The sequence below is a fragment of the Apium graveolens genome, chromosome 4, assembly GCF_009905375.1.
Source record: "Apium graveolens cultivar Ventura chromosome 4, ASM990537v1, whole genome shotgun sequence".
NCBI classification, from domain to species: domain Eukaryota; kingdom Viridiplantae; phylum Streptophyta; class Magnoliopsida; order Apiales; family Apiaceae; genus Apium; species Apium graveolens.
In genome coordinates, this window is record NC_133650.1 from 5,102,251 (window position 1) to 5,166,551 (window position 64,301).

General features: G+C 34.8%; 6 protein-coding genes across 12 annotated transcripts; 5 read left to right on the forward strand and 1 right to left on the reverse strand.

Annotated features, from left to right (window-relative positions):
* Positions 1-16,400: 16,400 nt before the first annotated feature.
* LOC141718220 (uncharacterized) lies at positions 16,401-17,484 on the reverse strand. Its single transcript, XM_074520601.1, has 3 exons — positions 17,421-17,484; positions 17,065-17,303; positions 16,401-16,979 (listed from the first exon to the last, which is right to left on the reverse strand). Exons 1-3 carry the CDS (start codon positions 17,482-17,484, stop codon positions 16,401-16,403), a joined length of 882 nt encoding a protein of 293 aa, XP_074376702.1.
* Positions 17,485-19,374: 1,890 nt separating this feature from the next.
* Positions 19,375-27,054, forward strand: LOC141717563 (serine/threonine protein phosphatase 2A 55 kDa regulatory subunit B beta isoform-like). Of its 2 annotated transcripts, none has more exons than XM_074519691.1 (14): positions 19,375-19,873; positions 21,079-21,182; positions 21,293-21,391; positions 21,569-21,688; positions 22,435-22,632; positions 22,921-23,012; positions 23,250-23,368; positions 23,881-24,004; positions 24,081-24,204; positions 25,508-25,576; positions 25,666-25,757; positions 25,847-25,924; positions 26,154-26,224; positions 26,385-27,054. In XM_074519691.1, exons 1-14 carry the CDS (start codon positions 19,777-19,779, stop codon positions 26,519-26,521), a joined length of 1,524 nt encoding a protein of 507 aa, XP_074375792.1. In that variant the 5' UTR covers positions 19,375-19,776; the 3' UTR covers positions 26,522-27,054. The 2 variants fall into 2 exon arrangements, with proteins under 2 accessions (XP_074375792.1, XP_074375791.1); XM_074519690.1 differs by having other exon boundaries at positions 19,376-19,873; positions 22,435-22,635.
* A 1,970-nt stretch (positions 27,055-29,024) lies between these two features.
* LOC141716614 (serine/threonine protein phosphatase 2A 55 kDa regulatory subunit B beta isoform-like) lies at positions 29,025-37,066 on the forward strand. 2 transcript variants are annotated; one of them, XM_074518798.1, is made up of 14 exons: positions 29,025-29,271; positions 30,558-30,661; positions 30,762-30,860; positions 30,966-31,085; positions 31,799-31,927; positions 32,570-32,661; positions 32,925-33,043; positions 33,894-34,017; positions 34,097-34,220; positions 35,576-35,644; positions 35,728-35,819; positions 35,910-35,987; positions 36,222-36,292; positions 36,478-37,066. In XM_074518798.1, exons 1-14 carry the CDS (start codon positions 29,175-29,177, stop codon positions 36,612-36,614), a joined length of 1,455 nt encoding a protein of 484 aa, XP_074374899.1. In that variant the 5' UTR covers positions 29,025-29,174; the 3' UTR covers positions 36,615-37,066. The 2 variants fall into 2 exon arrangements, with proteins under 2 accessions (XP_074374899.1, XP_074374900.1); XM_074518799.1 differs by having other exon boundaries at positions 29,026-29,271; positions 31,799-31,924.
* A 2,127-nt stretch (positions 37,067-39,193) lies between these two features.
* LOC141717564 (dof zinc finger protein DOF4.7-like) lies at positions 39,194-40,545 on the forward strand. The gene has a single exon (XM_074519692.1). The coding sequence runs from the start codon at positions 39,666-39,668 to the stop codon at positions 40,320-40,322; it is 657 nt and encodes a 218-aa protein (XP_074375793.1). The 5' UTR covers positions 39,194-39,665; the 3' UTR covers positions 40,323-40,545.
* A 4,312-nt stretch (positions 40,546-44,857) lies between these two features.
* LOC141717565 (small ribosomal subunit protein uS8my-like) lies at positions 44,858-47,722 on the forward strand. The gene is made up of 3 exons (XM_074519693.1): positions 44,858-45,039; positions 46,158-46,318; positions 47,353-47,722. Exons 1-3 carry the CDS (start codon positions 44,910-44,912, stop codon positions 47,449-47,451), a joined length of 390 nt encoding a protein of 129 aa, XP_074375794.1. The 5' UTR covers positions 44,858-44,909; the 3' UTR covers positions 47,452-47,722.
* An 842-nt stretch (positions 47,723-48,564) lies between these two features.
* On the forward strand, positions 48,565-54,407 carry LOC141717566 (pentatricopeptide repeat-containing protein At5g27110). Of its 5 annotated transcripts, none has more exons than XR_012573694.1 (5): positions 48,565-50,833; positions 51,859-51,914; positions 52,012-52,086; positions 52,196-52,253; positions 52,457-54,407. XR_012573694.1 is itself a non-coding variant. In XM_074519694.1 (2 exons), exon 1 carries the CDS (start codon positions 48,668-48,670, stop codon positions 50,828-50,830), a length of 2,163 nt encoding a protein of 720 aa, XP_074375795.1. In that variant the 5' UTR covers positions 48,565-48,667; the 3' UTR covers positions 50,831-50,833; positions 51,859-52,158. The 5 variants fall into 5 exon arrangements, 1 of the variants encoding a protein (XP_074375795.1); XR_012573693.1 differs by having other exon boundaries at positions 53,160-54,407; XR_012573696.1 differs by lacking the exons at positions 51,859-51,914; positions 52,012-52,086.
* The last annotated feature ends 9,894 nt before the right edge of the window (positions 54,408-64,301 follow it).

Sequence of the window (64,301 nt, forward strand, 5' to 3'; positions counted from 1 at the left end):
GTGAAAATCTAAAGAAACTCAACAAAAAGTTTGGTTCAACTTCCAAGAACTTTGTCAAAGAAGGAAGCAAGCACATCCAAAGATTTCAGTAAGGTGAATATAGGACACATGACCTTAGAACAGTTAAAGAATAGGCTCAAAGTGGTTGAGGATAAAAAGGAAACTAAAAGGAAATCTAATAGAAATGGGAAGGTAGGGGTTAACAAACATAACAATTACACACCTGATAAGTATGCTCCTAGAAAAAGCTGTGTGCATTGTAGTAGTGTTAATCATCTATCTGCTAATTGCAAATCTATTAAGAAAACTCCCATATCTGTACTCTCTTCCATGCCTAATATGTCTGCATCACCTCTGCATGCTATGCCTGTTATGTCTCAACAGAATCCTTATGCACATTTTGCAAACATGCCATATTTTAACAATCCTTATCTTGCTGCATTTAGTATGCCTCAAATGCCATACAATATGCCAATATGGAATAACATGCTTGCACAATCCATGCCTTATCAAATTCCAAATGTGCTAAATGATTCTGTGACTAACCCTACACCTCAACCAACTACATCTAAGATCAAGGTTGACTCAAAGTTACCTAAGTCTAAAGATGCAGGAGGAATGAAGTCTAGGAGAAAGGCTAACAAGAATGGACCCAAGGAAACTTGGGTACCAAAATCAACTTGATTGATTTTATGGTGTGCAGGGAAAAAGAAGAAATCTATGGTACTTGGACAGTGGCTGTTCAAGATACATGACAGGAGATTTCTCCCTGCTCACTGAGTTTAAGGAGAGAGCTGGCCCTAGCATAACCTTTGGAGATGATAGCAAAGGGTTTACTATGGGATATGGCTTGATTTTAACAGGGAATGTCATCATTGATGAAGTTGCATTAGTTGATGGTCTCAAGCACAACTTACTGAGCATCAGTCAACTATGTGATAGAGGGAATACAATTTCCTTCAATTCAGAAGTATGTGTTGTCACCAGTAAGAAAGACAACAAAGTGATTCTAACTGGAGTTAGAAAAGGAAATATGTACTTAGATGACTTCAACTCTACAGATGCAGAATCTATTACTTGTCTCTTCAGCAAAGCAAGTCCAGTTGAAAGTTGGCTATGGCACAAGAAGCTATCCCATTTGAATTTCAAGACAATGAATGATCTAGTCAAAAAGGACTTAGTCAGAGGAATTCCTCTTGTTGAATTCTCAAGAGATGGTTTGTGTGATGCTTGTCAGAAAGGCAAACAAAGGAAATCATCATTCAAAAAGAAGCTTGAAACAACAATTGATGAACCATTACAGCTGCTACATATGGATTTGTTTGGACCAGTCAATGTATTGTCAATTGAAAGAAAAAGATATTGCTTAGTGATTGTAGATGATTTCTCAAAGTTTTCATGGGTCTATTTTCTTGGATCAAAGGATGAAGCAAGTGAAATCATTATCAATCACATCAGGCAAGTCAATAATCATCCTGACTTGAAGGTTAGGAATATCAGGAGTGACAATGGAACTGAGTTCAAGAACTTGTCAATAAGGCTGTTCTGTGAAGAAAATGGAATCATGCATGAGTTCTCAGCTCCAAGAACACCTCAGCAAAATGGGGTAGTTGAAAGAAAGAACAGATCTTTGATTGAGGCTGCCAGAACAATGCTTGAAGAATCAAAGTTACCAACATATTTCTGGGCTGAAGCTGTTAATTGTGCCTGCTACACTCAGAATATTTCTTTGATCAATCAAACTAAAGGCATGACTCCTTATCAGTTGTTCAAGAGAAGAAAACCAACTCTAAACTTTCTTCATGTCTTTGGATGTAAATGCTTTATACTGAGAAATCAATCTGACCATAAAGGGAAGTTTGATGCAAAGGCTGATGAAGGGATATTTGTTGGTTACTCAGCTGGAAAATCTTATAGGGTCTACAATCTAAGAACCAACATTGTTATGGAATCTGTGCATGTTGTGTTTGATGATGAAAAGATTGATGGACTAACAGATGAGGGACACAATGAAAGACTCAAATTTGACAACTTTGAGATATATTGTGATGATAGTGAAGAGGAGATTGATGGAGATGACACTTCAAAAGGGATTCAAAATATGCCTTTGGATAATGCACAAAATTCTGCACCCATTGATAGAGGCAATGCAGTATCCGTTGAAAGACATAGTGCATCATCCGTTGAAGTACAAAATGAAGCATCCGTTGATCATAGTTCATCAACGGATAATCGATTTACATCATCAGTTGATAGAACTCCAAATTCCCTGCAAAGAACCAACAACTCAGGGGGAGTTTCAACTAATCAACACTCTGTCTCACATCATGACAATACTGAGGCCACCTCATCTAGAGCACATCTTCCACCTCAAAGGAAATGGACCAAGAATCATCCCTTTGAACTGATCATTGGTGATGCATCATCTAAAGTGCAAACAAGAAAAGCTACTCAAGATGAATGTCTGTATAGTAGTTTTCTATCTCAGGAGGAACCTAAGAAAGTGGAAGAAGCTTTATTGGATCCAGATTGGATATTAGCTATGCAGGAAGAGCTGAACTAATTTGAGAGAAACAAAGTTTGGAAGCTGGTACCCAAACCAAAGAACAAGAGTCCTATTGACACAAAATGGGTATTCAGAAACAAGATGGATGAAAATGGCATTGTCATAAGGAATAAAGCCAGATTGGTTGCTAAAGGCTATTCTCAACAAGAGGGAATAGATTTTGATGAAACATATGCTCCTGTTGCAAGACTTGAAGCCATCAGAATTTTTCTAGCCTATGCAGCCCATGCCAATTTCAAAGTCTATCAAATGGATGTCAAGAGTGCATTTCTAAATGGGAAATTGGAGGAAGAAGTCTATGTAAGTCAACCTCCAGGGTTTGAAGATCCAAATTTTCCAGACTATGTGTATTATCTGTTGAAAGCACTCTATGGACTGAAGCAAGCACCTAGAGCCTGGTATGAAACCCTATCAAAATTCCTTTTGGAGAATCACTTCACTAGAGGTACTGTTGATAAAACTCTCTTCTTTAGGAATGTTAATGGCTCTAGTATACTTGTTCAAATTTATGTAGATGACATAATATTTGGTTCTAAAGATAATAAACTTTGCAAAAAGTTTGCTAAGCTAATGCAAAGTAAGTATGAAATGAGCCTGATGGGAGAACTAACCTATTTTCTTGGTTTACAAGTTAAACAAGTTAGTGATGGAATTTTCATTAGTCAAACTAAATATATTCATGATCTTCTAAAAAGGTTTGACTTAATGGAATGTTCATCTGCAAAAACTCCCATGGCCACTGCCACCAAACTTGAATTGAATAAGACTGAAAGGTCTGTGGACATTACAAGTTATAGAGGCATGGTTGGTTCACTTTTATATTTAACTGCCAGTAGACCAGATATAATATTTGCTACATGTCTGTGTGCTAGATTTCAAGCTGATCCTAGGGAGTCTCACTTAATTGCTATCAAGAGGATTTTCAGATATCTCAAGGGTACACCAAATTTAGGTATTTGGTATCCTAGAGAATCTGGCTTTGATCTAATTGGTTATTCAGATGCAGACTATGCAGGTTGCAAAATAGACAGGAAAAGTACAACAGGCTCCTGCCAATTCCTGGGAAACAAGCTGGTATCATGGTTTAGCAAAAAGCAAAATTCAGTCTCTACTTCTACAGCTGAGGCTGAATACATTGCTGCTGGAAGTTGCTGCTCTCAAGTGTTATGGATGAGGAATCAACTCCTTGATTATGGACTTCATGTTGATAGAATTCCTATCTTTTGTGACAACACAAGTGCCATAGCCATAACAGAGAATCATGTGCAGCACTCAAGGACCAAGCACATTGATATCAAGTACCACTTCATCAGAGAGCATGTCATGAATGGTACAGTGGAACTATATTTTGTTCCAAGTGAACAACAAATTGCAGACATATTTACCAAGCCACTTGATTAATCAACATTCACAAGATTGGTAAGTGAGCTAGGTATGCTTAATTACTCATAAAATTTATGTCCTAATTGCAATTTGAATTGAAGCTTGAAATGTATTAGTTGCTAGAACAAATTTGACTTCTTAACATAGATTATTCCATCAACGGGTATTTCCTATCCGTTGAAAGTCAAAATTGTTCCATCAACGGATGTTCATTATCCGTTGAAAGACATATACATTTCTGGAATTTTTATCCGTCAATGGATAAAACTATAGTACTTTTCAACGGATGACAATTTACTTTATCCGTTGAAATGTCACATCAGTCGATTCAGGTGTCTTACAGCCGTTGATTCTATTTTCTTAACCGTTGATACTCATACATACAGCTGTATGTATTTGTTTTAAAGGTAGTTTTTAGAATACTTACAGTTTATTCTTAAACGGCTGAAACTCACTTACATATATTTATTGATTAATCTTTTATTTATGCTTTTTAATTTGAGAAAGTATATAAGCCCTTCTGATTTTTCATTTTTACTTTACGCTTTCTTGAAACTTCAAAGCTTTTACCATTTACTCTCTGCAAAACCTTCAAGTTATTCTCTGCAATTTCTACTTACAACAATGGCACCAGTAGTAAAAATTATGTCTCAATCTGGGTTCATCTATGAGAAGAACAATTTCATAGCTTTGGTAGCAAAGAATGAAGCCCACTAAGATTATCACAAAATGATGGACTTCATCAAAAACTGTAAACTTAGCTATGCAATGCTGGAAGCCCCAACGATTTACTGTGAAGTAGTTGAGGAGATTTGGACAACTGCTGAGTTCAACTCCATAGATATGACCATCTCTTTCACTCTCAAAGGTAAAAATCACTGTGTTAACTGTGATGATTTACTAGCATGTTTTAAATTGCCTGAGAACAATGCCATGACACCACAGACTGATAATGATGTATCCAGTATGTTAGATTCCATAGGTTATTCTCTTAACTCTGCTAGTTTAGGGAGTATTACAAGAAAAGGCCTTAGGAAAGAATGAAGTTTTCTTGGGGATGCCTTTATCAAGGTTTTCTCTGGGAAAATTAGTAATTTTGATGCCATAACTTCATCTCTTGTTAATATGCTCTATATGCTTGTTTCTGATAGGTATTTCAACTTTAGCAATTATGTTATGCTAGAATTGGGTACTAGATTAGGTAACAAAGCTAATAGACCTAATAACATCTATTATGCTAGATTCTTTATGTTATTGGCTAACCATGTTGCTGAAGGTTTGGTCATAACCAATGAGAATAACAAACTCAAGTGCTGGGCACAAGAGAAAAGAGTTCTTGCAGATTTATTGAGAATGGATCTCAACAGCAGTGTACCATTGGTATATTTACCAATCATGGATGCACCTCAGGTAAGTGAGGTAATTGTTTCTACAACTCCTACTTCTTCCAACCCCTCTATTTCTTTATCTTCTAGTGTGCCCATGGAATCTGTGACAATGCCCCAACAGATTCCTACCAAGGTCACCAAAACTAAACTTTCAAAATCAAAGACAAAGAAAACCACCTCTGTTGTTTCTCAAAAGACAATAGTTGTAACACCTACCCTTAACCCTGAGGGGAGTGAACAGGGTGTGAGTGATGAGGGGAGGGGTGAACATCAAAGAAACCCCCAGGATAAGGAAGGAGAGATAAGTGTTTTCCAAGCTAGCCAAGCCACAGTTTCTCAAAAAGCTGTGGTGGTTGAAAAGGTTACTAGCACATCCCTAGCTGCATTCTCCCAAAAGGATGTAACTATTGAAAATAGTTCCCAACCAGGAACATAGAACAAACGAGGGAGGGACACAAAAGCCAAACACTCACCAACAAAAGCTTTTATTAGAAGAAAGAGGGCTAGAACCCAATATTCTACACAGGGTGCACACACTGCACAGATACATCCATCTGTATCTATGCCTTCTCAAACTCAGTTTGATGTGGCTCCAACAAATGTGGAGTCACAACCCCATTCTCTCACAATTAACACACATCAATCAACACACACTTCATCACCATCTCTGGATATGGATATGTTATTCCCATCAATTCCTGATTCTCCCTCTTTACAACTCAGGGAGGAGCCCCACTCAAAAACAGGTGATCATCATCTTTTAGATGATTTGTTGGATCACCCGCAAATTCTTTCAGATGTAATTGAAGGATCTGTGTCACCAAAACTCAAATCAATCCACACAGATTCAACAGTTATATCACTTTCAATTTCTACTTCTTTTCCTTCTTCAACGGATATCACTCATCCGTTGACAAGTGGTTGTTCTTCAACGGATAAGCTTAACAGCAGTTATCCGTTGATACTATTAGTGTCACCTTCAACGGCTATTCCATATCCGTTGATAGTCTCTACACACACAACATAAACAATTCCAAGTGTAGAAGACATGATTACTGTACAATCACTTTTAGGACTGAGGGAAGGGAGTGACAATTTGAGTGAGAGGCTGGGTTGCACCCAGGCAAAAGGAGAGATTGAGAGCTCAAATATGCATGCTATTTCTTCCAGCATGGCAAAAGTAAGTGAGAGGAGTACCACCTTAGTAGGTGAAGGTGAGGGTGTGAGGAGTGTGAGCCAGGGGGAGCCCCTGATGCAAGAATATAGAGAAAAAGAGAGAAAGGCAGGTACAGCAGATATAAGGGTGGATCCAGCCATTGCTAATGAGTCAATGATTGTGGATGATGCTGAAAAGGAAAGATAATTTCAGCAACATTACAAAGCTGTAATTGATAACATTTCCTTGGAGGCTGACATTTTTACTCATCCTGTGTCAGCCTATCAGTTGTTGGCTGCTCAGGGCAATGAGGAGGCAGAAAAGACACTACATCTAGTACATACAACAGAATCTCTTCAAAGGGATAAAGCTGCTATTAACAAGATGCCTTCTACAGCTGGTGAGTCATCTAAGGAATTTGGAGTAAATTCTGATGATGATGACTCTGTTTCTTTTGATGGAAGCATGAACTTAGGGGGAGATGAAGGCCCTAGTTCTATTCCAAATTTACCTGAATGGGCCTTGACAAAGGAGTCTACATCAGGGCAATTCAATGTCTCCTTAGTCAAACAAATCAGTACTATCCAACAGGCCATTCAGAAAACTTTACATGCTGGTACCAAGGCAATCCTTACAGCTCACCTGGACTCACTGCATCTCAGAAAGTTGCAACAAGTAAGACAGAATCTGAGTATGGATGAACTCAAGAAGGATATTGCTGACTTGAAATCCTACAATTCTGAAAAATTGGATTCAGTCATGCCCTATGGTACAATGAAGGACTTATTGTTGAGATTGAAAAAGGATTCAAATATTGAAAAGAGGCTGGCTAAGTTAGAAGACATAGTCCAAGTTATTGAAAATTCTATGGCCAGCATTCTTCACAACCAACAATCTCAAACAAGTCTACTTATGCAGCTGGCAAAGGCACAAGGCTTGACCCCTCTCCTTGATGATAACAAAAAGGGGGAGAGAAAAAGGGAAGGGGAAGGAGAGCCATCTACAAAAATCCAGTTATCTAAAGTGCTAGTTCCTGCCATCACTACTTCTCCAATTATGCAAATCAAAGGAAAGCCTGATGGAATTGACCTAATCCAGCTAGCAGCAGCTGAAATTCAAGTGAAAGAGCAAAGGAGGAGAATTGATGAAAGGGTGCAACAAATGTTTGGCTCAACACAAGATAAATCAATATCTGTGAAACATAGCACAAAGGTTGAACCAATCATTATGGAGTACAAGCCAGAAAGGAGGAATGAGGTTGAAGAGACTTCTTTCAAGAATCTAAAACCTATAGTTCTCAAGCCCAACACTAGATCCAGCAAGGACTCCACAAAGAACCCCCTAGACTTTGCTCAGATGAAAGAAGTGGACTTTACTCTTCCAAAGCCTGATAAAGACAAAGTTTTGGGTGCTAACATCATAAAGTACAAGGAGACCAAGAACATAGTTGAAAGAATGAAAATGGCCATTATCTTTAGAGAGGGAAAGAGTATCTGTGTGATGCAAGGACATCCCAAATTCTCAAAGGCCAGGAGGGAAGAAACCAAAAGGTTGAAGAAAGAAGCTGAAAAACTCAAGGCTGACAAAAGAGCACTAGCAAAGCTTGAACAACAGCTAAAGTCAAGTCAAGTTGAAGGAGAGAAAGGAATTGAAGTCAGGGGTGAAGACAAGATTGCAAACCTAGATGAGGTTTTTGGGAGTATATTTGGTGAGAGTATGGAGGAAAGAGAGGAATGGCAGAAGGGAAACAGAAGAAAGGCCAAGGCACATAGAAGGAGTGAAGATAACACTGAAGAAACTAAATCAATATCTAAACCACTACCTTCCATACCTGAACCTTGTGTTGCTGATCCCACTATAAACATCCATGGTGAATAATCATCCCAAAAGAGGAACCTATTGATTGGGACACCATCAAATTGCCTACCTTTTTAACCACTCTTCCACTACCAAAGAAACAGAAAAGAAAATCCAAATCTACACCTCCCCTAACCTCTAAGAAATTCACTCAAAAACAAAAACCTAAGCCTAAGCCACCCATTTCTAAAGATGATTATGTTCACATCTGTGACATAAAAGAAATTTCATACATTGAACTCTATCTGGATGAGCTGGAGGATGTAAGGGGAATAGCTGCCTACAGACAGCTACCAGAGAGATTGGTGTTCATATACAAAGGAGCTGGGGAAAGAACATGGCCTCTCTACAGGATTCTGAATGAAGGCTACTCTACCTTGATCAGAGTCTTTTCAGCCATACAAAAGGATTCTGGCTTTACCAGGACTGCCAAGACTGAAATTCTCAACAAGATTGCCAACATAAGGAAAACTTGGAGGGAGCCCAATGCTTTGCCCAGAACTTTACTCATTCAAGAAAGGGGAATTACAATCCACAAATCACCTCATTGGTTGATGGAATTTAGAGATGATAAAGGAGTCAGAAGATTTTTCAGACTTGAAGACCAACTCAAGATTGCCAGCAATGAAACTCTCAAGGAAATGCAATCTAAGTTGGATATCAGTGATGAAGATGAAGCTGAATTCTACAGACAACTCCAACTCCAAATTGAGGAAAATGACAAAGGGTTAGGAAAGAAAACAAGGGAACAAAGAAGAAAAAGATGATTTGCTCAGACTAGAGGAGCACCCTTGGAAATTCTGTAAATCTTCAATTACCTCCTAGTACATACACTTTTGCAGCACTTTTAAATTTCTACTTAGTTTCAATTCATATATTTGTTAAGTGTTTTGTTATCATCAAGTTAACCCTGAATTTATGTCTACAATTCTTATAGACATAAATAGGGGGAGATTGTTAGGAATATATGTGCATTAGTTTGATGATATGTTTAACAAAACACTTAAGTAGAAGTTTAGTGTTTGTAGCCTCAACGGATAAGACCATTTTGGCTATCCGTTGATGGTGCAGCTTTACTTAGAAATAAGTCTAGTGTTGTAGCACATTTCAGTCTCTGTATTTAAGATATAATTCTTAGAAGTTGAGAGAAAATATAAGTCATGTTGACTACTAGAAGATATGCAAATAGGAAGGCCAATTGTAAATATTTCATGCCTTGTAATTTTGTATAAATGAAGTGGTATCAACGGATATCTTAAAGACCTTCAACGGATGAGAAACAAAGCTTCAACGGATGTCTCTAAAGCTTCAACGGATAGAGCTTCAACTGCTAACACATCAATGGATAAAGCCATCAACGGATGAAGGCTTCAACGGATGTTCTGTTAAATAGCAGTTGATAAGTGGTAGTTGTAACAGCAGACAGAGGCACGTGGGTTGACAGAGATAACTGAAATGTGGAAGCCTAATTTCAGGAATATCAGAAAAAACAGCCATTCTACTCTAGTACAAAGAGGCAATAGTCAACAAAGTACTTGAGTGATATGGAGAAGAAACAAGTGGAGAACTTATTTTATTATTGTATTTTTATCTTTGTCTTCACTTGTACACTTGGTGATATATAAACCAAGTAGCAGCTAGTAATTAGATAAGAATTTTTCCAGTGCTGTTTAGAAAAATCTTGAGAGAAAAATTATCTAGTTTGTACTAAGACGCAGCTGTGATCAACATCTTGAATCACAGATTTTCTGAAATACCATATCTGGTGGAACAACAATCCACCAGAAAAGTTTTTAAGGTCTGTTGTGTTCTTTACATTAGTGCTTGAATATATATCTGTCTGTATTAGCTTAAAGCAATTCACACACTTGTCTATCTTGAACACAAAGCCTTTAAAACTGCTCAAAACTTGAAAAAGTTTTGAGATTTACATTCAACCCCCCTTCTGTAAATCTCATTGTTAGTCCACTAGGAATAACACAATTTTTTAAATATTTTTCAGAGGATTTATTTGTTTAAAATAAGGATTTAACTGATCCTTATATAATTTTGGAAAATCATTTAAATATGACCTGGGTGTGAAATTTATTTTATTATTTCTGGAATAGTCCTAGAGACTTTCAAAAAATGATATTTGAAATTATTTTGATCTTTTGATATTTTAAAATGATTTTTCAGAGTTTATTTACATTATATGTGATTTATTTGTAAAATCCATAGAAATTAAACCGGTTACTCAAAAATCATTTTGAAACTATGAGTGAAGAGCTAATTTTATTTGTTATGCTATAAAATAAAAGTTGAGCCATTTGCGTATTATATGAATTGAACTGTATTTCTTATTTCGTAAATATATATATATAGGGAGTTGCTCAAATGAGAACCCCTACTATTGTGAGAACTGAGATCTAATCCCAGCCCTCCATTTTAAATTTTTTTATATTTTTCTTTTAATCCACATCATACATTTCTCTCTCCTACTTCTTCACCCAACTCAATCTCATCACTCTCCCCTATCTCTCTCCGCCCGACACCGCTGTTACTCCTCCATACCGCCGGTAACCGCTGAACCACCACCCACATCCATTGTCCTCTCTCTTGATATTCACCACTCACCCACTAGATCCCACTCTCTCTCTTCTCCACCATGATCATACCCTTATTTTCACCACCAATAACAACCACGACCTACTACACATCCCGCCCCACAACCTTATGCAACCCTGCCCCTTACGCCGTTGCGCCTTCTTTCTCCACCCCGCGTTGTTACCACTTTCCCGCCCACAAGCTTTATTTTTCCTCCTTTCTTTTTCAACCACCATCTCTGACGAAGTCAACCTTCACTATTTTCGTGTTCAGATTTTGTGAAATTTTTGGTGGTAGTAGTGGTGATGTGGTGGTTATAATTCTGTTGTTATATTTTGTAAATAGATCTGATGATTTTTAGTTATAATATTGGTGATTGTAATTGATGAATGGAGTTGGTGGCCGGATCTGGTGGGTAGAGGCAGTGACCAGTTGTGGTGATTTATTTGTTCCGGTAGTGATTTTTTGTTTGCTGGTGGCCGAATGTGGTGATTTTTATGTTTCTGGTGGTGATTTTATATTTTGACGGTGGTGATTTAATGTTTGACGGTGGTGATTTTCTGGAGGTCGCCGAAATTGGTGGTCGCCGGAAAAGATGGTCGCAGGTGGTTGGAGGTGGTGGGTTGGTTTAGAAAGAAGACGGAGAAGGTGATAGTTGGAGAAGATGATGTTAGATTTAAAATGAGTGGTGTAGATTAAAAGTAGCTTTGAATTTGTATTGTGTGGATTAGATCTCATATCTCATTTAAAAATGAGTTCTCGATCGAGTGAGACCCTATATATATATATAAAGAGAGAAATCAGATTTTTGGTTTGGGGGTGAAATTACCTAGGTGCCCCTGCACCAAGTATATATACACTATCTCCTCCCTTTCTTTTTCTTTCCTCGCGGCTCTACTCTCTCTTTTCTCTCTTTCTCTTCTCTCGAACTCTCTTCACTCTCTCTACACTCGACACTCTCTCTCTCCTCTTACTCTCTTCGATCCTCTTATCAAACTCAATTCTAATTTAGGATTTGAGTTCCTCTCATCTTATATATACATACATGGTTGCATGCATATGTGTGTGTGTGTGTGTTTGTGCTTGACTCAGTGATGAACCCTATCGGATTCTTATTTTGATTCGGGTTTTAGTTCGATTATACAGAAAATTTATTGATCAATGCTTGCATGTGATTGTTAACTGGATTCTTGAAAAATCAGTGAGGTTTCGTTGAAGAAAACCCTGATTGGGGCATCTCCGAGACCTTGTCGTCGCCGGTGATAAACTCCGGTGATCCGACGGTGGACTATGATGCTTGTCTGAGTCCTACAATGATTATTCAAATTCAATTAGTTGATGCATGTTGATTTAGTGTGAAATTTGAAGTAATCGATTTCGAGTATTGATTTTTATAAAGTTGAATTGCGTGTTTTAAACTTGATTTATCGTTTTGAGATTATGCATGTTAGTATTCTTGAAATATTCGGTTTTAAAAGGATTATTAGGTTCGTTTTAATTGTTAAATTCGATTGAGATGATTCTAGTCCATGCATTTTGGTTCAAATATGTTTAAGTGGAGAATTTGCATTTTTGATTTAAAATTGTTTTTATTAGGTTCAAAATTCTGAATAATTCGATTCTAATTTCTTGATTAAGTTCGAATATGTGTGATAAGATATAAAACCACAGTCGATTGATTTTAAGATGAAATGTGTTAAGATAAAAGTTGCATGTTATAGTTTGATTCAGTATATTAAGTTGTTTGATTGATAATCGTGTAGGGAATTGCATGGTACTTATTTTTAAGTACAACGACTAAAAGTTTGTTTTATTGATTGTATTTGACCAGGAGGGTTAGCGTATTTGCAAATACGTCATGGCCGGTTTTTGAAAAAAAAAATATGTGTATATACATAGATAGATAGATAGAGTATAGATGTAAAGTTTTGGTTATAAAGAATGAAGTCGATTTGATTGTTTCGATGTTGGGTCGGATTACGTGATTATGTGATTACTTGCTATGTGTAAAGTATCGAGTTAATTATTGATATAAAGCGTACAAAGGTGTAACCTATCATGTGTTACGTGTGAGAATCGATTAAGTATCTAATTAGGGTTTTGGTTTGAATTGTAGATTTGAAAAGCGAAGGCATTCAGGCTAGGAGCGAAAAAGAGGTCCTAGGTGGTAGTAACTCGTATACTGTGAAACAGGAAAACTATATGAGGCAAGTAACTATGCCTTTTATTGTGAATTGATTATAGAGAGGTTATTGATGTTATGCACTGATAGAGTAAAAGATCTTCGTAAAGCTTATTATTGATTCTTGTGATAATCCTGTTATTGTTCCTTGTGATAAACTCGTTATTGAACCTTGTGATACACCCTAATAGTAACCCTTGCTTCAAGAAGTACTTATACCCTATCCTTGTATTTTGTTAACTTATGATCCTTTGACCCTAAGAAAGACTTAATGAATCTTTCATATGTTATACCTTGTTATCCTAGATCCCTTTGATAACCCATAATGCCTTGTTCATACGACGTTCTTTGGAACTATCCTGAACACGAACTTGGTATACCATGTTTGTCATTTGATCATTATCCTTAACATACGATCCCTGTTTACTTTCGATTTGTTCACTTCCCTTGAATTCTTAAATTGAACATAAGAATGAATCTTGACTTGAAAAAGTCCAAATGATTTCATATATTTGGTAATGTTAAAATGAACTTAGTCAAATTTTCTATACTTCCAACATAAAGGTTTTTCAAATGAATTCCTGATGGATTGGATAAAGACGTAAGAGGCTAGTGGGACTAGTCCAGTCACATAAGAGACCAGCGGGGCTAGTCCAATATAAAAGCTGAAATAATGTTATAGGTACCTTAATGACCAGATGGAGGTTAGTACGGGCTGATCACCCGTATTTTATTTAAAAGATGGATATTCCAATCAAGGGTTCTTTAGTATTTTTTTTAAAAAGAAAATGTATATCTTTATAAAAGCAGTTTGTTTCTTTTAATTGAAATGAAACAGATTGAATTGTATCTTCTTTAAAGTTATGAAATTTGATCGAGAACGCTGTCACTTTAATTTGTTATTGATTCTCGAAACTTGAATGGCTGGTTCCTTTAAAATGAGAAACTCTCTGTAAAACCCTTTATTGATTGTGATGAATGTCGGCTTTCTCGCAACTCTGAATCTTGAAAGCCCGAGAACCTCTTTCAACACCTCTACCTAGCCACTAATATAATACTGCCACCTAGAGTTTTAAAAGTAGAATGCCTTTATTGTGTTGATATTTAGAACTGTTAAATAGTTAATTGTTGAGCCTTTTGCTCATTTATTTGCTTTGATCTAACAATAAAAGTTAAGCGAGAAGATGGTTAGACTTAGGCGCACCGCTCCGAAGCGCGATCCGATTCATAAACTAGAAACCATACTTTGGAATGCTTGCAACATCCTCCTCTTGTTAGGACGAAAACACGCGCTAAAATTACACGCTAGTATACGCATTCACAAGTAATATATAATACTTTCTAGTTCGTTTCCACATATACTAGTTTAGGTTAAATTTAGAATGTGCACCGATGAATCAATGTATGGTTATCGCTCATTGCTAAGACAAGTAACAATTGAGATGTTTTATAACTAAGATTAACTAACATGCAAATAACTAAGAGATTAAAATTGATTGATTTAACTTTATGAGATAAACATGGGATTCTAACTTTATTACTATTTCATTCAAATTCATTGTTCTTAACCTTAGCATGCAATGGTGATGACAACTAATCAGATAACACGAAACTAGTAAACACCAACTGTCGTTGTACGAATACCCTACTACCAGACATCCACAAAAGAGATAGAAACTGAATAGATACCAATTATGTTGAGACCCTATATGTCTATAGAATTTGACAGCATAAAGGTTTAATGCACAAGTTATCTATCGTGATTACATAGGGCATGTAAGATGGTTAAAATTACCTACGAATCATGCATAACAAATACATGAACCTATGCTAGCATGGCAAGTTCTAAACCTCTATATTCACTATCACTTCAATAGAGATTAACACGCTATCTTATATGTTCCCAGAAAGAGCTAGGGATGTTATCAAAGAATTGAAGATGAAATTGAGGAGGAAGGATGAAGAGTTGCATCTTGCTAAAGTTGATCAGAATTTTTTGGAGAAGAAAATGTTGGTTTTAGATGAAGAAGTAACTCAACTCCGAAAGCAACTTGTAGAAGCTGAAAAATTGATTGGTGAAAAAGTGCGGGGAACTTGCATGATGAGGAGGGTGTTGATTTTGTTGCTTATAATTTGGATTATGCATGTTATTGTCAAGTGAAATGTTGTGTTTGAATGAATAATGTAATGTTAAATTTAGTTCCAATAAAAAAAATGTTGATTATAGTTGATTCCTACTGAGATGAATTGACAATAAATTACATAAACAGACCAACTTTTTTCATTGAATAAAGCTTAAGATTCCTTACATACTGTTCTTACAAAATGTGTCATAGAAATAAGCACATGGGTTCAATAATATTTCCCACTACAATAATTCAACTAAAAAACCAAGTCTGACCTTCATTGAGCCTTACAAAAGAGAATTATAATAATAATTCATGGCACTAGTTGTTAGTAAACTAATACTCCTTTCTTGGGATTTTGAAGCCTTTGACCGGGCCTTTTCCCTTCCCCCTTGAAGTTCCAGGAATGTCTGCAATGGGAGTGTCACCACCACCTCCTCCATGGTCCATCAGACCAGGTGTAGGCATCTGCATATACAAAAATTGAAGATGCATTACACTAAACATACCACTGTTTAAGAAATAAGAAATAATTGTGATAGTTGGTACTTACAAACATAACATTATCAGCAGTTAAATTATTTTCCTCCATTGTATTATGAGTCCCTTGGGCAAGCCTTTGGCTCCTTCTTGGAGTATTAGGTGCTGCTGGAGTTTCCAGCATCAGAGCCTCTTCCATCATCTCCACTTCTCATGTCTGCACCTCCCTGACATTCCTCTCCATTTCTTGTTCAACTTCTTGATCTTGTTCAGTAGGCTTCCTTTTTCTCCCTCTTTTTGTTGTCGTAGGTCCAGTTTTTGGTGGTTCAGGGCATCTTGTTCTGTTGTGCCCAACTTTATTGCAATTTGAACAATGCATCACCCTGCCTTGTCTAGTGAGTTTGATCAACTTACCCCTAGGTGCCCTTGTATTCTTTCCTCCCAGCCCTTTCTTCTTCTCATTTTTTAGGTCTCCCTCTCAATTGATTGACAATTGGAGGTGGCAACACATCATCCCCACCTGTTTCTTCCCAAAAGGGCTTACCTCTTATGAATTCAAGACAGTGTCAGTATGTTTTCATATATGTATCCTTTTTAAAGTAACGAGAGACATAATCATAAGGATTATATCTCATTCTTTGGGTAGCACATATGGCATGAGCACAAGGTATCCCTGTTAACTCCCAAACCCTATAGCTCCAAGTTTGTTCATCCAGTTCACACAAAATCCAATACCCCTCCATTTTACTTGAAAGTTTGTATTCCCATCCCAAAGAACACTACATTCTGTACTTTCCTTAACACAATCATCTAAAATTCTCTTAATCCTAGGCAATACAATACAATCTACTGGCTTCATTGCATCTCTTTTTTCATGTAATTTTTTCATTATCATGTCATGAATTTCAGTAAGCATATTAATGATAGGCATATACCTTGATCTGAGGATCCAAGAATTGAAGCATTCAGGGATGTTATTTTCAGTGCTGTCTATTTTACAGTGAGTCTCAAAGTAAGCCTTGCTCCATACCTTTGGCTCAAGCTCGTTCATCTTATCAAAAGCCTTCTTTAATGCCTTTGCAAGATCCTTCATGGCACTTTTAAAAGCTTGTGGTTGTGTTGCAGTGCTTGCTTCAAATAATGCATTCCTGACAGCCTCACTTGCATGCTTCCCCTGGAGATTGCTGTAAATATGCCTTGTGCAGTTTCTATGCTCAGCATGTGGGAAAAGCTCCTTAACTGCTTTCAACAACCCCTGGCAGTACATAAAATATGTTAAATACAAACTGCATTTACAAATACATAATATAAAAACATCACTTATGTGTTAGGTATAGTACCTTTTGCTGGTCAGAAATGAAGGTGTGAGCATAGCCATATTGAAAATCAAGGTCATCTCCCAACATCATCAAGAACCATTTCCAACTATCATATGACTCTGACTCCACAACTACCATGGCAACTGAAAATATGGAGTTGTTTTCATCCCTTCCTACAGCTAACAAAAGCTGTCCACCACATACTGTTTTCAAGAAACACCCATCTAGTCCAAGGACAGGCCTACACCCTTCCTTCCATGCTTTTTTTAGCTCAACATAGCACACATACATTCTCTAAAAGTGAGGAGGATCATTTTCATTCACCCTTGTTCTGCATATCTTCACTGTGTTGTCCTTATTACTCTTCAATATCTCACCTCCAAATCGTCTCAGATCTGCATAATGTTTTTTCATCTCCTCAACCACTCCACTTAAAGCCATATTTCTCACTCTACAACACTTTGCATCACATACTTCTACCTTCAATACTCTTCTGAACTCCTATTTCATTTTTACTAATTTCCAGTTTGGATTTCTCCTTATCCTATCACCATACAAATGAATAGGTATTTAACAGTGACTAGCTTGTTTGAGAAGTGATAGATGCAGTTGTGTTCATTGTAGAGGGTCTTTATTTGCCAGCCATCAAAGTCTTTAAGTTTAGATAGCCACATTTTGAAAGGGCATCCATCAGCACACCTAACTTGTATCTTGTGTAGGTCATTCACATGATATCTCAATGGTCTACCAGTTGCTACAGAGAATTCCCTTACTGCATTTTTTAATTCCTGTTTACTCCCAAATGTTACTCCACATCTCCACTTTATGTCCTTTCCAGCAGTGAAAGGATTAAAAGCCCCATTTACCCTCTTTTTTTTACTCTTACAACTTGGTTCAACATAGGCATACTCCTCATCCTCCCCGCTTTCTTCTTCACTACCATAAATTGAGCCACTGCACATGGAGGTGTCCTTTTTTCATTGAATGCCCCCTCACCTGTTTCCTTGTACCCCACTAAACTATCTTTAATAAATTGACTCTGCTCTTTTTCAATTTGTTCTTGTTCTTTCCTAATATCATCCCTTATTTTTCTCATATCAGCAAACTCCTCATCACTATAAATCTCTTTCAAACTATCAAACACATCTAAATTCTCATCTGAACTGTCCTCCCCACTCTCATACCGACTACCATCACTACACTCATCTTCCTCAACAACAACTCTCCTTTTACCTTTATCTACAACAACTTTCTTTCTAGCAGTGCATTTTTTAGGCCTTTCAAACTTACCATTATAACCCGAGACTTCCTCATCCACATTCACATTATCACTTTCATCCACTTCTTCAACAAACAAATTATTTTCAGCTTCAATAATTGGTGGATCGACCTTAGAATAGGAATGAAACACATGAAACTTACAAACACCAGTCATTTTACTTGCATTTACTAGCTCCAAAACATCATTATTAGTTAGCAATAATTTGAAACCATGGTAGGGGTGACACCATCTTTTGCAAAGTATAACCGATCATCATCATTCACTACCTCACTGACCATATCCCTAATATCTCTCACACTCAGATTTGCAACATCAATTGAGATAAATTTTTTGAATCGAGGACCAGCATATTGGTACTTAAAGCAAGTCATAAAATGACCCCCATAGTACACAACTAAATCGTATGACCTGTACAGCAAAATCATATATTTGATTCACTTAAATAACACAAATAAACAAATTCACAAAATAGCATTTAGGGTTCTTCATTCAATTACTTACATACAGTATACATATAAAAACAAATCAAGAAATTAACAAGTGATAATTGTTACTTACATAATTCTTGTATCTTCAATCCCCGTAAAGTCTCCGATCCAATCCCAAATTCCGTTTTCTCCTCCTCCGAAGCTCCAACGCAAGTAATTGTTATTTTTATTTAGTTTTAGGTTTTAGGGTTGAGTTTATTTTTTTGGGTCGGGGCGGGTTAGGATTTACAGATCGGGTGGGTTGGTTGCCTTTTACACGTGGTGCTGAGCTAGTTGGCTGCGTGGCAGTGATGTGGCAAGATTTAACGTCTTTCCGTTAAAGTCAACGTACTTTTAACAGCGATGAAATATTTTTTAAAAAAAGTGTTACAATTGAAAGCAAATGATAATATAATTGGGCGATTGAAAGTTTTTTTGATTAGTAACCCAAATGAAAGTTTGTTAACAAGCCGGTGACCAATTAGCTCATTAACCCATTTTCGGGGAAGAGGACCCGTAGATGTATAATGGGCTTCATTGATTTATTTATTTTTAACATAATATTCACTCAAAAACCTCAAATTTCTCGCCCCCACTATCACCTCGCACGCACATAAAACAAATAAAATCCAAAAAATAAGAAAAAAATAAAAGAGATGAGGAGAGAGAACAACGAAGAATAAGAAATCACAATTATAATCCCTGATGATGATTTGATGAAGATGATGTATGTGTTTATACAAAAAATTCAATAGCTGCGCTGTTATACTTGTAATACATACACACACTCTCTCTCCCTCCTTTAATCCAATCTCTCTCGTGCATTTTTCTGCTGCGATCTTATACACATAATCTCTCTCTCTCTCTCTCTCTCTCTCTCTCTCTCTCTCTCTCTCCCTCTCTCCCCCTCAATTAATACTCTCTCCATCTCTCTCTCTCCCTCTCTCCCTCTCTCTCTCTCTCTCTTATATAATATAAGTGAAAATGAACGGCGGTGATGGAGATGTCACGGCAGCTGCGCTGGACTGGAAATTCTCGCAGGTGTTTGGTGAGAGAACTGCCGGCGAAGAAGTTCAGGAAGGTAATTAGCGCTAATTACTTTTCGATCTCTATTTGAATTGTTTTTTAGTTAATTAGGGTTTTAAATCACTTTAATTGATCTAATTTGTTTAATTTAGTGTTGTTATGTTGCTTATAAGTGATTTTAAATGTTTATTCACTGCTTGATTTAGAGTTTCGTTACTTTCGATTTTATGAAATTAGTAAGTTGCTGAACATGGTGGTGCTTTTTACGGTTTATATGTTATGATAAGCTTATGGAACATTATAATGATTTTACTTGTATAGATTGTGGTTACAAGCAACTGTGGAGTGTTTAATGTGTGTTAAAGTCAGCTGGCTTTTAATTCGAATTGTTTCGGCAAGAATTTTCTGTTGTCGTTTTTTTTTTCAAAGCTTGCTGGAAAGGAATAGTTTCTTTTTAGTTCAGTTTTCTTTAAGTGGTTACACTCGTGAGCATGTACATGCCTTGCAGAAAACAGAAAGGTGAAATGAGAATGATCCGTGAGTCATTAGAGATTTTGACTTTTTTTCTACAATGTATAGTTTTCAACGTTAGAGTCTTAGAGATAGATGGCAAGGTGAGTTGTGACGACACACCAATTATGACAAGGGATCTTAGCGAAGTTTTCTTTCCTCTTTTTTCAAGGTCAAACAATAAGCAATTAATTTGTCAATGCCCCGGAATAAAAATCTTACTATCTAAGGTACAACGCACCTACTTTGTTGACTATTAAGATTGACATTTTGAAACCGTAAATGTGCTCATAAATAAAGGGTCTTAACCACACTGACATCTAAAACCGTAATGTGCTCTTGACAACAAAGGAAATGAAATTTTGAAATAATTTACGCTGATCATGTGCTTTAAAGAAATTAATTTTAGTTATTTACATGCAAAAGTTCTTATATAGAATTCTATATACGTACATAATTCTAATTCTTATGATTATAAGCTGAAGTGATAATATATGGGACTAGATGCGGGATTGTAAGGATTCAAATTTGCTCTGAGAATTGTGATGTGTGTGTGTTTATATTCTGTTACCCTTTTGTTTCTCCCCATTTATATTTAGTGATGTATTCACTTCGCCCATAATTTTTCATTTTTACCTTTTTAGATGTTTTAAGTTCTGCTGATAATTCTTAATCTTGATCTAATATTGCACATGAAGTGAAACATGCGTTGTTGTTGAAGTATGATGATCTCTTTCTGCTAATTTGCAGTTGATATTATATCGGCTATCGAGTTTGATAAATCTGGTAACCATCTGGCTACTGGTGACCGTGGTGGTAGAGTGGTCTTATTTGAAAGGACCGACACAAAAGAGGTCAGAATTTTGTTTAGAAATTGACTTATGAATCTGAAGATTTTGAATCCCCTTGCTACATCTTTTTAGATTTTCTGAAATATGTAAATAAATTCAAAATTGGAGTGCAGCAAGACGGAAGTCGAAGGGATACAGAAATGGCTGATTATTCAAACAATAGACATCCAGAATTTCGCTATAAGACGGAGTTTCAGAGTCATGAACCTGAGGTAAATAGTTATTAACCTATGTGCTGAAAGTCCAAACAAATTACTGAGAACCCAAAGAAATGTCATGCTACAAATTTTTGTTTCTGATTGCGAGCTTGCTCTGATCAAGCTTTCTGACAATTTCCCTAATGATATAGATTGTTGTACTCATTCTGAACTTGCATATTTTGCACTCAGTTTGATTATCTTAAGAGCCTGGAAATTGAGGAGAAAATCAACAAAATAAGATGGTGCCAATCAGCTAACGGGGCCCTCTTTCTTTTGTCGACTAATGACAAGACAGTCAAATTCTGGAAGGTAGGTGTCTGAAGCACTAAATTTATTTGTACACATTTGCTCCAATTCAGAATGCAGGCGGATTTTAAAATGTTGTTCTTAAGCTATCATAACTTGTTGGAACGTGATAATTAGGAAGGGATTTGGACCGGTAGAGTACAAGGAATGGAGATCTAATTTTGTATGTGTATAAATTACAGAGCAGTTGATTAGCCTTTTTATATTTGTTTTTGGAAACAGTATACACAAAAAGTAAAACTTTACTTGATCTTGAACAAGACAAGCTTCAACTTTAATCTTAATGTAATTCGTTCAGTATTTTAATATATACTTAAATATTAAGGCACAGTTATACAAGATTCTTCTGACGATGACTTGCCAATTAAAGAAAAATATGAGATCTGATAGTGATGTTAATATATTAGTTTTATCAATTTGGTAGTAAGTATACTAGTCTAAATTGCATTTATCTCTTCATGAGACCCTGCACCCTAAAGGACTTCATATCTTTAATTGTTTTTCCAATTCAAGATCTTCTCATCAATGTAGTATATCCAAATCATTGCAACATTTGATCATATATATGCTTGCTTCCTCCTGATGTTATATGATATTTTCTGTAGATGTCTTGTTGGTGTTGGTGCTAATTTATTGTGCTGCTACACACACGTAGAACTTTGATAGACTGGATTTTTAATATTTTCTGTACTGTTTTCAACGATATATATTAAAGATTTTGTTCTATTTTTGACATTTCCGTTTAACAGGTTCAAGAGAAGAAGGTTAAGAAAATATCAGAGATGAACCTAGATTCTTCCAAAAGTTCCGAGAATGGAAGTTTTTCGCAGTCAAGTGTTTCTTCAGGTCGTCTTTCCAATGGAGGATCTACTGATACATCATTTTCGTTGTCAAACAATGGTTTTTCTTATCCACCTGGAGGAATCCCATCCCTTCGTTTACCTGTGGTAGTTGTACCTAACCCGAGCTTTAATTTATATTTAAGACTGATGTCATATGTGTGTGTTTTTGGATTTATAAACTTATCAGTTCGACTTGACCAAAAAAATTAAAAAATATCAGTTTAAATATTCAACAATTTTGTCTCACATGTTTCAGTGCCTCTGATGAATTACGGTGCGATTGCATTGCACCTAGTGGACATTATCACTCCCATAGTTATTAGTATTATAAATTTCCTCATGATCTCTAAGTGCTTAATTAGATTTTATTCAACTCATTTGTGTAATATGCAGGTTAACAGCAACGAAAGTAGTCTTCTAGCAAGATGTAGACGAGTCTACGCCCATGCTCATGACTATCACATCAATTCCATTTCAAGTAATAGGTTAGTTTATACTTATCCGCACTTTGATATATTTCTCATTTGGAAATTATCGTAATAATCCTTGACATTGTTTTGTTGAAGCTTTTTAATTTCGCTCGCTTGCATTAAGTGTGTAATTATGTGTCTAAGTTATTAGAATCATTCGTGTCTATTATTATTGCAGCTCTGATTCAATCTGTCACCTAGTAGTACCCATTTTGTGTATTACTGAAATCCCTCTTTTGTTTTTTTTCTCAGTGACGGCGAAACATTTATTTCGGCTGATGACTTGCGAATAAACCTTTGGAACTTGGAAATTAGTAATCAAAGTTTTAATATTGTGGATGTGAAGCCTACAAATATGGAGGATCTTACTGGTAAATTTTATTGGGAATCTGAATTTATGTAGTAGACTAGTAGTACATGAGCTATCAATGCTAGCATGTGTACTTTTATATTATTCACTCGTGACTTTATTTCAGCTTGTTAAGGAAACTGTCAAGCCCTTTGCGCAGTATCTTAGTTATTGGTTGAACAATGTAATTATTAGTAGATTCATGCAGGTTAAAAAAAATGAATATGTATATATACATACATTATACATTATACATATATATATAATAACAGTAAATGAGGATATTTTCGCAGAAATTGAAGTGTATATATGTATTTACAGTGGTTTGATTAAATGGCTTATGTGCTGCAAACATGATCTTTAGTAACATAATACTAGAAATCTTTTGGGACTAGTGAAGTCTTTTGTCCGGTTCATTAGTAAATATGGACCCCTCCTGTCCTGATTTAAATTTATGCTACTTTTTATAGGTTTTAGATGTTGTATAGTTTAGAATGCAATTTGAATTTGGTTTCTGTATATTTGTGAGTACAGAGGTGATAACATCAGCAGAATTTCATCCTACCCACTGTAACACATTAGCTTATAGTAGTTCAAAAGGATCAATTCGTCTTATTGATTTGCGACAATCTGCTTTGTGCGACCATCATTCTAAACTGTAAGTATTTGATTATGCTTTCCCTTCAGTTCAAATTTCAGCCTATTTGCTTTCTCATTATAATTGACTATTACAGGTTTGAGGAACCGGTGGCGGCTGGTTCAAGATCGTTTTTCACGGAGATAATCGCCTCTATTTCTGATATCAAATTTGAGAAGGGTGGAAGATACATATTAAGTCGTGATTATATGACTTTGAAGGTTTGATGACTTGTGATGCCATGTTACATGATTGGTTAATTTTATTCTAAATGCCGTGTTACTGACTTACTGCAGCACTTTTTTCATGTCCTGTGGTTTTGTGCATCTGCATCTCTCTACTTGGGAAATAGGCTCAGAAATGACTAATGTCTTACTTCTTGACTAAATTAACTTTATGTGTTGATATATACATACTGAAACAAAAGAAAAAAAAGTCAGTTAAATGAATTAAGCATTAATATCATCATCTGAACCCTTAACCTAGTTTTTGAACTTTTCCTGCTGTGTAGTGGTGAACTGGTGATCTAGTCAGGCTCTAAGCATATAAAACTATTACCAGCCACCTAGCACTTTCTCTTATTTTCACCTCTATCAACTGTGACAATCCGTATCAACCCATCTCTTGCCACAGTAATCTCTAGATGCCATGCTGGCCAATAAAGCTTTTTCCTCTTTATGTAATCATGCGGAGGAAAATTAATATGAAGAAATTTGACTGCCGAGTCATAGTTGCTATCGTATGTGATTTTTCTTTGATAAATGTAACACTCTGTATTGAAGTCCCAAAGTTGACTTTCCCCTCAGCCATCTTTGCGTCTAGCTCATTGCTGTAGTGTCTCTTTGATGTTTTCATATATTTTATTTTAGGTTCTCCGTTATTTTAAATCAAATGATCTCGAAAAACATGTTAACTTGGAGTTTGAAAGCGTGTTCACTAGTGATCTGATTAGGTTATGTTTACTAATTTTGGGCCATGAATTATATATCAAACTTCTATATATTTCAACAAAATTAGTTGATTTTATGAAGCATGAAAATTCAATTCAGCGAACTAAAAAATCTCACTCTTCTTGAGGAGAAAGAGGTTCTTTACTCGTGCCTTTGCTAACAATTACATATTGATCGTCTCCACACCTTTCCCCAAGCTATATATCCCCCTTCTTTCTCTTTAATCACCTCTATATATATATTTGCTTCACATGTATGATGAGTTGTTACTCTATATAGCCTGATGACCAATTGAGCCTACATGCATATAAGTCATCATAGTAGGAGATTTGGGCGGGTTCTTTGCATTTGGCTATGGCCAAATTATATCTGGTTACAAGGCTATGAATAATTGATTAGAATGCAACATTAAGTGATATCTTCGTGTGTGTGCGCGCGCGCGCGTATAAAATTAGCTTTCCTATCTACCTGTCTTTAAGTATACTGTTTGTTTCTAATATTTACTAGGTCTATTATATTTGACATGGTTTGGCCTTGCATGTTTACATTGTAACCAGATACTTTTGTTTTATAGTTATGGGATATAAATATGGATTCCGGACCAGTCTCAACTTTCCAGGTTCACGAGTATTTAAGACCAAAGGTGAATTCGTCTTCCCGCAAATATAACCATCTTCTTTCTTGTAAATGTTTATGCTTTAATTGATTAAATGATTCAATTATCATCTGCAGCTCTGTGATTTGTATGAAAATGATTCCATCTTTGATAAATTTGAGTGTTGCTTAAGTGGTGATGGTCAGCGGGTTGCAACTGGTTCTTACAGGTTTGTCGCCTGTATGATTATCTGTGTACGTAAACTACTGTCATCACATTTTTTTACCTTGCATTTAATGTCAATCTATGTGTTCTCAGCAATTTATTTCGCGTGTTTGGGACTGCTGAGGGTAGTACAGAAGCAACCACACTGGAAGCTAGCAAGAATCCAACGAGGTATCAATGACACCAGAATAATCCTTGCAAACTAGCAGTAAAACGGATCGCTTTGAAGTTTGTTTTCTATCTTATAGATTCTGGAGATGTTCTCTCTACAAAATTGAACTGTTAATTGAACTACACTGACCAAGACTGTTTCAGTCCAGTCTTACAAGATATGCTTTCCTATACTTTATTGTTGTGTAGTGAAGATAATAATGCTGAAATTTCTGATATGCTTTAACAGGCGACAAGTTCAGACGCCCTCAAGGCCTTCTAGATCCCTAGGCAGCAGTATATCCCGTGTTGTCAGACGAGGTTGATGTTTTTTTTCTTTTACATTCCTCTATTATGCTCCTAAAATAAAATACAGTTGTTGCTCCAGATAATTTCCTTGAGAAAAAGAACTACTGTCTGCTTCCAAAAGTTATACCTACAGTTTTGCACATTTAACTCATCTTTATATATAATATGACAGGGGCCGAAAGCCCAGGCTTAGATGCAAATGGAAATTCATTTGATTTCACAACGAAACTGCTCCACCTGGCATGGCATCCTAGTGAAAATTCTATTGCTTGTGCTGCTGCAAACAGCTTGTATATGTATTATGCATAAAATATGGGTCCTGACAAACTTGGGTTGCATACTTGTATATTCTGAACTGCCGATGGAGAAGATTTCTTTGAATATCTGGAGGTCTGGTTATGCAGTCTCATATACATAGAAAATCCCTCCATATGGTCGAAGGTTCAGAAGGTTGGGCTATCGTAAAAATCTGAAAGGAAGTTGTAACTCTGGTCTACCCTCTTACTGTTTATTTCTTTACCCTTCTGTTTTCTGATCAATGTTTTATTATTATTTTACCTTTTATATTGAAGGAAAGATGTAGTGATTTCCCATTGTATTGGGTTAAAATCAAGTAGAAAGGAAACGTAAACTGAAGAATGTTACTCATAGCTGCCTTTAGGTTTAGGGCAAATGTAGTTTTACACCAGTGTTGTTGGGAAGAGCTGCTGCTAATTTGCAGGCCTCTAGCTTCTTAAGTTTCTTTTTTAGGATGCTTATAATCTCTTTTTGTTTCAGATATTTTGTTTAAATTAATTTTTTCGTACAAGCTACTTTAAATGATTTTGGCTGTTTATTTGATCTGAATATTTTACGAGGGGGTGATTTTGTACTGGATGTTTTACGTTTTTTGGTTAGTACATGGTTGATGAATGAAACCCGATCTGCTGGACAGGCATACGTCGCAGACCAAATTACGTCAAACCAAGCCGTTTCTTGTAATTATTTTTTTCCCAATGACGGGGAGTCATACGTCAAACCTACCCGTTTCTTGTAATTAATTTTTTCCCAATAACGGGTGTCACCCTTCCTCGTATGCTTTAACATTTAGCATATTAGATTAAGCACGTTCATGCACTTGGTAGAAGTATCAACTCTGCATGTGCACAACGTTGCGAAAAACACTACTAATCTTGAAGGGGTGAACTACTCGCCCAATGTATGTGTCGGAGATCTTGTGAAAGACGATCTCTTGACGTTGCACCGGGAGCTCCATGGTTCAGAACCATTACTACTACTACACATTGAAAATTCAAATTGTATGTTCTATATCGAACTTCAGACTAAGAAATCCCAGAAGAATTTTACCCTCCGCCTCTAAATGTTACAGTATGTCAATAGTAATTCCTGTGTTAGCATAATGTTATGTTGGTCATATATATGTAGTATAGAAATGTCATTTTTAGTTCATTACACTTCCTTTCTAAGAATTTTTTTATCTACTTGATCTTTTTGTTTGTCAGAATGAACAAATCAGTCGTTCGTCTAAATTGTAAAAAAAATTAATTGACGTTCAACATGTAGATCATTAATAACAAGGATTAATATACAAAAACAGTTTTTTTTTATAAGAAACCATGCTAATTCTTTCACGCATTGTAACATTTTCAGGAAAAAGATACTTAGAGCAACTCCAAGAGTTGCTTACAAGACTCATTATAAAAAAATTATTGTTTATGGGCTCCTAATTAATAATATTTAGACATATTCCAATAACTTTCCTCGAGGCTTTTCTATTTCTTTCTGGTCTATTTTTTATTCATAATATCACCCGCATAACTACATATTTTAAAGCAGTAATGTATTCAAATGCTTTATATATAATATAGAATTCACTGAGTTGGCAAAATATGCTTCTCAATAATGAGGAAAGAGTAAGCATTTTTGAAAGTTTAGGGAGGGTTTAAGAGTAAGTTAGAGCTGATTTTTGTTTACATTTCATTAAAATTTAACTGAGGAGAATAGATAGGGTGGTTATTAGACTTGCTCTTATAAATAATCTTTTTAATTTTTTTACAAAATACGAAAAGGATTGATGCTCGTAAGTCGTAAGTACGTTAGGTGAGTACATTTTTTTTTTAATTTGAATGTACGAGATGTATTGTTGTAAAAACATAATTTATTAAAAAACTTATAGCTCGTATCATAAAAAATACAACTACCAACAGGGACGGAGTCAGAAATCGGGGTTCGGGGTGGCGAAATTTTTTCCGGAATAATTAATATATTTTTTAATTTATTATATATTAATTAAATTAATAAATAATATTTTTAACAATTTCAATGTACAATATATACTTGAATTTCTGTATCTAAATTCATAATTATTGTAAATATCATTAATATTAGTACTAAATTCAAAAACTTATATATTTTTGAGGGGACGAAAATTAAAAATAATTTCGTTTATTACTAAATATATAAATATTTAAAAAAAATTGACAAATTTTAATACTAATTTAATGATTATACCGGAGTTTGGGGTGGCGGCCGCCCTGCCTCCGTCTCTGGCTACCAACGTGCTCAGGGACATTTCTCTAGATAAAAAAATGAAAAAGATATTATTACGAGCATTGCCGAGCAGATTCAAATATAAAACCCCCAAGAAAAGAAGGGGGGATAAAAACGCACGCACGAAGAAGAGAAGTCTAAAACAGAAATGATGATGCTGACGGTATCTATAGTGTGCTGGTACTTGTTTTTTCTGCTACACTTGTAATTTGTAATGCCTTTCTTCATTGCCTCCCCATGCATTTTGCTGCTACTTATTTCTATATATCTCTCTCGTTCCTATCCTCAATTCTACTATCTCATCTCTCTCTCTCTCTCTCTCCCTCCCTCTCTCTCCCTCTCTCTCCCTCCCTCTCTCTCCCTCTCTCCTCTCTCTCTCTCTCTCTCTCTCTCTCCTCTCTCTCTCTCTCAAATGGAAGGAGGTGCAGGAAATGTAAAGGAAGCTCCGCTGGAATGGAAATTCGCACAGGTGTTCGATGAAACATATGCTGGCGACGGTAATCAGGAAGGTACTCTCATTTCTACTAAGCTTAATTATATCTCGATCATTACTTGTTATTTTATTCAGTTAATTAGGGTTTTGAATTAGTTTAATTCATCGAATTTGTTGATTTCAGTGCTGTTTTGTTGCGTTTAAGTGTTTTTTAACTGTTTGTTTATCACTTGATTACTGTATTGTTGCTCGATCACGTGAAATTAAGTTGCTGAATGTCGTAATGCTTGTTGCTGTTTGTGTTTTGTGATGATTTGGTTGATTGTTTTAGTATTCTATAATGTTGTGATATTAAACTATGAATTTTGTGTGTGTGTGTGTGTGTGTGTTGAAGTCAGATCAATGATCAGTATTTTTCGGAAAGTACTTTGTTGTATTTGTGCAAAACAAATTTTTCAGTACGATGCTTGCGTGTTTTCTGGTTTGGTTTGATTTATGTCGGAATTTTTGTAACACATGCATGTAAATGTAATGTAATGATTCTAAATGGAGAAAAAAGAAAAGTGAGATGATATTTTAAATGATCCGGGAGTTATGAAGGATTTTGACCTTTTCCCATGCCACTTCATCTTAACGATATTTTAGTACTTGATTTACTGTATTGTTAGTATCAAATTACGTGAAATTAAGTTGCTGGATATTGTAGATGATTTAGTTGATTGTCTTAAAAGTCTATAATGTTGTACAATGAAACTGTGAGGGTTGTGTATGTGATTGTGTGTGTGTGTGTTGAAGTAAGATTTCTGATCAGTATTTTTCGGAAAAACACTTTTTGTTGTATTCGTGCAAAACAAATTTGTTGCAGGCTGCTTGCAAATAACAGTTGTTTTTTCGTTTTGGTTTGCTTTATGTCGGAATTTCCGTGACAAATACATGTAAATGTAATTTTAATTGATCCGGGAGTTATGAAGGATTCTGACCTTTTCCCCGGGATAGGTTGTTTTTAATTTCAGACATGACGTTATTTATGGCGACCCGCCTATCATGTCAAGGTTTGTTACGCCAAGAATCTTTTTTTATTTGTCAAGCAACAAATAGTTAAATTGTCAACAATCTGCAATAAAAATCTGCGCTGCAGCGCTCCTGCTTTGCTGTTGCATTGCTATCATTACTAACTGTATGGCCACGAGTGAAGGGTCTCAATCGTGGTGACATGTTAAATATATAATGTAGTTTAATGTGCTCATAACATACGTAAGCAAGATGTATTTAAATTTTTCTTGGTGCTCTGCGAAGATATATATTGTAGTTTCCACTTGGAAAATACTTTCTTTTTATAATGATCTGTCTGCTACTTTGCAGCTGATTTCATATCGGCTGTGGAGTTTGATAAATTTGGTCAGCATCTGGCTACTGGTGACTCTGGCGGTAGAGTGGTCTTATTTCTAAGGACCGACATAAAAGAGGTTAGATGTTTTTTTAAAAATTACCTATTAAACTTAAAGGTCTTGCATGATCTTTTACATCTTTTTATTTTTTTTATAAATGTTTATACAAATTGTGTAGAATGGTGGAAGTCGAAGGAATGCAGAGAGGACTGATTATTCAAATGATAGGCATCCACAATTTTTTTACAAGGCTGAGTTTCAGAGTCATGCACAAGAGGTAAAACTTTGTGATTTGTCAGCTTACTTGTGTCCAGTCTTCTGGCGAGTTTATTGATGATATAGATTGTTATACTCATTCTGCACTTGCATATTTTGCACTCAGTTTGATTGTCTTAGGAGCTTGGAAATTGAAGAGAAAATCAACAAAATAAGATGGTGTCAATCAGTAAATGGAGCCCTACTTCTGCTGTCAACGAATGACAAGACAATCAAACTCTGGAAGGTAGTTGTTTCTTCCATGCATCATAGGATTTACTTTTACATATTTTCTCCGATCTATAATACAGTTCCGATACCTGTTGGAATGCCATAATTAGGAAGGGCTTTGGACCTGTAGAAATATAGAGACTTGATTCTGTTTGTGTAAGCTCTTTTTTGTATAAAATTTTTGGAAACAAAAGAGACAAGAAGCTGCTGCCCCTCTTTGATCTTGAGCTTGACATGTTTTGAGTTATTTTTAACTTTAAACATTGTGTATTTCCTTTAGGTTTCCATCATATACTTAGGATATTATGGTACATTTATACTAGATTTTTCTACCACTGACTTGCTAAGTGGAGAACAATATGAGATCTGGTAGGGATATATCCGTTGGTTTTTTATATTTGGCTGTAAATTTACTGATCTAGATAGAAAAATTCTTTTATTATTAACACCCTTCCCCCAAAGACCTAATCTATTCAATTTCCTTTGGACTCAAGGTCATTTCATCACTGTGATATATGCTAATCAGTGCAACATCTAATCACAAATAAATTTTTCTTCCTCTTGATGTTATATGATATTATGTTAAATTTCTTTATTGGTACTAGTGCTACTTCTCACCGAACTTTTTTTGATACTGTAGATCTTTATATTTCCTTTACTGTCTATATAACAACATATGTAAAATTATCTCATACCATGTATTTTCTGTGTGGCATTTCTGTTTGATAGGTTCATGAGAAAAAGGTCAAGAAAATTTCAGAGATGAAGCCAGATACTTCCAAAAGTTCCGAGTATGGCAGTTATTCCCGGTCAAGTATTTCTTCTGGGGGAGCGGCATCCCTACTTTTTCCTGCGGTAGTTGTACCTAACTTAAGCTCTAATTTCATTTTTTATGTATTATGTATTTTAATTGATCACATATAAACCATGCACTCTTGTGTTAAAGAACTGTACCCACCCTTTTATGTAATTGCTTAAAAAAATAAGAGCATGAATATACTGGCTTAGAAGAAGCAATGATAGATTTCTTGATTGTACTTTTGTCAGATCTTGCTAGCACACTGTAAAATTGACTGTGCTTTTTGCAAACTTGGGTTCCTGCACTCCTAAGTGCTAGTGCCCTACCATCAATTTTTTATTGAAGAAGAGATAGTGAAGTAAAAAGAATTTTTCATGTGCCTTTCACAGCACACCAAGTTTTATTCTTGAACTGAATTTGAGCTAAATATTGGCAGGTTATCAGCTTCTTTCCCATCCATATTATGTTTTCTTTGAAGACTGATGTGATATGCATATGTTATTGGAATTAAAAACTTGAGTTCCGCTACAACATTTTTTTCTTGCATGTTTCAGTGTTTTATTAAGTTGAGGTGATATTGCAGTGCATCTAGTGGACGTTATCTTTCCCATAGTTAAATACTTATTATATGTATTATAAATTTCCTGATGATCTCTAAATTCTTAATTGAACTTTATCCAACTAATTTGTGCTATATGCAGGTACACAACAGCAAGAGTCGTCTTGTGTCAACATGTAAACGAGTATACTCTAATGCGCACCACTATCGTGTAAATTCAATATCATATAACAGGTTAGTTTAGTCTTATACTTGCTCCATTCTCTTTCTAATTTGGAAAATGTTGTAATGATCCTTGACGTTGTTTCGTTGAGACTTCTAAATTTCTTTCCCTTGCATTAAGTGTAATTAGGTGTCTAATTTGTTTAAAAATTGTTGTGTCTAATATTATTAATTTATTTTTTTAACTTGGAAAACATATTATCTTGCAGCTCTGATTCAGTTTGTCCTTTAATTGTACACACTTCGTGGTTTTATTCGTTTTTTTTCCTTCCCAGTGATGGCGCAACCTTTATTTCAGCTGATGACTTGAGAATACACCTGTGGAACATGGAAATAAATAGCCAATGTTTTAATATTATTGACCTGAAGCCTACATATATTGAGGATCTTACTGGTACATTTCTTTGTGAATCTTTAATTGTGTAGTAGGACTGTAGTAGACTAGTAGTACATGATCTATCAATGCTAGCATGTTTACTTTTATATTATTCACCTGTGACCTCACTCTTCTAGTTAGTTAAGGATCCGGTCATGTTCTTTGCGATATGTTTTTTTGTTAGAAGTAAATCTCCATAAGTGAATTAAATCAAAATACAATATCCCACGGAAGTTAATCTATGTTTGAATAATATAGCGTTAAAGTAAAGTTATGCAAGTGACCAAAAAGGAATGGATTCATATGTTTAAATGATGTAGCGATAATGTAAAGTTTTGCAAGTGGCCAAAATTTGTATATATATATATATGGCAAATTCTCCCCAACTAACTTGGTTGGGATACACCATCCGCAATGTTTTATTGCAGGCTTCCGCAATGTTTCATTGCGGCAGGTGAGTACTACCGCAATGAAACATTGCGGCAGCTGTATCCCTTGGTTGGGATACACCATCCGCAACCGCAATGAGTACTACCGCAATGAAACATTGCAGCAGCTGTATCCCATCCAACGATGGCTGGGGAACAGCTCCCGTCCGTATATATATATCTGTGTGTGTGTGTATATATATTAATGTTAGTAAACGGCATATAGGTATTATAATGGTTTGATTGAAGGACTTATGAGCTAACCGAACATGTATTAAATTGGATATCTATTGGGATTTGGGACCAAAGAAGTTTTCAGTTGGTGATTTATTCCCTCATGACCTGATATAGACTTTTGCGGTATATCCTTTTATAGTTTTATGTGTTTTTTTTGGTTTCGAAAGCAATTGAAATGTGTCCTTTTCCATTTTTGAGTACAGAGGTGATTACCTCGGCCGAATTTCATCCGACCCATTGTAACAATTTAGCTTATAGTACTTCAAAAGGATCAATTCGTCTTGTTGATTTGCGACAATCTGCTTTGTGCGACAATCATTTTAAACAGTAAGTGTTTGCTTTGTCTTTCCTTTCGTTTCAAGTAACCAGCTTATTTGCATTCTCTCATTATAGTTGACTTGCACAGGTTTGAGGAACCAGAGGCACCTGGTTCTAGATCGTATTATACCGATTTAATCACCTCTATTTCTGATATTAAATTTGGAAAAGATGGAAGATATATATTGAGTCGTGACTACATGACTTTGAAGGTTTGATAAATTGAATGCTTAATTGCTTGATTGGTTAATTTTGTTGTAGATGCTAAGTTACTGTGGCACTTTGTTCATTACCAGTTTGCGTATCTGCATAAATCTAATTCCAAAAACCAGGGAACAAGCAGACCTATAAAAATATGCAACAGGCTCTGAAATAACTAATGTTAAACATCATCACAAAAATATATTCAGTTTATCTATACATACTGAGAAACAAAGGAAAAACAAAAATTTAGCTAATATCTGCCTGCCTGGTAACCAAAGTGAACGCAGCACCAATGCCATTATCCAAACCGTGTTTAGTTTTTAAACTTTTTAGGCAGTGGTGACCCTGTCAGGCTTAGCATATAAAATTAATTACCAACCACCTTGCACCTTAATTTAGCTCCACTTCTACCAAATGTGACAACCCATATTAAACCATCTCTGAACCACAATGATCTCCAAATAAAGTGCTGGCCGATAAACCCCTTTTTCTCCCTAATTATTCATGCTGATGAGAAATGATAGTAAAAAGTTTCAATTGCTGAGCCGTATTTGCTACCCATATATGAGTCTTCTCTCTGATCTATGGAACTTTCTGTATCAAAGATCCAAACCCTACTTACCGTCTTAGCATTCTCAATGTTTTCATGTATTCCATATTAGGTTTTTTATTATTATTAGGTTTCTCTATTATTTTAATAAAAGTTTGGAAGCATGTTCAGCAGCGATCAGATTTGGTTATGTTTACTAACTTCACTATACCTATTATATATGGATCAATGGCACAGACCTGAGCCTTTGGATACACGCGGGATCTTTGCTTTCCGATTCAAAATATGATCAGGGTTTTTGGAAAAGAAACTTGAATACTCTTTCATATTAATAAAAATTTCTTCTTACTAGTGTTGCTTCGTTGGCACAATATGAAACTGACATATATTACGACTCCGGGCTGTTTTTTTCTAAAAAAAAAAAGAAGAAGAGCTGTTAAATTAATCTGTTAAGTATGTTTTACATCAGTGTTTTTGGTTGAATCGTGAATGTATTAGATGTCAATAGGGTAAAACTATATTCACTGTATACAATATTTTGTCTCAACAATATATATGTTATATCTTTTTTTAGGGCATATATATGTTATATCTGGTATTCTGGTTACAGAGCTATAATAGTTGATTAAGAAGCAACATAACCGAAAACTCCATATATATATATGCAACTCTCACCTTGCTATCTACCTGTCTAACGCCACTGTTTTTTACTTATAATTAATTGCTCCAATTTTATTATTCTTTTGATTTTTATTTTTGACATGGTGTGGCCTCTTCTGGGTTCACATTGTAACCAGATATTTTGTTTTGTAGTTATGGGATATAAATATGGAATCTGGACCAGTCTCAACTTTTAAGGTTCACGAGTATTTAAGGCCAGAGGTGAGTTCATTTCTCCAGAACACTAACCATCTTATTTTCGATTCACACTTGAATTGATGAAATTCCTCAATTATAACCTGCAGCTCTCTGATTTGTATGAAAATGATTGCATCTTTGATAAATTTGAGTGTTGCTTTAGTGGTGATGGTCAGCGGGTTGCCACTGGTTCTTACAGGTCTGCTGTCTGTATAAGTATCTGCATACTAAAGTTACTCTTATTGCAGTTTTTTTAACTTGCACTTAATATCTATATATATGTTCGCAGCAACTTATTTCGTGTGTTTGGGACATCTGAGGGTAGTACAGAAGCAACCACAGTGGAAGGTAGCAGAAATCCGATGAGGTATGCTAACCATCAATATTTGCAAAGTAGCAGTGAAACTGATTCACTTAGACCGATTGTAATCTATATTAGAGATTTGTACATTTTCTCTTACACCCTTGTTACTCAATACTAGTTTTCTTTGACTACACTAGCCTTTACTGTCTCTGACTAGTCATATGACATGCTTTTCTATACTTATAACTATTGCGGGGTTTTCAAAAATACATATAATGCTTAAATATGCTTTCACAGGAGGCAAGTTCAAATGCCCTCAAGGCCTTCTGAATCCCAAGGAACTGGTCTATCCCGTATTGTCCAAAGAGGTCAATGCACTTTCTTTTCTTTTACATTTCTATACTTGCTCCTGAGTAATAATAAATTTGTTTTTGCAGTTATTATTCTTTAATAAAAGAAACTATATTTTGTTTCCAAAATTTATACTTCTGTACTTATTTTTTGCTAAGCTACTTCTGCACATTTTTACGTATCTTAATATGTAAAATGACAGGGGGTGAAAGCCCAGGCTTAGATGCAATTGGAAATTCGTCTGATTTCATGACGAGGTTACTCTACCTGGCATGGCATCCAAGTGAAAATTTCATTGCTTGTGCAGTTGCGAACAGCTTGTACATGTATTATGCATAATATATGGACCCCAAAAGAAATGTTTTGCATGAATTAAATCTGCACTGCTGATGAAGAAGACCTTTTCCAGACATCCGAAGGTTTGGTTTATGCTGTCTTGTTATGTAGAATGTTCAGAGGATTGGCTATGGTTAAAGAACTTGTAACTGTAGTCCATCCTCTTTATGTTAATTTCTTTATCAGTCTGTTCTCTGTCATGTTATCTTTGTACCTTCTGTATCGTTGGAGAGACGTAGTTTCTTTCATATTGTGTTTGGATAAAATCTAGTAGAAAGGAAACGTAAAGTGAAAAATGTTACTCATACTCATAGTCGCCTATAGTTTTACAAATAGCGTTGTCGGGAAGAGCTGCTGCTAATTTGCAGGCCACCAGCTTCTTTAGTTTCTTTGTAACAAATAATTAGGATGATTATAAACTCTTTTTGTTATAGGTTCTTTTATATAGTAACTTTTGGTAAGCTAATTTTTTGTATATTTGTTCGGAACCGTTACTCCCCCCATATAGGATGCCCAACCATTTTAGCACATAAAACTTTTTAATGGACCATCACCGAGATAAATGACATCAAATCCAAATTACATGACAATCTGCTAATATCTTTCAGAAATCTGTTTCTAATATGGAGTTATTTTGTTCTTAGTTTTGGTTGACAGTCACATGTTATAGTTTAATATGTTATGGATCCATTTAGGAGCCTTGTGTAAAGGTGGTATTTCAATGATAGTATTAGTATAGGCGTTCTGATCCCCTACAAATGTACGTCAGGATGTTATAGTATTAGTATAGGTGTTATAGTATTAGTATAGGTGTTATTATCCGTCAGGATGGATTATAACACCATCTTCAAGTTGTTCAATCAAACATACAACGCTGATTAAAAGAAAAGTTTAGTAAATAGTACCTATAAACCAGGTATTTACTAAATTTGTCTACTGAACGTTGTATGTTTGATCGAACATGTTATATAATCCGTTCCCGGTCTACAGTTGCTCGAGATCTGGACATGTAGACCGTGAAGAGATGATTGTTATGGCCCCATGGGGGGACAATAGAAGAGTATAGAATCTTGGAAATGTGAAGGAAAAAGGGGAAGAAGCATAAGAGACAGAGAAGTCCAGCATAGCCACGCGGTTGTTGGTTTGGTGAATGACATGAGATGAGAGGATATAACAAGAATGCTGACTTTATTGACTTCCCGTTTTCTTTCGGAATGCTGACTTTATTGACTTTCCGTTTTCTTTCGGAATTTAACGAGTGACCAACTTTAGCCGATTCGATACTAATTGTCTTTGAGTATTCACTTTATATAAGATACCCAACTATCATATGAGATACCCAACTGTCTGAAGTATCTTATACAAATTGGGATACTCAAATGACAGTAAAGTATTCAATCGGCTAATATTGACCACTTTTTCAAAATGACAATTTTGGTTAACTTTTTTTAAAAATTAGTTATTTTTGTCATTTTTTCGAATTTCACTACGTACCACATGAATGGCTCTCGTATGGACAGTCCAGATTTGTTACTGCGACTAAATTTTCGAAATCTTGAATTTGGACAAGATTTTGATTTTCAACAAAGATTCGAGTCCGTTTGATTTTTAGCAGAAGTTGAATCAAATGTATGTTCCCTAATTTTAACTCAATACGTAATATTATTATCAATTGTACTTGTTAAAATATCATACCGAAATCCCTTAACCACTGCGAACTTATCTATTTTATAAAGAAGTAGAATTCCGATTCAGTAGGAACTTCGAATCCCAACTCAATACGGTAAAAATAGAATTAAATTTAAGTTTGATAATAAATTTAAGAGTAATGCGACATAATTTAAAAATTTTACCAAAATAATTATAAAATGATGTACCATAATATTAATGCACGCGGAATCCGATATTATTACGAGGGAAGTTATCATTTATAAAATATTTAGCAAAAAAAATTGTAGCAATATTTCGGATTTTAGCATTTTCTTAGATTTAAACCGTATCGGCGCAAATAAAATATTTCTTCCAAAATTTAATATGAAAAATTTAAAAAAAATTGTTCATAATTTAATATGAAAAATCGATTTGAATGCAAATAATCTGGATCAATGGCCTACTAAAAGGATGAAATTGATCTGTTTGAAAGATTCAAGCTTTCTTTATTAAAAATCTAAAATGGAACAAAGCGGTTGTTACTTGTTAATGTGGTCTTAAACTATACTAAAATGAAGCTGTATAATGACAAATTATTACTTTTAACAAACCAAACACAGGCATTTTTTAATACAACAATATCTTGGCTTTATTGTGTTCAAGTGAGCTGTCTGGAATGTGTTTATAATAAGCCAAAAGAGAATCAAAACCACTTAGCTTAATCATCACTTTCTCCCTACTTAAGAATTAATCATCATGCATGTTTATTGTTAATCTATATGCTAATCAAGTACTATTGTTATCACTTATCACCCCAGTTGACATTTGTTTTTGTTCTCCTTTTTATATTACATGAAAAAGATTACATTTTTATTTAATATTGGGTTAGTGGAAGTTGTGGTTGGACCATCCAGCCTCCATAGGCTTAAGCCAATTCAGAGTCCAACTCAACTGACAAAGACTGTACTCATAGTCATATTCTCTCTCTCTCTCTCTCTCTCAGAGCAAGCCCCTCCCTCCCTCTCTCTCTCTCTATAGATATACTAGTATCAAATATGCCCCTATAAACCTATGATCATGATGTTTAATGGTCATTTCCAAACATCACTACCAATTATCTTCTCTCATATCTACAATCTTGTTTGATATGCACACAAATCTCTTTGTATCTATTTTAACATAAAAACCAACTGAAACTGACAGAGTTTCAAACAATGAGTAAAATCTTTCTGATTTCTTTGGTTTGTGTTTAGATCACAAAAATATCTTTCAAACAGTTGTCTTTTTTCTTGTCTTGCCCCCTACCCTTTCCTCACCAAAAAGGTCAAAACTTTGATCAGATCTTTCATTTTCACAACCACTAAAATCAAGAACTTGCCTTAAAGATTCAAACTTTATCAAGAAATGCAAGACCCATCAACTTATTCACAGATCAATCTTCAATTTCCTGAACAAGAACACTTAAAATGCCCAAGATGTGATTCATCCAACACTAAATTTTGCTACTACAACAATTACAATCTCTCTCAGCCAAGACATTTATGCAAGAACTGCAAAAGGTACTGGACTAAAGGTGGAACTTTGCGAAATATTCCAGTAGGTGGAGGTAGCAGGAAGAGTACTAAGAGAAGCTCAAACTCAAAAAAACAGGCAAATTCTAAATCTTTACTGGAAAAACAAGAAACCATTTCAGCTACTGCATCAGTTATCAATAATAAAGATCAAGATGGTTCTTTGCTTGAAATTGGAGGGACTTTTAGCTCAATTCTCGACTCGAATAATGGGCAGTTTGGGAATATGATAGAGGGTTTGAATTCTAATGGATCACCTAGTTTGCAATTAGGGGAGTTTTCGCAGAATCAGAACAATTCTGGATTGGGATCAAACTTGATTCCTAGCCCTTTTGTTGAATTTGGAAATAATAACAAGAATTCAGAGGGGTTTTTGGGAGTTCAAACTGATCAAGATTCGAGTTCTTGGAGTGGTACTAATGGGGCTCCTGATCTCGCGATTTTCACACCAGGTTCAAGCTTTTCAGTAGATAAAAGTTTCAATCTTTAAAGGAGCTATAGCTATATAATTATGTATGTGCTAAGATTCTCATCTTGGTTTCACTACTAGTGATGGTTGTTCTAAAGAATCTATATAATCTACTGATATATTATATTACCTATACTAATATATGTAATGCAAGAACAAATTAGAGATGTGTGTTTTGATAACTTTGTTGAAGAGATACTGAAGTACTTGTTTTAAGTTTATCACATTGCAGAGTTGCGATTTATGAGCATTTGTGACTTTAGATTATCCGCGTTTTATTCTTAACACCTTACATCTTTGTAAACATTAAACAAGATATCAGGTTATAGTAATGTATCTATCTGTTCACGAATAACGTAGTATGTGGTGAAGAGCTATATGCTTGAGCTTTATGTTCCGGTCCCTTAATGGAACCCTTAAGTTAGAGTTCTTTCGTGGTACTAGAAGTTTTGATGTTGTACATCTTGGTCTTAAGATGGCCAAGAACTCTTTGGATCATGTTTTTGGGATTTTAATAGAACAGAGACATAGTAGACACATGCAATGGAATTATGGAAGTATGGAACAAATCCTACTAAATACTAGATTGTCTTTCTTAAGATCAGAATCTGAAATAAAAACAAGTTGTTTAAGACTATAAGCTATAACTTGACATAATAATACTGAACTAGAAAACCATACCAATATCTCTGGTTTTTGCATGCCATCAGAAAACCTTTGGCTAGATCTTAAAAAAGACACTTCCCTACTTAAGGTTAGGGAACAAGGACCAATAAGGGTAATCCGGGGAGTCATCATCATCGAGTCTTCCATTGTTGAGACCATGTTTTTTTTGAAGGTAGGGGTCGTGTTGTCTACCAAGTCGTCTTCCATAAAGACCATAACTAAAGGATTTCTTTCTTCTCCTAAAGGTTTCACAGTCCTCATCCAGATGCCATTCCACCCGTCCGCAGGGCATGCAAATCAAATTCCAACAGTGTGGACATGCCCTTATGTTGTATCCCTTTCCATCATCCATAAACTCTTCTTCACAATCAATGTTCGGGCATTGAATCTTCCTCCTCAAAAAAGAAGTTGCCAAATTTATTTCACTCTTCCATCTATCAAACACTTGCTCAGGGATGACCTTGCGGCAAAAATTCGGCTTCAAAACTTCTTTACACTTAGATCCAGGACACGCCACATTCATGGCATCTTCTTGAATCTGTTTTAGTACATAGGTTTCAATGCAATCTTTACAGAATTTGTGGTTGCAGCTAGGACCACGAATGAAATCGCTGATCGAGAACACAGCCATGCATACGTCGCAACTACCACTCGAAGCTTCCCCAAACGTATGTTTGCTATTAGAGACATCATATTTAGGCAAATCTTCTTGTTTGCAACAAGAAATCATGATCCCCTTCATCTTCTTGTCTACTTTCGAGACTTCCAAGTCCATCACACTATCATCAGGCCTTTCTTGAGCATCCAAGATTTCAGTATCCTCTCCCACAACTCCGAGCATTACGTCTTTCTTCTCTACTTGGTTGCTCTGCTTCATCATCACCATCCTCTTCCTCCTCTTCTTCAGACTCAAGCTGTTGCTATTTTTTCGAAACCTCTTCTGCAACAAACTCATATATGTTATCTGTCTTTGTGGGCTTATATAACAACATTAGGGTTCTCAATGTAGAGGCGTGTATAGGTCTCTAGGGAATTATATAAAGTCTTGGAGTTTTGGTAAGTCTTGATTTCCTTGTGCTAGAGATTGTATTTCATAAGAGTTTCTTATGGAAAGAGATTCAATTCCTAATAGAATTCCAAGACTTTCCCTCTACCGATTATTATTAACTTCTGATCCAAGTAAATTACGATTTCGAATTTTTTTTCGTTATCATTAACTTCGAGTCCTTGTAACTTCAAAATGTATTTTTATTATCGCCGACTTCTAGTCCAAGTAAATTACGGACTTCAAACGGTATTTTCATTATCAGAAAAAAATAAACAAGAATCAGCGGGCGAACTTCGGAGCAAGAAAATTTCGACAAATTTGTAAATATAGTGAGGTTATAAATTTTCTTAATAAAATTTTAAAATTCCATTATCATCAAGATTTTAGCGTCATTAAATCGGGTTGAAATCTCGACATCCGAAAAAATTGCTTAACTAAAATTGTGGGAGATGTATCATAATATTTTTGTTTTGTCAACTATTGCAGCAACAAAAATATTTTGACTTCTCTAAACTATATTTTCTTAATAAATTTACGGATTCTTCCTTTTGTATGACAATATTTGTTACATTATTATGTCGGTGTGATTGTGAACAGAACTGTACATGTGCTGAAGAGCAAGCTCGGAGCCTTGAAATAAAATTATTGTTTCGAATGTTTTGGGCCGGGCCGGTTTTCATGACCTCAATTGGGCCCAACATGATTTAATACGCCGATTCAAAACTATTCGATTGGATAGTCAATAATTCAATATTATGACTCCTTTCGTGATTCAAACGCTGATTCAATATTATTCGATTGGATAGTCGATAATTCGATATTATGACTCCTTTCGTGATTCAAATTCAAATAATAAAAATAAGAAAATCCAAAATTTTAGGCCTGATAAACGAAAAAAGTCAGAAATATATTAGGTAGTTGTTTTTTGATAAATCAGCCTAGCAAATTAACTCGACACTCGTGGAAAACTGGAAAATGATAGCAAAGTTTTGTTGCGAAATGTTATTTTTAGATCAAATTTTTATTTTGAAAAATATGAAAAGATGAAATTATCCTTATATTATTTTATTTATTTGCAATTGTGTATGCGGTGACAGGTTTATCTTTTCAAGGTTTAATTGTTCGGGAAATAAAAAAGTTGATCTGAAAATAACATTTTTTAAATCAAGTTTTGCAAGCAGGAAAATAATCTTTACGACTTCACATTAAATAAAAATTATTTGTATACCATCTAATCTAAACTAGGTATATAATACAATGAACACAAGATAAGTATGTTTCTGAAATTTTAAATTGCAACCTGATTTATTCTCAAACTTATAATTGTTCCCGTTGATTAATATATATAGGAGGTGTGACATGAAGATAAAAAAAGTATAAGTAAAAAAAGTAAAAATAATAATTAAAATGATGAAATCAGTTAATATTTAAAATATAAAATGAGCTACCGAGAAGAGATTCAGCTCCTAATAGAATTCCAACACTTTCCCTCTACTGATTATTATTAACTTCTAATTTAAGTAAATTACGATTTTAAACTTTTTCGATATTATTATCTTTTAGTCATAGTGAGATTTTAAAATCTCTTAATAAAATTTTAGAATTCCGTTACCATCAAAATTATAGCGATTTAAAACATTCACAACTAACAGTCGTTCATTAAATCGGATTAAAATCTCAACATTCGAAAATATTGCATAACTAAAATTGCGGGAGATGTATTGTAATATTATTATTCTGTCAACTATTACACTAACAAATATATTCTTCCTTTTGTATAAAAAAATGTTTGTATTACCTTTTGAATATTTGCAGGGAACGGAATTATTTTATAGTACAAAAATTTAAGGAATTATAAAAACAGAAACTGTACATGCGTTGAAGACCAAGCTAGTAGCCTAACATAAAATACTACTACACCTTTGTTTTTTGTTATTTGACTTTTTAACTTTTAATACATTTATTTAAATATTTTGACTGGACATCTAGAATTAATATTTTAATTTTTTTTTATGAATTAAAATTTTTGTTATGTACTTTCTATTGTAATGTATGAAAAATAAATTTAGGGTGTATATATATCACTATCCAAAAAATAACATTAAAAATTATACATGAGTTGTTTTTTATAATTTCAATACGTGCACTTATGGTTACTGATTTCGGGATCGTAATTATATGGTTGAGATATCGATTTGTAATTTATCAGGAATTTTTCAACAAATCAAATGATTTATCGATGATTTAACGAACAGTGAAATATTTTTGAATGATTTATTAGCGACTTATATGAGATTTTTGAAAAATAAACCGATTTGTATAACAAAGCTTATATTCCTTCGTCCCAATTTAAAAAAATGTAAGGGGTATAAAATTGATTCTCAAAATAGATACAAAATGCCACGTATTAGATTTTTATTTGCTAAATGAAAATGACCCATTGCATTCAAACAAATAACACCAATTAAATTATTTTATACTGCAACATTAGTTATGTCACGTCATTTTATATTATTATTTTTATCTTATTTTGTACTTCTCGCATTACTCTTATATAGTTATATATCTCTATATTTACCACAATTCCTTTTTTATATGTTCCAAAATATTCAAAAATCAAACTGCACCATCATTGTTCAGCCCTAAAAGGGTGATTATTTTTTTTGCCAGGATAGAAGAGTGATTATTAATCCCTATATTTAATGAGATTCTTTTAAAACTTAATTTTGGATTTCTTAACCTTTCTTTGGGTGGTAGCTGGGTTGGGCCGGGTCGGGTAAAATGTGAGAAAAGGCTTGTGGGCTGGGCCGGGTTATAAAAGAGATTGGGAGAAAAGAAAGGGGGTTTAATTAAGAGGGGGGTTTTGAAATTAGGGTTTTGAAGAAAGAAGAAGAATGGGAAGGAGAATACTGAATGAAGCATTGAGGAAGATTGTTAATGCTGAGAAGAGAGGCTTTGCTAATACTCATCTTCAGCCTGTCTCTAATGTCACCTCTTCTTTTCTCAACATTATGAAACAACGTGGTAAGTCAGAGAGAGAGAGAGAGAGAGAGATTTCATTTCTAAGTTTTCGCTTGTGTTTGTTTGTGTGTGTGTATGAGAGAGAGAGAGAGATAGAGAGAGAGAGGGGGGGGGGAGAGAGAGAGAGAGTTTCATTTATAAGTTTTTTGCTCGTCTGAACTGTAAGCCAAGTATACATTTCATTTTGTTTCATTTATGAATATGTTTGTGCATATGTGTTTTGATGATTGTTATACTGTAGTTGTAATGATTAAGATGGAGAAGATTTTAAGTGTTTTAAAATGCCGTCGTTGATGCACATATTTACATGTTGCTATTTACACTTATTCTATAATGTTCACTTAGCATCCGAGCTAATGTCACTTTAAAATTTCAAGTTCTATCTAGAATGTAGATTGAATGAATGAAAGTATAGTGATGTTCTTGTTGGGTAATTCCCCACAGTTGGTCTAGTCAAGTGAATATCCTCTTTCGCAGGGGCATGAGTGAAATCCGTGGAGAGTGCTTAATGTACAAGCAAGGCACAAAAACAACACATTATTTTTTTCTGAGAGTTAGTCACCTAATAAGAGGTAAGAAAATGTTGCTCAACTGGCCTAATGCTTACTGAAAAGGACCACATGAGGAATGTATCCTCATCCTTGGAAAGCTAAATTCCTTTCTGAATTTCTATTCGTGCAATTTCCTCGACGTCATAAGAAACTGAAGTGAAATTTAAACAGGTCAAATTTTGTATAGTAATTGTAAAACCATAATTAAGAGTTCCCGAACTGGATTAGGAGTGTGTATATATCTACTAGGCATGTAATAATTTCAACCTTTTTCCTGAAGATCCTAATGCTGAAATGTTTGAATCGAATTAATGGAGCTGATTGCATATGGGACCTTTTCTGGTCATAAGAATATCTTCCTTCAGCGTAAAGGATGATAAGGAGTGTTTACGTACATTATCAAGCTTAATTCACTAGTTTATTACATCAAATTTGAATGACACCTGTATATGGAAGCACTTCTAGTTCCTTTTCCACTTTATTCTTTCATATGTTAAACTTATGCAATCACTGCGATAATGAACAAGTACTTGTAAATATCAAATTGCTCATTTTTGATATGTTATCCAGGGTACATTAAAGATTTCCAAGTACATGATCCCCAGAGAGTGAAAAACATTACTGTTGATCTACAAGGCCGAGTCAAAGATTGCAGGGTGATCACTTATCGACAGGATATCAAGGCTCGGGACATTGAGAACTATAGATTGCGCACACTTCCAACGCGTCAGGTATGTGTACCTTGATCACTAAAATGCGTAATTTCAATCTGATAGAAATGCGAATTTTTTTTGCTTAATAGAGTAGGAAAGACATTTAAGTGATTATATATCGAATTGTTTTGCTTTCTTTCGAGATCCATGCCATGCTGCTCATTTTTTGAATGATCTTTCTGAAAATAATCGTATTGCCATATTCTAATTAAATGCTATGGTGAATTTAGGAAGCATAGCTCCATAGGAGCTTTACCGCTGCTTTTCTCATTATTAAGATTGTCTTACCATTTAGATATTTACATTGTATGCCAGGCATCTGGTTCTCCCTATTAAACTCTTTTCTCTGAGAGGTAAATTTGCAAACTTGACTAGCTTCCTGTGAATTCTAAACTTGAAAGCTGAAAGACACTTGCTAGACTGGGGATTCCTTTGGCCACTAAGTGCAGAAAGTTTTTGCTGTTTTGGTCTGCTTAGTACATTGTTTCTCTATTGAATATAGAATCATGTGCTATTAATCTGGACATGGCATGCAAAATGCTAAATCGTGATGATTACATGTATTGTAAGTTGATCTCTTGGAAATTTTTGTCCCTATATCTGTTGCAACTTTCTTTTCTCTGAGAGGTAGTTTTCACTGTCCATTTCTCATGAATCTAGCTTTTACCAACACCTGGCCATATGTATTTTTGTTAACACATTGTGGTCCTCCACATATATTAACTGAAAGCACATTCATGGTACATCTTTCTTTATAATGAGGGGTTGGGGTGGCATGTTTGCATCATTTTGCTTCCATTTGACACGAAAGGTTGTATATGTTGTATCTTATTGTCTTTGAATATAATCAGAATGCTTAGTCACCCACTATGAAACTGCTACTTGTAGCGTCTTTGCTTTTCATGTAGTGTGATGTGATACATGTACCTCATGAGGAAGTGGAGATAAAGTCATTTATTTTGCGTTTCCTTTATGTTTCTTTTCTAAAATGTGTTAGAAAGCCACTGTAATGTATTACACTTGTTGACTTTGGTTTCCCATTGGTTGTGCAGTGGGGGTATGTTGTAATATCAACACCTAATGGACTTTTGGATCATGAAGAAGCAATCCGTCAGAATGTAGGTGGTCAGGTTATCGGGTTTTTCTACTGAATTATGTTTGGATCATTCAGTGATGAAGCACTTGTAGTCATTCATTGTTATTCAGGCAAGGGCAAACTATTTTGGTGCAAGTTAAATGACCTTTTCTGGTAGACCTATAATAAATTCTGTTTTGGATGTCAAGTGATCTACTACTAAGTTTATAGATTTCTCAAAAGCAAGAAATACTTGTTAATTATGCATGTACCTCCTTTTTATGGGCATTTCCTGGAATTGAAATTCTATTTCGAATGTGTATAAATATATTGATGAATTATTACTACTCACACAGTGTTATTACTCAACACAGTGGCATTTATACATCAATGAGCCACAGAGTAAGCTCAGCAAGACATATTCACTTGTGAAATGGAATATTGTAATGTAACTTGTCGATTAAAGATTAATACTTAGTTGTTTGTCTTGTGCATTCATTAGTCATGTTGCTAGTTCTGTTCCCAGTTTTGTTGAATGCAAGGGTAATTTGGTCTTTTCACTATATTAGTATATTTTGCTCACGTCTTTTATTAACAAAAAATGTAACTCAAAAGCATCAGTTCATTGCAAATCATGAGTGATCACCTTGAGTCCTTGATCGTTCTGATGTGTTTGAACATGGATGCTTAAATTTGTTTTGTGTCTTTGGGCTTTCTTAATGAAAATGAGGTTTACGGGTATAATTTTAAGTTTAGAGGCCGTTTGGATAAACTTAAAATTACAGGCCTCATTTTACTATCAAAATAACTTTAAAAATTTATCTTATATTCAAACAAAATGTTTTTATGTAAAAATAATTGTATTCATAACTAATTATTCTATTTTTTCTTGTAAAATACTACAACTAAACTGACGAGAAAAGAAAAATAAATAGAATATACTATTATTCTAGAAATCGGAAATCAGCATTGTTTGGTAGAGTAACCTTCCAGTGATTAATCGGATGATCGGTAATTAATCGGACTGAGTAATCGTCGCATTAATCGGATGTGTTTTGTAAAATATAAAAATAATTAATTTATTAAACTAAATATATTAATTTAAGAAAAAAATGGAGTGATCAATCGGATCATAAAATTGAATTAACAGAGTATATTGAAACGATTAATCAGTAAAATGGGTATAGCTTAGAAGGGAGGAATATACTCCGTGACAGTTGAGTTGAGCTGGCTCAAAGACAAAACTGAAAAAAGGCGGGAGAGTAGTTCTCTTATACAAGTCAGTTAAATTTATGTTCGAAAAACAGTTGAGTTCGAATGTTATGGACATCCCAAACTTACTGTTCTACCTCAAAACATTCACCAATACAAGATTACTTACACAAGGCAAACTTGTACACCAAAAGATTGTAACTTTAGGTTTACAAAACAACACTGACCTCTGCAAAAAGCTCATAACTTTCTACTTCAATTGTCAAGATTTTAAACATGGTCATCTTGTTTTTCAATCTTTAGAAAACCCTTTTGAGATTTCTGTGTGGAATGGCCTTATGGCAGCTTACACCAAGAATTTTAAGTTTTTGGAAGTTCTTGATATTTTTCGAGATTTATTGTTGAAGTTTGATTTAATTAGGCCTGATAATTATACATATCCTAGTGTTTTGAAGTCTTGTAGTGAGTTGGGTAGGGTTGATTATGGTGGGATTATTCATGGTAGTGTGTTGAAAAGAGGGTATGTTTGGGATGTGGTTGTGGCAAGCTCTGTTGTTGGGATGTATGCGAAATGTGGGTTGTTTGGGTACGCGATGAAGGTGTTTGATGAAATGCCTACAAGGGATGTTCCGTGTTGGAATTCTGTTATGTCTTGTTATTATCATGATGGGCAGTGGGAGAAAGCGTTGGAATTGTTTGGGAGAATGAAGGGGTCTGGATTTTCGCCTGATTCTGTTAGTTATACAACTGCTATATCTTCGTGTGCTAGGCTTTTGGATTTGGAAAAAGGGAAGGATATTCATAAGGAGATGTTGAGTGGTAAGTTTCCTGTGGATAGTTTTGTTAGTGCCGCTCTTGTTGATATGTATGGGAAATGTGGTTGTTTGGAGATGGCTGTTGAGGTTTTTGATCAGATGCCTAGAAAGAGCTTAGTTTCGTGGAATTCCATGATTGCAGGATACAGATTAAGAGGTGACAGTAAGTCAGGCATTAAACTTTTGTGGAGAATGATTCAAGAAGGAAAAAAACCCACTTCAACAACTTTGAGCAGCTTATTAATGGCTTGTTCTAACTCAATGAAACTACTACATGGGAAGTTCCTTCACGGTTATCTGATCAGAAACAACATTGAAGCTGATATATTCATTTTGAACACTCTTGTAGATCTTTACTTTAAATGCCACTATGTTAAGTACGCTGAGTTTATTTTCAGAACAATGACAAAGACAGATGTGGTGGCATGGAATGTAATGATTTCTGGTTATGTATCGGGAGGTTGTTATTTGGAGGCTATTGGTATGTACAATGATATGAAAGAAGCTGGGATCAAACCTGATGCCTTTTCACTGGCTAGTGTCCTAGCAGCTTGTTCACAATTAGGTGCCTTAAAGCAAGGCAAAGAAATTCACAAGTCAATGAGTTTGAGTATGATTGAATCGAATCAAATAGTCGTGGGAGCTCTTCTTGATATGTATGCTAAATGTGGTGCTGTTAATGAAGCTATCAGTGTTTTTAATCAGTTACGTGTAAAAGACCTTGTGTCATGGACTTCAATGATAATGGCTTATGGGTCTCATGGTCAGGCATATGAGGCTTTGAAGCTCTTTAAAGAAATGCAGAAATCTAATATTCAACCCGACAGAGTTACTTTTTTGGCAGTCATTTCTGCATGTAGTCATGCAGGACTGGTTGATGAGGGACTTCACTACTACAGCGCAATGATCAATAACTATAGGATTCAACCCACAATTGCCGAGCAATCATGCTTGATAGATTTACTTGGGCGTGCTGGAAAATTACAAGAAGCTTATGATATTCTCCAGAGGACACCAAATATGAAAGATGATATCGATTTGTTAAGTACACTACTTTCTGCATGCCATATGCATGGTGAACTAGAACTAGGGGAAGAAATTGCAAGCTTGCTGATTGAGAGGGATCCCAGTGATCCATCAACTTACATTGTCTTAGCAAAGATGTATGCTTCTGGCAGAAAGTGGAACGAGGCACGCAAAGTCAGACTGAGGATGAAAGAGCTTGGGCTGAAAAAGAATCCAGGGTGTAGCTGGATAGAGATTGATGGGGGAATTAAACCCTTCTTTGTTGAAGACACAGAAATGTCACAACAAGATATGATATATTCTTGTTTGTCCATTCTTGCCAGTCACATGGAGAAGGATGAAGTGGTTGTGGACGATCTTCATCAGACACAACCGTCAGTTTCACTGTGCATTCATGAATAAGAGGTAAAATATGGTCAAAGTTCTACTTTAATTTGTTCAAGTGCTTGTACATTCCTCACCACTTGAAACTGGTTCTGTACCTCAGAGCTTTTGTTTATCTAAATGTATTCACAAATAAGCGGTACAGTGCTAAACATTTGAAATGTAAGATAATACTATCACATCATTGTTTTTACTCCAGCTAGATGTCCATTTTACGTCTCCTTAAATTGTAAGCAAAGTGATAATATGATACCTTTGTTTATGTCTTTGTTGCTGCAACAATTATAAAAATTCAAATGGTTATTCGGTGGGATGATGATGTGTTTTGTTACTTAAAGGCATCTTTTTAAAGGAAATCAAAGCTCAACTAAGAAGTTTTATCAATGTTTTCATGTATTTTTATCTTAGGTTCTTCTCCATAATTTTGAGTCACATGACACCGATGAACGTTTTATTTTAAAGTTTGGAAAGCAGATTCAGCAGTGATCTGACTAGAATATGTTTACTAATTTGGCAACACTTATAATATATAGATAAATGACAAGGTCTTGAAGCCTTTGGATACAACTTTTATGTTTACCATCTAATTCAAAACCTGATAAGGGTTTATGGAAGAAACTTGCTTACTCTTCCATATCAGTTAAACTTTCTTCTTATTGGTATTGCTTTGTTAACAGTAGCACAATGTGAAATTGACATATACTATGACTCAGGGTTTTTGATTTTTCTGTTTAATTAAACCATTAAGTATATGTCACATTAGTGTTTTTGATTGAATTGTGAAGTTAATTAGGTGTTAATAGTATAAAAGTTAGCTATGTATAATGACACCATTTTTATGTCGTGCCAAACTATATCTGGTCACGGAGCTATAAATAGTTGATTACAAAGCAATGTAACTGATATATCCATATATATGCACTCGCGTTCCTATCTACCTGTCTTTAAGTTTACTTTTTGTTACTTATATTTAACGGCTCCAGTTTTGTTTTTCACATGGTGTGGGCTTATATATTCACATTGTAACCAGACACTTCTGTTTATAGTTATAGGATATTTATATGCTACCAGTCTCAACCTTCCAGGTTTACGAGTGCCAGAGGTAAATTCGTCTTCCAGAATACTAACCATTTTTTTTCTGATTCACACTTAAGTTCATGCAACTTTTCAATCATCACCGGCAGGTCTGTGATTTGTAGGAAAATGATTGCATCTTTGATAAATTCAAATGTTGCTCAAGTGTTAGTGGTCAGCGTAGTGCAATTGTCTTACAGGTCTGTTGCCTGTATATTTGTTTTTGTACTAAAGTTACTCTTATTGCTTTTTTTTAACTTGCACGTAATATCAATATATATGTTCTCATCAAATCATTTCGTGTGTTAGAGACTGCCGAGGATGGTACAGAGGCAACCACACTGGAAGTTAACAAAAAACCAACGAGGTATTCATTAACATTAAGCCTTGCAAAGTAGCAGTAAACTGATTCACTTTGACAAATTTTATTCAATTTTATTGATTTGGACATTTCCCCTCTACACACTTTCTACTCGGTACTAGTTGACTATTGACTGAACTAATTTATCCGTGACTGTTTCTGACTAGTCATATACAAATAATGCTTAAAATTCTGATATGCTTTCACAGGCAACAAGTTCAAACACCCTCAAGGCCTTCTAGATGGCTAGGCAGTAGTATATCACGTTTTGTCGGAAGAAGCTGATGCATTTTTTTTTTAAATCCTATATTTACTCCTGAGCGAGAATAAATTTGTTTTTACAGTTAAGAGCTAAATAATTAAACTAGTATTTGTTTCCAAAAGTTATACTTAGCACATTTAACTTATCTTGATGTGATGATATGCAATATGACAGGGTGGAAACCTAGGCTTAATGATAATGTTACTCCACCTGACATGGCATCCGAGTACTTATTCAATTTCTTTTGCTGTTGCAAACAGCTTGTATAACGATCCTGACAAATATGTATTGCATGAATTTTCTAGGCTTTTGACAGGCATGACCTTTTCCGAACATCTGATGGTTTGGTTTATGCCAAATCGTATATGTTGAATTTCCCCTTTTAGGTGTGAAGGTTCAAAATGTTGTCTATTGTAATGTAACTCTTGGATCAAGTTTATATATGGTTCTTGTGCCAAATGATATGGGTTATATTCTGTTACCTTGTGCAAGGGAAAGTGAAGTGAAATTTGAAGACAGATTGATCATATACTTCATCTGTAATGAATGATAAATAATCTAAAACAATTAGTGCATTGTAATATAATTAAAGGATTAGTTTTCATAGTAAAAACATGGATAGAGACATTTATGCTTTTAATTTGGTGCAGGAGATTTGGTGGTGTAAATCAAGTAGATGAAGGGGGAGAGCGAATGAGATAAAAACTACAGATACCAGGTGGTTTGCCTTCACAGGAAGCAGTAGTTAAAATCAATGAAGATGATATATGCTTGCTTGGAACAGGCTTATGCACAGGTATTGGTGCTTCTTTTTGTGACACAAACGGAAAGACTTTCCTGGGGACTTCGTGGAATTCTGCAGATAGGTGGGATGCTAAAGTTGTCAAAGCAAAAGCGGTGTTCCTCGGATTACAACTAGTGGAGTAATATAAGTATGAAAGGGTAGCAGTGGGGAGTGATTGTTTGAATGTGATATCTGCAATTCGATTGCACGACGGATGGATGATATTGATTTTTAAAGTACACTGCTTTCTGCATGCCAGATGCATGGTGAACTTGAACTAGGGAGGAATTTGCAAGCTTGCTGATTGTGAGGGATCCTAATGATCTGTCAACCTGCGTTATCTTAGCAAAGATGTACACTTCTGACAGAAAATGGAACGAAGCACGCAAAGTGAGACCGAAGATGAAATCTCATCAACAAAAACACGAGAAAAACCTTTATGACCTCGTGACTGCAAAGAAGTCCTCATTCAAGCATTTTCTTGCTTTTGGAACAAGTGCTCTGTATTAAAGGACAATCTTTCTTGGTAAGATTGCATTCGAAGTATATATAATTGATCAAAAGGAAGTGTTGGAGAGCGCTTATGTGACTTTTGATGATTCAAAGTGCCCTAGACTTGAAGACGATGATGAAACTGAATGTGCATCATTAAGGTTTGAAAATCAAAGAGACCGATACTGTGGTACGGTCGATCCGATCAAAACATCTGGAATACTCTGAGGATGACAGTGAGGAACTTGTTCAGGAAACTCAAGTGATGAAGAAATAAATAATGAAATAGAACATATGTTTAATGCTGAGCCATTAAGCCAAAACTTTTGTGAATGAGATCATTAACACATGGGGAGCAGAGGGGCATCTCAAAGGAGAATCAAGTTATAATGAGGCTACATTAATGCACAGAATTGTAAATGAGCATATAAGGAAATGGGAGAGTGATCACACTGCTGATCGAATTGGTAATCCTGAAATTGGTGCAAGGGCTACAAGAGACACTCAAAATGAATATTTGTATGGTTCTTTCTTGTTTCAAGTTAATTCTAAGAAATTTGATGATGCATCGATGGACCCTAATTGGATAACTTCTATGTAAGATAAATAAAATCAGTTTGAATGGAACAAGTTACGAGTTAAGAATAGATCCATTATTGACACCAAATGGGTGTTCGAAAATAACATGAATGAGCATGATATGCTAACAGGGAACATATCAAGGCTGGTAGCAAAAGAGTGAGACTTTTGCCCCTGATGTCAGACTAGAAGTCATTAGAATCTTTCTAGTATTTGCTGCACGTTAAAATTTGCAAGGGTATCAAATAAATTTAAAGAGTACATTCTGTACGTTGAAATTTGCAAGGGTATCAAATAAATTTAAAGAGTACATTTCTAAACGAAAAGTTAGAAGCAGAAGTATGTGTGCAACAAACACCTAGCTTTAAAGCACTATACGGTTTTTAACAAATTACAAAGGCATGCGTGACACTCTATCTCAGTTTTTTATTGAGAATCATTTCACTAGATATTGACAAAATATTGTTTCATAAGCAACATGGGAATGTTATCGTTATGTGGTTAATATCATATTTGACTGTAAAATTGAGAAAATATATCAAAGATTTCTAAACTAATGCAAACTAAGTGTGAGATGAGTATGATGAGAGAAATTAACTTTATTTTCGGAATTGTAAATGAATAAAAGAAAAGATGGCATGTATTTATCATTCAAACTAAGTATATCAAAAAATTGTCGAAAAAGTTTGACTTAATGTTCTTCTACAAAGACACCAATATCTACGACCGCGAAAAACTAGATAAAGATATAATGGAAAAAGATGGTGAATATAATTATTTAGAATGTCGACATAACTATTTATTGAGGCATGATCAAGGCATGATCACTACTCTTCACTACTTGATGTCAATAGGCTAGATATTATATTTGTAACATGTCTATGTACTAGATTCAAGCCAATCAAAAGTAGTATCATATGATTGTTATCAAAAAGATTTTCGGATCTTTAAAAAGCACTTCGAACCTTGGTTTTGGTGTCATAAATATACAGATTTCAACATGGTTGAATATTCCAATGAGTAGATTAAAATACTACAGTATTAGGCAGCATATTATCAAATAAAATTTAGAAAAAATGTCCAAAATACATCATTTTTCACCTTAACTGTTCAGATGCGCGCGAACCACCCAAAATACCCATTGAATACGTATTTAAGGGTTCAACCTTCTAAAAGTTAACAAAAAATACGCATATTTTTTTATCGTAGGGAACCCGTAGCCGCTACCCTTCGGGTGCGCACTGGGTAAATCCCCCGGGCTCACGCAATAACCTGCAAACCACGTGAACCAAGATAAACCGCATTTAAGCGACAGACTATGACTCAGAAGTCATAATCATAAATTCTCCTCCCGTGAGATTCGAACTTGTGATCAATGTATAAAATATTAATCTACTTAACAAAATAAGAAATGAAGAATGAACGGACCTTGTATTGGAGCCGATGCAAATTGATTTTTAACTAGGGTATAAGATATAACATTTGCATCCTTTTTCTTTTCTTAGGTAGGATTTTGGGTGATAAAGATGAATCGTGGGACACTCTACCTTCTTCCATTTTAAGTAGCAAGATGCTGAGTTGACAGAAAACACTAAACAGCCGTCTCAACTTTCATAATTTATACATTTTAATTCTCATAAATTACTAGATTTGAAATAAGATTTTTGTGTTCATTACTAATTTTAAACTTTGTTCTAAACACTTAAATTAAGCTACAAGTTCTAAAATATAAAATATATGAAAATAGATAGGAAAACACAAAAAAAATATATTCTACGTATTTTATAAACGGTGACGATTATTAACATGAATAATATATTAAATATGCGATCGCGACCTATTTAATGGGGACATCTTTTATTTTTAAATATATGTATTAATATATTTTATAATTGAAAAAAAATATTTAAATATTACGTTGCAAATAACCGTGCTTTAATTTTTGAAATAATGTTTATGATATTAAATCAAGTTAACTATGATACATCATAGTAAAAAAATTGTATTGATTTTGTGGTAATCATTTGAATACGCAAATTTCGACGTGAAAGAAAAAATACGATTTTCGGTACCTAAAGTATAAACTTTGTTTTATTAATTTATTCATTACATTAATAAAGTTTCATCTATATTCATATTTTAAATTTTTTTATATGTATTGTCAATATGAATAGGTTATTAGTGTTTGTGCCCTAAAGACAACACTATGATATTTTAGTTTAAGACATTTGGATTATTAATATTTATGTTCTATCAATTATTCTTTTTATAATTTATTAATTCTTAATTTACTGTGATATAAATGTTAGATTAATAAATGTTCTTGGAATATGATATGAATTCTATACCTCTAAGTACGTGACTTAGAAATGAGATTATGAGAATGGTATCAATATTCCTAAAGGTCCCTGATCAAGTATTATTATTAAGGGACAATAATAATGCATTAAAATTGGTGTGTTTGTTGACTGATGATCACATCTCACTAATCATATGTATAGTGATATTAAAGTAAAAAACACATGCATATGTATATATGTACATGGTACTGGACAGACCCAATGTGAGTTTCTACATGTATGTTGTGTCATAAGTAATTCTCACTGTGATAATGATGTAATGGTTCTTAGATTTGAAATCATAATATTTTTATACCAGAATTAATATACTTTGATTACATTAAAAGTTACCTTTGACCGGGTAATGATAAAAGTGTATTTCAGTTATATTATGAATCGTATGAGAAATATGAATGATCTTGAAAGGATTTAACCCTCCTAATTTTAGGAGTGATATATTGGCCTCTTGTGTGAGCTAGACTATGAAATGTGTGGGCACGCTCAAATGTTGATTTGATATGGCAGTCTACTCATTGTTCAATGAAACCTGGATTAAACATTGATGAGGACGACATATTACATGTCTCTTGTTTAATCTATAATATGTGGTTAAAAGAATTATATTACATTGTACATTATTCACGAAAGGTTAAATCGATCACCGATTGAATTATTATTAATTGGGTAGCAATGATGTATTATTAGATGCCGCTTATTGTTTATGATTTTAAATTAGATTTAAAATTCGTTGTCAACGTAATAATAACCTATAGGGTCACACACAAAGAATACTTAAAGGATTATTTAATTTAAATTGGATTTAAATTAAATTAAAGTAGTTCAAATTATTTTTAATATTAATTAAGTATGACTTAGTTAATTAGATAAATAATGATATTCGAATTTACTAATATCAATTATGAAATTCAGTTGTTAAATAATTAAGTGTGACTTAATTATAATACAAATAGAAATTTCGAATTAATAATGACTCCTAATTAGTTAAGAGTTATAATTTTTTTCTACTCTCTATATAATATATCTTGTGTGGCTGATTTTGTGAAAGACTTTTACTAAAACCCTAGCCACCAAGAGAGAAAATGGAGAGAGTAAGAAGAAACCAGTCTGTGCTATTACACATTCAATCCTTGAGTTCAAGTATTCGTGTGTATACCGATAGAGCGTAGATCGCGAGAGCAGGAAGCGTGGTGATTGAATAATCATTGGATCTCCATTATTCAACCAATTTGTAAAGTTTTTTAAGGTAAACAATCTGATCTACAAATTAAATATATGTTTTCGCATGGATCCTGTGGCGGGTTTCAAAAATTCCGATTTTTCACGTTTTTAATTATCGTTTCCGTTGCGTTTATGTTTTCGAAACCCGTCATAGGTTAAAGTGGAGATAAAGAATCAATTGAAAAAAAATACTCGCCATCTCTTCTATTAGAATTCACATGAAAACTTCATAATTGAGTAAGGCTCGAAGCCTAGTCAATATAACAAATTGAGCCCTCAAGAAGATTTATGACTTTAGGGTGGGAATGAATTTTGTCGCAACAGGGGGAAATTTTTTGTCTCATGAGAATTATGCACGAGTATGACTAGACAGATGTATTCTTGTTTGAAACTACTGGATAATCTTTGAAAGAGAGATTAAGCGTGGCGTCAATGTCACTTGTCGTGCCTCCTTAAACATGAAAGTTTTGAAGATATTGGATGAGGTCAATGTATTGTTTAATCTGAAACTTGAGAAGCTCAAAATTAAAAGAAAAATAAGATATCCAGATGATATGTGCTATTTCGAAGATCTCAGTGTTCACTTTAATAACCATCCAAAATAAGCAACATATAATATGATGAGATATTGGAAACTGATTATTTTGTTATGATATTAAACTAAGATTCCTGACCGGGACGTGTATTATGTATGACAACATTTAAACTATTTGATTGTTGTATCTATTTTTGATTTGAAATCTATATATAATTTTGTCGAGTTTTGGATATTTTGTTGTCTATGTAAATTATTGTTCGTCTTTATAATATATCACGAGTTATTATTGTGTAGTAAATGTCACTGAAAGACAATTTCACATATTCAATCGATGATAATTGATTGCACATAAACAGCTGAAACATAAACATAAGAGGAAATATGAAAACGAATATAATCAAATTTAACACAAATGTCTATATATATACTACACTTGTAGTTAAGCATGCACGTGTGAGTTACCAACATCATCAATGTGTGTGTGTGTGTGTATAATGAAGTGTGCGTTTAATGAAATTTAAATTTTTTCATGGAGTAAGTATATTTAAAAAAAACTAAGTATGATATATTTCATCTTAAACAAAACTAGAACATGTATTTAGTAGCTTTAAAGTTATTAGCTTGTAAATCAGTTTGAATGAACATACAATAGCCCGCAAAGTCTAACTTTTTTCCTATATAAATGTTGAAGGAATTTCTTTTATGGTATCATACAGTTACGATACTAGATATAAGATAAAATTTATCTGATCGATAAAGGTTATATCTAGATGATAAAAAACATTTTGGTGTTCATTTTTGTTAGGAATATATGTGCATTAGTTTGATGATATGTTTAACAAAACACTTAAGTAGAAATTTAGTGTCTGTAGCCTCAACGGATAAGACCACTTTGGCTATCCGTTGATGGTGTAGCTTTACTTAGAAATAAGTCTAGTATTGTAGCATATTTCAGTCTCTGTATTTAAAATTGTAATTCTTAGAAGTTGAGAGAAACTATGAGTCATGTTGACTACTAGATGATATGCAGATAGGAAGGCCAATTGTAAATATTTCATGCCTTGTAATTTTGTATAAATGAAGTGGTATCAACGGATGACTTAAAAGACCTTCAACGGATGAGAAGCTAAGCTTCAACGGATGTCTCTAAAGCTTCAACGGATAACATCCTTCAACGGATGAGAGCATCAACGGATGAAAGCTTCAACGGATAACATCCTTCAACGGATGAAGTCATCAACGGATGAAAGCTTCAACGGATGTTCTGCTAATCAGCCGTTGATAAGTGGTAGTTGTACCTACAAGCAGAGGCACGTGGGTTGACAGAGAAAACTGAGATGTGGTAGCCGAATTTCAGGATCAACAGAAAAAGCAGCCGTTCTTCTTTTGTACAAAGTTGCAATAGTCAACAAAGTACTTGAGTGAACAGGAAAAGAAGCAAGTGAAGAACTTATTTTACTATTGTAATTTTATATTGTTTTTCACTTGTACACTTGGTAATATATATGAACCAAGAAGAAGCTAGTAATTAGAGAGATTTTTCCAGAGCTGTTAAGAAATATCTTGAGAGAAAATTCATCTAGTTTGTACTAGGATGCAGCTGTGATCAACATTTTTGAACACAGATTTTCTAATATACCATCTCTGGTGGAACAACAAATCCACCAGAAAAGTTTTTAAGGTCTGTTGTGTTCTTTACATTTGTGCTTGAATATATATCTGTCTGTATTAGCTTAAAGCAATTCACACACTTGTTCTTCTTGAACACACAACTTTATAAACTGCTCAAAACTTGAAAAAGTTTTGAGATTTACATTCAACCCCCCTTCTGTAAATCTCATTGTTAGTCTTCTAGGAATAACAATTGGTATCAGAGCAGGCTCTTGACACACAAAGAGTTTAAAGATCTTGGAATCTAACAAAGATGAGTAAGAAGGATATTGGAGTAAAGATCCCAGTTCTTGACAAAGACAGTTATCACCACTGGAAGGTGAAAATGCACCTTCATCTACTCTCCCAAGATGAAGGTTATGTAAACTGCATTGAGAATGGTCCTCACATTCCCCACAAAGTAGCCACAGTTGCTACGGCCACAATTGCTGTTGGTCAATCCATTCCAAAACCCAGAGCAGAATGGACAATGGAAGACACAGAAGAAGTCCACAAGGATAAGAAGGCTATGAACATTTTGTTTAATGGTCTTGACAAGGATATGTTTGATAATGTGATAAATTGTTCAACTGCCAAAGAGGTTTGGGACACAGTTCAGCTGCTGTGTGAAGGTACAGAACAAGTAAGAGAGAACAAAATGCAGCTTCTCATTCAACAGTATGAGCACTTTCATTTTGAAGAAAATGAATCTTTAAATGACACATTCAATAGATTCCAAAAACTGTTGAATGGACTGAAGCTGTATGGTAGAGTGTACCAGGTGAAGGATTCAAATCTTAAATTTTTGAGATCCTTACCAAAGGAATGGAAACCCATGACTGTTTCCTTAAGAAACTCTCAAGATTATAAGGACTTTACTCTTGAAAGATTATATGGAATCTTGAAGACTTATGAACTAGAGTTGGAACAGGATGAGGTATTGGAGAGGGGGAGAAAGAAAGGAGGTTCAGTTGCATTGGTAGCTGAAAATGAGAAAGAATGCAGAAAAGAAACTGTGAGATCTACATCAAGCTCCAAAGATGGTGTAAGAAATCCAGAATCAGACAAGGGTAAAGGGCAAGTTGCTGAAAATGAAGACAACTCCAGTCAAGATGACTCTGATGGTATTGATGAGCATCTTGCATTTCTGTCCAGGAGATTTGCAAAGATGAAGTTCAGGAAAAACACTAGAGCCACTAAACCCCATAAGAACATGGTGGACAAATCCAAGCTCAAGTGTTTTAATTGTGGTATGAGTGGACACTTTGCAAGTGAGTGCAGAAAGCCAACCTCTGAAAAGAAGAAATTTGAACAAGTAGATTACAAAAAGAAATATTTTGATCTGCTCAAACAGAAGGAAAGGGCTTTCATTACTCAAGAAAGAGACTGGGCAGCTGATGGAGAAGAAGAGGATGAAGACATGGAATATGTTAACTTGGCTCTCATGGCTGATTCTGAGGAGAATGAAGTTAGTTCATCAAGCAACCAGGTAATTACTACTGATATAACACAGCTTACTAAAGAAGAGTGCAATGATGCTTTTAATGACATGTCTACTGAACTGTATCATTTGCGTGTATCTCTTAAATCTCTTGCTAAAGAAAATAGTAGGATTAAAGAGAACAATCTGTTTTTAAGTAATAGAAATGCTGTGTTAGAAGATAAGTTAATTGACCTAGAAAAGACTAAGCTGCATTGTGTATCTGTTGAAAATGAACTAGCTGAATCTATTAAGAAAGTAGAAATACTTTCCAATCAATTAGAGAAAGAGCAAGAGGTGATTAAAGCCTGGAAAACATCTAGGGATGTAAGTGCTCAAATTGCCAAAGTCCAAGGAATTGAATCATTCTGTGAAACTGCCTGGGATAAAAATAAAAAGAAACTGGAATTAATTGATGGACTGTCAACGGATGTGGAATCAACGGATGATGAAAGTTATCCGTTGAAGGAAGAAAAGGAACATCCGTTGAAGGTTCCTCAATTAAAACAGGCAGATGTTTCTAAAAGAGAAAATCTAAAGAAACTCAACAAAAAGTTTGGTTCAACTTCAAAGAACTTTGTCAAAGAAGGAGCAAGCACATCCAAAGATGTCAGAAAGGTGAATGTAGGGCACATGACCTTAGAACAGTTAAACAATAGGCTCAAGATGGTTGAGGATAAAAAGGAATCCAAAAGGAAATCCAACAGAAATGGGAAGGTAGGAGTTAACAAACATAACAATTACACACCTGACAAGTATGCTCCTAGAAAAAGCTGTGTGCATTGTAGTAGTGTTAATCATCTATCTGCTAACTGTAAATCTATTAAGAAATCTCCCATAACTGTACCCTCTTCCATGCCTAACATGTCTGTATCACCTCTACATGCTCTGCCTGTTATGTCTCAACAAAATCCTTATGCACATTTTGCAAACATGCCATATTTTAACAATTCTTATCTTGCTGCATTCAGTATGCCTCAATTGCCATACAATATGCCAATGTGGAATAACATGTATGCACAATCCATGCCTAATAATACTATAAATGTGCTGGATAATGTTGTGACTAACCCTACACCTCAACCAACCACATCTAAGACCAAGGTTGACTCAAACTCACCTAAGTCTAAAGATGCAGGAGGAATGAAGTCTAGGAGAAAGGCTAACAAGAATGGACCCAAGGAAACTTGGGTACCAAAATCAAATTGATTGATTTTGTGGTGTGCAGGAAAATAGAAGAAATCTATGGTACTTGGACAGTGGCTGTTCAAGACACATGACTGGAGATTTCTCCCTGCTCACAGAGTTTAAAGAGAGAGCTGGCCCCAGCATAACCTTTGGAGATGACAGCAAAGGGTTTACTATGGGATATGGCTTGATTTCAACAAGGAATGTCATCATTGAAGAAGTTGCATTAGTTGATGGTCTCAAGCACAACTTACTGAGTATCAGTCAACTATGTGATAGAGGGAATACAGTTTCCTTCAATTCTGAAGCCTGTGTTGTCACTAGTAAGAAAGACAACAAAGTGGTTCTAACTGGAGTTAGAAAAGGAAATGTGTACTTAGCTGACTTCAACTCTACAGATGCAGAATCTATTACTTGTCTTTTCAGCAAAGCAAGTTCAGTTGAGAGTTGGCTATGGCACAAGAAGCTATCCCATTTGAATTTCAAGACAATGAATGATCTAGTCAAAAAGGACTTAGTAAGAGGAATTCCTCTTGTTGAATTCTCAAGGGATGGTCTGTGTGATGCTTGTCAGAAAGGCAAACAAAGGAAAGCATCATTTCAGAAGAAGCTTGAAACAACAATTGATGAACCATTACAGCTGTTACATATGGATTTGTTTGGACCAGTCAATGTATTGTCAATAGCAAGAAAAAGATATTGTTTAGTGATTGTAGATGATTTCTCAAAGTTCACATGGGTCTGTTTTCTTGGATCAAAGGATGAAGCAAGTGAAATCATTATCAATCACATCAGGCAAGTCAATAATCATCCTGACTTAAAAGTAAGAAACATCAGGAGTGACAATGGAACTGAATTCAAGAATTTGACATTAAGGCTGTTCTGTGAAGAAAATGGAATCATGCATGAGTTCTCAGCTCCAAGAACACCTCAGCAAAATGGGGTAGTTGAAAGAAAGAACAGATCTTTAATTGAGGCTGCCAGAACAATGCTTGAAGAATCAAAGTTACCAACATATTTTTGGGCTGAAGCTGTTAATTGTGCCTGTTTCACTCAAAATATTTCTCTGATCAATCAAGCTAAAGGCATGACTCCTTATCAGTTGTTCAAGAAAAGAAAACCAACTCTAAACTTTCTTCATGTCTTTGGATGTAAATGTTTTATACTAAGGAATCAATCTGACCATAAAGGGAAGTTTGATGCAAAGGCTGATGAAGGAATATTTGTTGGTTATTCAGCTGGAAAATCTTATAGGGTCTACAATCTAAGAACCAACATTGTTATGGAATCTGTGCATGTTGTGTTTGATGATAAAAAGATTGATGGACTAACAGATGAGGAACATTATGAGAGACTCAAATTTGACAATATTGAAATATATTGTGATGATAGTGAAGAAGAGATTGATGGAGACGACACTTCAAAAGGAATACAAAATTTGCTCCTGGATAATGCACAAAATTCAGCATCCGTTGAAAGACATTGTGCATCATCCGTTGAAGT

Bases quoted from the DNA above. Each gene is read 5' to 3' on its own strand.
- LOC141717564 (XM_074519692.1), top strand. From the start codon at position 39,666: ATGCAAGACCCATCAACTTATTCACAGATCAATCTTCAATTTCCTGAA.
- LOC141717566 (XM_074519694.1), top strand. From the start codon at position 48,668: ATGTTCGAAAAACAGTTGAGTTCGAATGTTATGGACATCCCAAACTTA.
- LOC141718220 (XM_074520601.1), bottom strand. From the start codon at position 17,484: ATGGCTTTAAGTGGAGTGGTTGAGGAGATGAAAAAACATTATGCAGAT. The intron at 17,304-17,420 runs GTGAGATATTGA...AGCTAAAAAAAG, and splicing joins AGATCTGAGACGATTTGGAG to CATGGAAGGAAGGGTGTAGG. The intron at 16,980-17,064 runs GTACTATACCTA...ATGTACTGCCAG, and splicing joins TCATTTCTGACCAGCAAAAG to GGGTTGTTGAAAGCAGTTAA.
- LOC141717565 (XM_074519693.1), top strand. From the start codon at position 44,910: ATGGGAAGGAGAATACTGAATGAAGCATTGAGGAAGATTGTTAATGCT. The intron at 45,040-46,157 runs GTAAGTCAGAGA...TATGTTATCCAG, and splicing joins CAACATTATGAAACAACGTG to GGTACATTAAAGATTTCCAA. The intron at 46,319-47,352 runs GTATGTGTACCT...TTGGTTGTGCAG, and splicing joins GCACACTTCCAACGCGTCAG to TGGGGGTATGTTGTAATATC.
- LOC141716614 (XM_074518798.1), top strand. From the start codon at position 29,175: ATGGAAGGAGGTGCAGGAAATGTAAAGGAAGCTCCGCTGGAATGGAAA. The intron at 30,861-30,965 runs GTAAAACTTTGT...TTTTGCACTCAG, and splicing joins TTCAGAGTCATGCACAAGAG to TTTGATTGTCTTAGGAGCTT. The intron at 35,820-35,909 runs GTCTGCTGTCTG...ATATGTTCGCAG, and splicing joins GTTGCCACTGGTTCTTACAG to CAACTTATTTCGTGTGTTTG.
- LOC141717563 (XM_074519690.1), top strand. From the start codon at position 19,777: ATGAACGGCGGTGATGGAGATGTCACGGCAGCTGCGCTGGACTGGAAA. The intron at 21,689-22,434 runs GTAGGTGTCTGA...TCCGTTTAACAG, and splicing joins AGACAGTCAAATTCTGGAAG to GTTCAAGAGAAGAAGGTTAA. The intron at 25,925-26,153 runs GTATCAATGACA...ATGCTTTAACAG, and splicing joins GCTAGCAAGAATCCAACGAG to GCGACAAGTTCAGACGCCCT.